Source organism: Marmota flaviventris, chromosome 20 (genome assembly GCF_047511675.1).
Source record: "Marmota flaviventris isolate mMarFla1 chromosome 20, mMarFla1.hap1, whole genome shotgun sequence".
Taxonomy (NCBI): Eukaryota; Metazoa; Chordata; class Mammalia; order Rodentia; family Sciuridae; genus Marmota; species Marmota flaviventris.
Genome location: NC_092517.1, coordinates 6,685,415 through 6,757,503, shown reverse-complemented (window position 1 = coordinate 6,757,503; position 72,089 = coordinate 6,685,415).

Genomic DNA, 72,089 nt, shown 5'->3' with positions numbered 1-72,089 from the left:
ATAACCAATAACAACAAGTATAAAAGAAACAAATGTGAGATGATCCAATAGTAAAAAGTTGTCAGTGGTAAAATGCATTTCTCAGCTCTATAATAATATAATATAATTTATAATCCACTGGCCAGGTTAGTAATCTAAACTGTCATTCCATGAAGGTAATCAAAATTTTACTCATCTATGTATCTATTATATATGTTTGGTTTTAAATAAGCCCATATATGTCTATGTCTGTGCATATGTAAGTACAGCTATAGACACCTAAATAAATGCATATACATATGGAAAATAAAGAGCAATGAATAGATTATTATTTTCTTCAGTATCTTCCCATTTCCTTTTTTTTTTTTTTTTTTTTTTTGGAAGGGGTATGGTTTGTGGGATTTGGAACCAGGGCTTCATAGAATCTACCTCTGACTTACACCCCCACTTACTTGTCATTTCTGAATCTTTTATTTTTCTATTTTTGGTGAACTTTTGGCCCCTTTTACCCCCAAACATATCTTTTCCAGAAATCAGTCTTCTCTCAACATATCATCCTCCTTTCCACTGCATGATTTAGAATACTACCACTGGTTACAGATTAAATTGTTATTGTCTATCCAAAGGTCTTGCCTAAAGCTTTTCTTTTATCCAATCACCAAAAGATTCTTCTTTACTCTTCACTGGGGAAATATTCCCTTTATCCAATTTCTTTGCAACTTCCTTCCAGAATAATATAAATTCCCTGTACTTCCCGAAAGAATCTATTTTAGTTTCCTAGTTACCTTTGGGGCCACTCTCCTATATCTCCTGCTGAGCTTCTTTGACCCTTAGGGTTCTTTGTTTCTGCAAAGGGGCCACTTTCCCCACAGTTAAATTCTTTAAATTAGTCAAAAAGAAAAATGCCATGAGCTCGAGACCGTCAGGAACACCCCACCATGAAAAAGAGGACTCCCTTACCATGAAGGGAGTCAAATGTCTCAGGGAGGAAGGCAATAGTAACTCAGTATTATAGGGTTAGCGAGATACCAGAAAAGTCAGGAATTAAAAGGTAGGCCAATCTCCACTGCTATTACACTAAGATAATGAGCCTGGAGACAGGAGGTAGAGAAGTTAGCTCAGCCTTCTGAAACTATGTGCTCAGCAGAAGCACCCAGAAGCCAGAGCCAGCCGAACAAGGTCACTGATAACATACTCCCATTGAGACAGGACAAGAGTTCACCTGTTCTGAAAATATTAAGGACTTTCCCAGAGGATAAGGGGTCAGTTCCAGAAGGTGAAAGTCAAACCCAAGCTCAGAACAGTTACTAAAGTAACCTGAGTGCATGCAGTAAAACCCTCCAATGTGGAGTCTTAAGATGATAATAAGACATGGGTCATTGCAATGGCCATGAGGAATAAGGGCTCAGGTGCAATTAGAACCTCCTAAATGTGAAGGGGCCGCGATGCTGCCTCTCCTGTAGATGCCATATAATCTCTATACCACTGTCACTTGAGCCACCATGACACTTTCCTAAGAAAAAGCCACTTAATAAAGACCCTTGCTCCCATCCTAGGTGTGCCTTTATCTCATTCTTCTAAGGGAGAGGACAAGAACCCACTCTGGCTTCAGGGGACACACCAGGGGTGTAGCTTGGTGGTAGAGTGCTTACCTGGTAAGTGCATACAGCCCCAAGTGTCATCCTCAGCACCAAAACAAAACAAAGCTAACCAACAAAACAAAAAACTCTGGAGCCTGAGGTTAGGGATGGCAGGTTGCCAGAATATACCAAGATGTTAGCCAGGACACCAGGGTACCTGCTTCACCCATGTTTCCATGGGAACTCCCCCCCCCCTCCACTGGCTCCATAGGACCACCTACATTGCCATAGCAACTCCCACCGCAGGAGATTTATCACCATGGCAATTCCCCCTAAAAGTTGTGTATTCTAATTAGGTGAAAACAAACTGACCAATGGGAACACAGGGGGCTGGCTCTCCAATCAGGTATAAGATGACTGGCTCCCGCTGGGTCCTTGAGCCCTTCTCTTCTGCTTAGGTTGGCTCCACTTTAGGGAGTATACTCTGACCACCCTCACTCAGGATATATTTATATTCTCGCTGCTGCGTCTGTGTGTGTTGCTCAATTCTTTGTTTGAAACATCCTAAGAACATGGATCTCAAATGGCCTTTCCCCCTGTACCACCACCACCAAGACACCCACAAAATATACGAAGACCTATAGAAAATAAGTAGCAGACGAATATATATGGTAGAGTACATGAATAAAGGAACGACTTATTGAAAAGAAAAGGAAAATTTAAAAGCCCACCTTTCAGTAACCTAGCTTAGCATTCGATTCCAACTCAAACCAAAGAAATACACAGAATCATGAAAATTTTGTTTTTAACATAACCAACTGGCAAAATACAAAAGATATGATAATTCTTAAGCTACATGAGAATACCATTTGCAGTTTCCCCTCACAAGTGGCTGGAAACAATGTAGCCTTCTTGAGAAGAATATGACAATATGCATGTAGAAAAACAAATCTTTGTAACTGTAATTTCATTTTTAGGAACTTATCCTGGAGATACCATTGCAAGTTAAGTCTGGGATTTTTTTTCAGAGAAGTGCATGACAAGATTAATTAAAAGAGTAAATTCGCAGGGTGTGGGGGTAAGGATCTGTAAGGTTCAGAAACAGAGCATGCCCTCCCGCACCCTGTCCCCATCACATCTGTAGATGTCAGCTTCTCTTTCCATGTTAAGGGGGACTTTCATACCCAGATAGGCACTTGAACTAGAATCTGTGTGCTCTCTTTGATTTCATATTTCAATGCATATAAGTGCTTCCAAATGTGACTCATCTGTTCCTGTGTTGTAATGTCAGCAGTGATCCAACTATTTAACCCTAGTTTCTTCTCCCCTGGATTATAACAAATATTGAATTCATATCTATGCACCTTATCTTTTACTTTATTCATCACTATTCAGTGTTTCTGTATTAATTTCCTAAGGCATAAAAATGTGATTTATTTTTCCTTCAATATTATGCAGACTGTTCACCCTGCCATCAATGACTTCCAGCAGAATGCACCTGATGCTTATTTTTAGCTGCATCACTTATTATTTTCTATTATATACCTTGTCTTCAGACATTCAGTGCATCCCTGTGAAAATAGATAGCCCTTTCTTTCTGTTATGCCCTTTCACAAATGAGTCTGTGGATTTTTTTTTTCAAAATTATTATTTTAAGATGTTGATGGGACTCTATTTTATTCATTTATCTATATGTAGTGCTGAGAATCAAATGCCTTACACATGCTAGGCAAGCATTCTACCTGCTGAGCCACCACCCCAGCCCTCAAGATTACTTTGGCTCTTTTGGGTTCTTTCAATTTTCAGATGAATTTTAGAATCAACCTATCAATTTCTACAAAGAAGCAAGCTAAGATTTTTTTTAAATTCTAATTTGTGATATATGACAGCAGGAAGCATTACAATTCATATTACACATATAGAGCACAATTTTTCATATCTCTGGTTGGTGTGAATATACTTTGTATGCAACTGAGTCTTAAAACAGAAAACTACTCTTCTTCTGACACATCCAAAGCTCCCATTTTTAGATCCTATGCTACCTCAATTTTTTAAAGTAATATTCAATAAGTGCCCAGAGGTTTCCTGAGACCCTTAATGCAATGAATTTTCTACCTCCCTTGAATATCCACTTCTGTAAGTTGGGTTTTATATATATAATGCTGATGGACATTTATTTATTTATTTATTTATATGGGGTGCTGGGAATCGAACCCAGTGCCTCACACATATTAGGCAAGCACTTTATCAAGAGCTACAACACCAACCCAAGTTGGAAGTTTTTGTTGGTGCCTACTTTCGGCTGCCTGTTTACATATATTACACTCCTCTAATTCCCTTTATTAAGTCTTAGAGCCATTGAGAACAAGGATGTTGAAAAGAAAAAAAAAAGACTTGCTAGTCAAAAATGATTGTAATCCTGTGGTATGTCCCTATGTCACTCTAGGGTATACACAGAAAGAAATGGAGAAGGCTAACAATGGTCAGCCGCTATTTTGCTACAGAGGTGGGTGTTGCTGGAATTGAACCTCTGGCTGTGAGCATGCTCAGCTAACATTTTTTTTTATATTGAGCTAACATTTTTTTTTTAATTGACCCCTTTCCATCTTGAATTTAAATGAGTCTCCTAGAATAGTCTCAGATTTTCTTTTTTTTTTTTTTTTTTTTTTTTAATTTTTTATTGTTGGCTGTTCAAAACATTACATAGTTCTTGATATATCATATTTCACAATTTGATTCAAGTGGGTTATGAGCTCCCATTTTTACCCCATATACAGATTGCAGAATCACGTCAGTTACACATCCATTGATTTACATATTGCCATACTAGTGTCTGTTGTATTCTGCTGTCTTTCCTATCCTCTACTATCCCCCCTCCCCTCCCCTCCCCTCCCCTCCCCTCTTCTCTCTCTGCCCCCTTTACTGACATTCGTTTGTCCCCCTTGTATTATTTTTCCCCTTCCCCTCACTTCCTCTTGTATGTACTTTTGTATACCTCTGAGGGTCTCCTTCCATTTCCATGCATTTTCCCTTCTCTCTCCCTTTCCCTCCCACCTCTCATCCCTGTTTAATGTTAATCTTCTTCTCATGCTCTTCGACCCTACTCTGTTCTTAGCTACTCTCCTTATATCAAAGAAGACATTAGACATTTGTTTTTTAGGGATTGGCTAGCTTCACTTAGCATAATCTGCTCTAATGCCATCCATTTCCCTGTAAATTCTATGATTTTGTCATTTTTTAATGCAGAGTAATACTCCATTGTGTATAAATGCCACATTTTTTTTATCCATTCATCCATTGAAGGGCATCTAGGTTGGTTCCACAGTCTAGCTATTGTGAATTGTGCTGCTATGAACATCGATGTAGCAGTGTCCCTGTAGCATGCTCTTTTTAGGTCTTTAGGGAATAGACCGAGAAGGGGAATAGCTGGGTCAAATGGTGGCTCCATTCCCAGCTTTCCAAGAAATCTCCATACTGCTTTCCAAATTGGCTGCACCAATTTGCAGTCCCACCAGCAATGTACAAGTGTACCCTTTTCCCCACATCCTCGCCAGCACTTGTTGTTGTTTGACTTCATAATGGCTGCCAATCTAACTGGAGTGAGATGGTATCTTAGGGTGGTTTTGATTTGCATTTCTCTGACTGCTAGAGATGGTGAGCATTTTTTCATGTACTTGTTGATTGACTGTATGTCCTCCTCTGAGAAGTGTCTGTTCAGGTCCTTGGCCCATTTGTTGATTGGGTTGTTTGTTCTCTTATTGTCTAATTTTTTGAGCTCTTTGTATACTCTGGATATTAGGGCTGTATCTGAAGTGTGAGGAGTAAAGATTTGTTCCCAGGTTGTAGGCTCTCTATTTACCTCTCTTATTGTATCTTTTGCTGAGAAAAAACTTTTTAGTTTGAGTAAGTCCCATTTGTTGATTCTAGTTATTAACTTTTGTGCTATGGGTGTCCTATTGAGGAATTTGGAGCCCGACCCCACCGACTGTAGATCGTAGCCAACTTTTTCTTCTATCAGACGGCGCGTCTCTGATTTGATATCAAGCTCCTTGATCCATTTTGAATTAACTTTTGTGCATGGCGAGAGAAAGGGATTCAGTTTCATTTTGTTGCATATGGATTTCCAGTTTTCCCAGCACCATTTGTTGAAGATGCTATCCTTCCTCCATTGCATGCTTTTAGACCCTTTATCAAATATAAGATAGTTGTAGTTTTGTGGATTGGTTTCTGTGTCCTCTATTCTGTACCATTGGTCCACCCGCCTGTTTTGGTACCAGTACCATGCTGTTTTTGTTACTATTGCTCTGTAATATAGTTTGAAGTCTGGTATCGCTATACCGCCTGATTCACACTTCCTGCTTAGCATTGTTTTTGCTATTCTGGGTCTTTTATTTTTCCATATGAATTTCATGATTGCTTTCTCTATTTCTACAAGAAATGCCGTTGGGATTTTGATTGGCATTGCATTAAACCTATAGAGAACTTTTGGTAATATCGCCATTTTGATGATGTTAGTTCTGCCTATCCATGAACAGGGTATATTTTTCCATCTTCTAAGATCTTCTTCTATTTCTCTCTTTAGGGTTCTGTAGTTTTCATTGTATAAGTCTTTCACCTCTTTGGTTAGGTTGATTCCTAAGTATTTTATTTTTTTTGAAGATATTGTGAATGGAGTGGTTGTCCTCATTTCCATTTCAGAGGATTTGTCGCTGATATACAGGAATGCCTTTGATTTATGCGTGTTGATTTTATATCCTGCCACTTTGCTGAATTCATTTATTAGCTCTAATAGTTTCTTTGTAGACCCTTTTGGGTCTGCTAGGTATAGAATCATGTCATCTGCAAATAGTGATAATTTAAGTTCTTCTTTTCCTATTTTGATGCCTTTAATTTCTTTCGTCTGTCTAATTGCTCTAGCCAGTGTTTCGAGAACTATGTTGAACAGAAGTGGTGAGAGAGGGCATCCCTGTCTTGTTCCAGATTTTAGAGGGAATGCCTTCAATTTTTCTCCATTCAGAATGATGCTAGCCTGAGGCTTAGCATAGATTGCTTTTACAATATTGAGGTATGTTCCTGTTATCCCTAGTTTTTCTAGAGTTTTGAACATAAAGGGATGCTGTACTTTGTCGAATGCTTTTTCCGCATCTATCGAGATGATCATATGGTTCTTATTTTTAAGTCTATTGATGTGGTGAATAACATTTATTGATTTCCTTATATTGAACCAGCCTTGCATCCCAGGGATGAATCCTACTTGATCATGGTGCACAATTTTTTTGATGTGCCTTTGTATCCGAGTGGCCAGAATTTTATTGAGGATTTTTGCATCCAAGTTCATTAGAGATATTGGTCTGTAGTTTTCTTTCTTTGAAGTGTCTTTGTCTGGTTTAGGTATCAGGGTGATGTTGGCCTCGTAGAATGAATTTGGAAGTTCTCCCTCTTTTTCTATTTCCCGAAGTAGCTTGAAAAGTATTGGTATTAGTTCCTCTTTAAAGGTTTTGTAAAACTCTGCTGTATACCCATCCGGTCCTGGGCTTTTCTTAGTTGGTAGTCTTTTGATGGTTTCTTCTATTTCCTCAATTGATATTGGTCTGTTTAGGTTGTCTATATCCTCCTGACTCAATCTGGGCAGATCATATGACTTAAGAAATTTATCTATGCCTTCACTATCTTCTAATTTATTGGAGTATAAGGATTCAAAATAATTTTTGATTATCTTCTGTATTTCTGAAGCGTCTGTTGTGATATTGCCTCTTTCATCCCGTATGTTAGTGATTTGAGTTCTCTCTCTTCTTCTCTTCGCTAGCATGGCTAAGGGTCTGTCGATTTTGTTTATTTTTTCAAAGAACCAACTTTTAGTTTTGTCAATTTTTTCAATTGTTTCTTTTGTTTCGATTTCATTGATTTCAGCTCTGATTTTAATTATTTCTTGCCTTCTACTTCTTTTGCTGTTGTTTTGCTCTTCTTTTTCTAGGATTTTGAGATGAAGTATGAGATCATTTATTTGTTGGTTTTTTCTTTTTTTAAGGAATGAACTCCAAGCAATGAATTTTCCTCTTAGAACTGCTTTCAATGTGTCCCATAGATTCCGATATGTTGTGTCTGTGTTTTCATTAATCTCTAAGAATTTTTTAATTTCCTCCTTGATGTCTTCTATAACCCATTGATCATTCAGTAACCTATTGTTCATTCTCCAAGTGATATATTCTTTTTCCTTCCTTCTTTTATCGTTGATTTTCAGTTCCATTCCATTATGATCAGATAGGATGCATGGTATTATCTCTACTCCTTTGTATTGTCTAAGAGTTTCCCTGTGACATAATATATGATCTATTTTTGAGAAGGATCCATGTGCTGCTGAGAAAAAAGTGTAACTGTTTGATGTTGGGTGGTATATTCTATATATGTCAATTAAGTCTAGGTTATTAATTATGTTATTGAGTTCTATAGTTTCCTTATTCAACTTTTGTTTGGAAGATCTGTCCAGTGGTGAGAGAGGTGTGTTGAAGTCTCCCATGATTATTGTATGGTGGTCTATTAGACTCTTGAACTTGAGAAGAGTTTGTTTGATGAACATAGCTGCACCATTGTTTGGGGCATATATATTTATGATTGTTATGTCTTGTTGGTGTATGGTTCCCTTGAGCAGTATGTAGTGTCCCTCTTTATCCCTTTTGATTAACTTTGGCTTAAAATCTATTTTATTTGATATGAGTATGGATACTCCTGCTTGTTTCCGAAGTCCATATGAGTGATATGATTTTTCCCAACCTTTCACCTTCAGCCTATGTATGTCTTTTCCTATCAAATGCGTCTCCTGTAGGCAGCATATTGTTGGGTCTTGTTTTGTGATCCATTCTACTAGCCTGTGTCTCTTGATTGGTGAGTTTAAGCCATTAACATTTAGGGTTATTATTGAGATATGGGTTGTTCTTCCAGCCATATTTGTTTATTTATGTTACTAAACATGGTTTGTTTTCCACTTTGATTATTTTCCCCCCTTTAGTGTCCTACCTCCCACTGTTGGTTTTCATTGTTATTTTCCATTTCCTCTTCCTGTAATGTTTTGCCAAGGATGTTTTGAAGAAATGGTTTTCTAGCTGCAAATTCTTTTAACTTTTGTTTATCGTGGAAGGTTTTAATTTCATCTTCCATCCTGAAGCTTAATTTCGCTGGAAACACAATTCTTGGTTGGAACCCATTTTCTTTCAGTGTTTGAAATATGTTATTCCAGGATCTTCTAGCTTTCAGAGTCTGTGTTGAAAGATCAGCTGTTATCCTGATTGGCTTACCCCTAAATGTGATCTGTTTCCTTTCTCTTGTAGCTTTTAAAATTCTCTCCTTGTTCTGTATGTTGGGCATCTTCATTATAATGTGTCTAGGTGTGGGTCTCTTATGATTTTGCACATTCGGCGTCCTGTAGGCTTCTAGGATTTGGGGTTCTGTCTCATTCTTCAAGTCTGGGAAGTTTTCTCGAATTATTTCATTGAATAGATTGCTCATTCCTTTGGTTTGAAACTCTGTTCCTTCCTGTATCCCAATGACTCTTAAATTTGGTCTCTTGATGTTATCCCATATTTCTTGGATGTTCTGCTCATGGTTTCTTAACAGTCTTGCTGAGCTGTCTATGTTCTTTTCAAGTTGAAATACTTTATCTTCATTGTCTGATGTTCTGTCTTCTAAGTGTTCTACTCTGCTGGTAGTATTCTCAATTGAGTTTTTAAGTTGGCTTATTGCTTCCTGCATTTCTAGGATTTCTGTTTGTTTGTTTTTTATAACCTCTATTTCCCTGTATAGTTGATCTTTTGCTTCTTGGATTTGTTTATGTAATTCATTGTTGAAGTGATCTTTCATTGTCTGATTTTGCTGTCTGATGTCTTCCTTGAGACTCCAGATCATCTGAAGCATGTATATCCTGAATTCTTTATCTGACATTCCATCAGCTGCAGCTATTACCTCTTCTAAAGTTGAGTTGATCTGCAATGCTTGTGGTCCTTTCTTTCCTTGTCTCTTCATACTGTTCGCGTTCCTTTCTTCTTGGTGAAACTGTTGTGCTATTGAATTTTCCCCCTATATATTTATATTGGTCTTGTATAGTTGCAAAGTCTCCCTCGCAGGCACGGGCGGCGGCTGTGCCCCTCCGCCAATTGGGGCAATGTTCCTACCACGCCGGCAGGCCGCTGGGCCTGCTCTGCCAGTCGGTAGCAGGTCCGCCGTCCTTGCAGGCGCGGGCGGCGGCTCTGTCCCTCTGCGGGCCGCTAGGCTTGTTCTGTCGGTGGTCGCCGTTCTGCCTACTTTGCAGGCGCAGGCAGCGGCACTGCCCCTCTGCAGGCCTCTGGGGCTGTACTGCCAGTGGGTCGCAGGTCCGCCTACTTTGCAGGCGTGGGGGGGGGGCGGCTCTACCCTTCCTCAGGCCACTGGGCCTGTTCTGTCTCTCGGTTGCAGGTCTGACCTGTTCTGATGGTGGTCTCAGTTCCGATTACCTTGCAGGCGCGGGGGGGAGGGGGCGGCTCTGCCTCTCAGCAGGCCGCTGCTCCTCTTCTGCCGGTGAGTCGCAGGCCCGCCTACCTTGCAGGAGTGATTGGAAGCTCTGTCCCGCCGCGGGCCACTGGGCCTTTTCTGTCTGTGGTCACCCTTCCCCTACCTGGCAGGCGAGGGGGGTGGGGGGCGGCTCTGCCCCTCAGCAGGCCGCTGGGCCCGCTCTGTGTTTGGTCCCAGTTCCCTCTACTATGCCGGCGCAGGGGGAGGGGGCGGCTCAGCCTCTCAGCAGGCGGCTGCTCCTCTTCTGCCAGTGGGTCGCAGGCCCGCCTACCTTGCAGGAGTGATTGGAAGCTCTGTCCCGCCGCGGGCCACTGGGCCTTTTCTGTCGGTGGTCACCCTTCCCCTACCTGGCAGGCGAGGGGGGTGGGGGGCGGCTCTGCCCCTCAGCAGGCCGCTGGGCCTGCTCTGTGATTGGTCCCAGTTCCGTCTACTATGCCAGCGCAGGGGGAGGGGGCGGCTCAGCCTCTCAGCAGGCGGCTGCTCCTCTTCTGCCAGTGGGTCGCAGGCCCGCCTACCTTGCAGGAGTGATTGGAAGCTCTGTCCCGCCCTGGGCCACTGGGCCTTTTCTGTCGGTGGTCACCCTTCCCCTACCTGGCAGGCGAGGGGGGTGGGGGGCGGCTCTGCCCCTCAGCAGGCTGCTGGGCCTGCTCTGTGTTTGGTCCCAGTTCTCTCTACTATGCCGGCGCAGGGGGAGGGGGCGGCTCAGCCTCTCAGCAGGCGACTGCTCCTCTTCTGCCGGTGGGTCGCAGGCCCGCCTACCTTGCAGGAGTGATTGGAAGCTCTGTCCCGCCCTGGGCCACTGGGCCTTTTCTGTCGGTGGTCACCCTTCCCCTACCTGGCAGGCGAGGGGGGTGGGGGGCGGCTCTGCCCCTCAGCAGGCCGCTGGGCCTGCTCTGTCTTTGGTCCCAGTTCCCTCTACTATGCTGGCGCAGGGGGAGGGGGCGGCTCAGCCTCTCAGCAGGCGGCTGCTCCTCTTCTGCCAGTGGGTCGCAGGCCCGCCTACCTTGCAGGAGTGATTGGAAGCTCTGTCCCGCCCTGGGCCACTGGGCCTTTTCTGTCGGTGGTCACCCTTCCCCTACCTGGCAGGCGAGGGGGGTGGGGGGCGGCTCTGCCCCTCAGCAGGCCGCTGGGCCTGCTCTGTCTTTGGTCCCAGTTCCCTCTACTATGCTGGCGCAGGGGGAGGGGGCGGCTCAGCCTCTCAGCAGGCGGCTGCTCCTCTTCTGCCAGTGGGTCGCAGGCCCGCCTACCTTGCAGGAGTGATTGGAAGCTCTGTCCCGCCCTGAGCCACTGGGCCTTTTCTGTTGGTGGTCACCCTTCCCCTACCTGGCAGGCGAGGGGGGTGGGGGGCGGCTCTGCCCCTCAGCAGGCTGCTGGGCCTGCTCTGTGTTTGGTCCCAGTTGGTCTCAGATTTTCAACTTAATAAATTCCTGGATGCCTATTATATATTTCAGCAAAAAAAAGCTTATGTAAGTGAAAAAGAGAAAGGTACATAGTGTAACTGTTGCTGCCAGTAAGAATCCTATTTTCTTACTTACAGTTGGTTCAAAATCAAACCCGCAGTCACCTCTGTGGTTTAACCACACCTCAATCCTACTTTTAAAGAAATATAGGCACTATCCATCCATGAATGTTCAGATGCTGGAAATCACACTGGAAGCTTTTCATGGTAGGGCTTTGTACCAACTGTCTCCTTCTGATTTCTGTTAAAACAGGAAAAAAAAAAAAAGTCTACCTGAGAGAGCTCTTGGGGAGATTGTTTCTCTTTGGAGTCCAACATCACACTACAAACTACTTTAAAATGTTTCTGGAAGTAATAAATCATTAATTTAAAATGAATCTTCATCACAAAAGCTTGAATGTACTTCAAGTCTCTGAGAAACCCTTGAAGTTATGAATACATAAAACCTCAAAGCTAGTCATTTTTATAAATAAAAATCATTAAATTTTAATCAAAAGAAGATTTCTTCAATGTAGGCTCCTAAATGTTTTATATCCGATATTCAGGGAAAGGTTTGCTCTTTTCAACAGTCACATCCTTGGATGCTCCACTCCTTCTATTTGCCTTAATCTCAGACACCAGTTCAGCTTGTGTACATAATTGATTTTGTAGAACTTAGACGCCCACTCTGGATGCAGCCTTGACTTCTAGGAATATTTTTTAAGTGGATCTTCCTTTCTAAATTTTTGTTCTCAATTTAGATTATTTCTAAATTATTTTAAAAACACCGTCTGATAATTCTAAGAAAAAAAATTACACACAGGATATTTTTTGACATGAGCTCTTTCAAAGTCCAAGTGAGTTAGAAACTTGCATGATTCCTCTTGTAGGAGAAACGATGGAATCTTGCATGCTGTTCTAATACAGATGATCAAATGCCACGTTTGCTCAATAGTACCAAAAAAAAATCCTATATTTTTACTAAAATAGCACACAATTTATAATTCATATAATTTCTATTAAACACATATTTTTTTAAAGTTATACTTTTGTGGTCAAGTTCCTAATTGTCATTGTTATTTAGAGTTCAATGGAAACTTTTAAAAGATATATATTTAGTACATTTATTTATTTAGCTGTTGACAGACCTTTACTTAATTCATTTTTTATATGCAGTGCTGAAAATCGAACCCAGTGCCTCACACATGCTCAGCAAGTGTTTTACCACTGAGCTACAACCCCAGCCCTATATTTAGTACAATTTTAATTCCATTGACATATAAATAAAAAGGAAAACTCTTATAAGATATATTTGAAATATAATCTTCATATCAAGTCCTGTGAACCTCTACTTTGGGTGATGTCAAATCATAGAAAGTAATAGGAAAACCAAAGCCATAAAAGAATTTTAAAAATCAAATAATTTTTGTGGCGTTGGAGTTTAAATCTAGACCATCTGCATGTTAGGGAAGTGCTTGACCATGGAGTATACACCTAGCCCAGAAAAATCAGTTTAAATACACCTACTATTATATGAGAATTTTCAATGAACAGCGTAGATCTAAAACTGTTTGATGATGAAATACCCATGATTGTAACTCTGGGAGTTTTAAATTATCTGTAATGTAGTTAGTTATATACTCAATACAACTTTTTTTTCAGATTTCAGGTATTTTTCTGTAAATAGGTCAGCAAATACGTCCTAATTACCATTAGTGATGAGTAGAGGCGTTTTGAGCAGCAGAATGAAGTCCATCTTAGCATGCCCTTCTTGTAGGTAAAGTTGTTTCCTATGGGGGTACAGTTTAATAACTCAAGTGCTCATATAAGTGCCCACCGGAATTGACCAATTAAGTGGATGGATGGGATAGAAGAAGCCCAGTTTGGGATCGTTAGGGGTGGGGGAGTACAGGTAAGCAAGGGAGGTAATTTTAAAATAATCTAAATCTTACTGAACTAGGTTAGAATGTGTCCATAAGAACTCATGTTTACCATTCTATACAGATGCATATAGAATGAATTAGAGAAAAGTACATGTTTAGAGGTTAATATACACATTTTCTTCTCTATTAGCTTCTCTATTAGCTGGGGGGGCGTGATTCTAAAAGGAATAGCACCCATTGTAATTAGAATTATAATGAACTGCAATGAGTACATACTGCACCCAGCTATTGGTTTATTTAAAAAGAAAAGTAACCAAAACCCTGGAGAAATGGATTTAATGCCTAGATAGGGATTATAGAAGTATCAGCAATGAGATAGAAAATGCAGTAGTAGAAAATGTAGTAGTAGATTTTATACTCAAAGTATAAAATAGCTGTGAGTTCTTGCTGATAAGAAATGGTTGAACAAACAAATAAATGGAGAAAGAAACGAATCTATTATGCCAAAGAATTCCAAATAGTCTATGTAGACTGCTCCACTGAAGGAGGGCTTCTCTCTACACTCTTTAAGCTTTGCACTTGGGTTTCCTGCTAAAGAATGTATTATGGGGAGGAGGAAAATGTGTAACGTCATAGTGGAGAAATCTAACAAAAACCCTGTGGGCAGAGGGATGAAAGCCAACATTGGTGGTGGTAAGTCACCTTGATAGCTCTTGCAATGACTTGAGGACAATGGCCCAGATTGCAATACTGTTTTCCTAGAAGTACGTGTCCCCCGTGTAATCATTGCACAAATCCCAAATCCGGAACATTCTACAAAATATTGGACCAAGAGTTCTCAAATCCATCAATGTAATCAAGACCAAGGAAGTCAAGTCCATAAAACTGTCCCAAGTCAAGAAGCTTGTTAAGAAACATGGTGACTAAAGGTAGCATGATACCCTGTAGGTGACGCATGGAAATCAACAGGTGAAAAATGCACTTCTGTAATGTAAGATGCTAGCAATGCTGAAATGCACCATTCTAATGTCAAAGGCTAACATGGAACTATAGGAAACTGGGTTCGTAGGGTATGAGAATCCCCTTAACCATCTTTATAACTTTTCTGTAAATCTAAAATTACATTAGAAGTTAATTGAAACTAATGATGAAGCATTTTAGGTAATAGAAATGGTCTGTGTCTTGATTCTCACGTTTGCATGAGTATCTCAGGGTGGAGTGTGTCGTGTCGCTCACTGGCTGTGCAAATTTGCACAATTCATCTCCGGTGCCAAGGCCTCAGTTTCCCCATAGTGATACTTACAGAATACTTTAAGGACGAAATCAGACAAAACAAGTTTAGATCTAAGCACCTTGCACAACTTTGAGGAAATGTTCTTTTAATGGTGGTGTACAGTTTATTATAATCTAATCTATGTTTGCAATAGTGGGAACGTATATAATGAAGAAAAATGGAGGATCAGGGTAGTAGAAAACTCTAATAAAAGGCAGACCAAACATTTTCAATAGTTCTCACAATTCCGTCTCTTCTTTTACTGGGACGTCTGATATAGTATGAAGGTAAGACCCGGTGCTAAATGCATGCTGGTCAGGTTATAATAATCCCATTTCTGTTTGGGAGAATAAACAGCCTAATTAGTGAACTTTTGCAATGACCAATTTGCTTCTCCTGGAAATCTAGGTTAAAGGGCCCACTTAGTGGCTTTTACCCATACAAAGGAAACTATTTTTTTCCTCTCTGATAAATTGTGTAACTCAAAGGTCAATAATGGTATCATGTATCACAACTCCCTTCTCGAGCCTCCGAGAGCCTGAGGGCAGCCGTTCTAATGTGATCTGTCAGCCTCTACCTACAGATTTAGTACTTACTTGTAATATATTAATAGCTTCATTTTTAGATTTTTGCTTTCTTCCCAAATAGCACTAAGAAATTGATTGCCAGCTCACTGAGTTCAGAATGGAAGCAGATTGTTGAGCATGAATTACGATCACCAAAATAGCATCAAGATTGCAGATTTGAATGTGATAAATAAGAGATAAGTTACAAAGGAGTCCAGAAGCCAGCAGGATGCTTTCACCATTAGAAATGGAAGAGAAGGGACTCTCTAAAGTATTTCAAGTGCAGAAAGAGTTGACGAAAAGCATACAATAAGAAATTCCAATCTACCTCAAAATATGTGAACATTTTCTTTCACCTTCCTTCTGAAGTGTGAGGGTTTTCACGGGTCTTTTAAAAAGACACTGAAAACAAATAGTCATTGAATCTACATTACATTAAAGAAAAGAAAATATATTGGACCTGGCACTCGATAACCTATATCCACATATTTTCCTCCATTACCAATATAATAAAACCATGGTAAAATCATTTCACCCATCTAAATGATGAGGTCTTTTACAATGAGTATCAGAAAGTTTTTTGGTAATTAAGCTAGTATTTGGGAAATGGCATTATATACAATCAAACTAGAGGATTGTTTCTCATTGACCTAAATTTGAGTCGACATTTAACCACTTACCAACAGCATATATTGAGACAAACGTTGTGGTTTGGATATGGCATGCATTCCCAAATCTCCTCAGCTGCAATGAGGTTTAGAACACCCTCTCCCAGGTTTTGTGCCACCCTGATGTCCTCCCTCACCTAAGGCTTCAAGCAATGAAACCAACTGATTGTGGACTAAAACCTCTGAAAATGTGAGCCGAAGCAAATCTTTCCTCTTTAAAGTGGATTTTTCTCAGCTACTTTGTTGCAGTGATAAAAAGATAACACACGGTTATCTAAAATATTAAATTCAATAATAAGAAATGGATACTTTGATTAAATGTTAATATCATCAAATATTAAAATTCAACAATAAGAAACGGATGGATGATGTGATTAAAAGATGGAAGGGATAACCTGATTTTTTTAAATGGGCTTTTCAGATGTTTCTCATAAATAGATATACTCACACAGTTTATCATCCAAATCAGAGATACTGAGAATAGAAGAAAGGGCTACCAATATCTACAACAGAGAAACACCACACTATACCCCATAAAGATGTGCAATCATTGTCTGTCAATACAAAAACAAACACACACAAATTACACCAGTACCTTCTTTAGGCTAATTGACACATATGGTTACCTTGCTGGAAAACACCAACTTCAGAAGTTTCTGCCTACAGCAAGAGTTCTCATTCCCAGGGGCACACTAGAATCAACAGGGATGCTTCAACAAATATTAATGTACAGATCCTCTGCAAAGCAAACAAACCAGGCTTGCACATTTTAAAATAGCTTCCCAGATGATTTTAGGTGGAATTGTCGGATTCTCATCAAGTCCATAAATAAGTTTGAAAAGAGAAAAATAAAATTGTTAGAAAAATAAGGATGGCATTATCACATTAAAAATAAAAAGTCATAGACTTATTTTGCCCACAGCGACTAGGAGCTCTGTATGCAAATCAGGAGGATATAGTTTTTATGTTGTATGGTTGATTGTGAGGAAGCCTTTACTTTGATGTAATCCCATCTGCCTATTTTTAGTTCTGTTTCCTATGAGTTGGGGGGTCTTATCCAAAAAATTTTCACCCATTTCAATGTCCTGAAATTCTTTTCCTGTTTTCTTCTGTGGCTTCCTAGTTTTAGGTCTTACATTTAAAGTCTTCAATCCATTTTGAGCTAATCTTGGTGACTGGTGAGAGATAAAGGAATAGTTTCTTCCTTCTGCATGTGAATACCCAATTTTCCCACCCCTACTTATTGAAAAAACTATCCTTTCTCCAATGAGCATTCTTAGCAGTTTTGTCAAAACCATTTGGCTGTAGATGCATGGGTTTATTTCTGGACTCTATTCAGTGCTGTTGGTCTATGGGTCTGCTTTATTTTATATTTCTTTGCTCAAATGGCCATGAGTATTAAGGAGTTTCCATATTAATTTTAGAATAGATTTTTTAATAGTTCTTTGGTATTTTGATAGGGACTGCACAGAATCTAAATGTCATATTGGGTAGTAAACATATTTTTTATTGCTTTTTAAAAAAATGACAATGGAATGCATTACAATTCTTATTGCTTGTGTACAGCACAATTTTTCATGATTCTAGTTGTATATAAAGTAAGTTGACACCCATTCGTGTCTTTATACATGTACTTTGGATAATGATGTCCATTACATTCCATCATCCTTGCTAATCCCCTGCCCCCTCCCTTTCCCTCCCACCCCTCTGCCTATCTAGAGTTCATCTATTCCTCCCATGCTCCCCCTCCCTACCCCACTATGAGTCAGCCTCCTTATATCAGAGAAAACATTTGGCATTTGTGTTTTTGGGATTGGCTAACTTCATTTAGCATTATCTTCTCCAACTCCATCCATTTACCTGCAAATGTCATGATTTTATCTCTTTTATTGCTAAGTAAAATTTCATTGTGTATATGTATGTCATATTTTTTTTTATCCATTCATCCACTGAAGGGCATCTAGGTTGGCTCCACAGTTTAGCTATTGTGAATTGTGCTTCTACAAACATTGATGTGGCTGTGTCCCTGTAGTGTGCTGTTTTTAAATCCTTTGGGTATAGACCCAGGAGAGGAATAGCTGGGTCCAATGGTGGTTCCATTCCCAGATTTCCAAGGAATCTCCATACTGCTTTCCGTATTGGCTGCACACATATTTTTGACAAAGTTAATTCTTCTAGTCTAGGGCTGCCTGAGCAGAATGGACAGAGGTGACATCAATGGCATGGGCCATCCTCTGGGATCAGAAGACAACCTCAGAGAACAATGGTATTAAACAACAACAACAAAAATCCCTTGAGTCAGGAAAATTCTTTCTCAGGCCTCTGACAGAGACCAGGAGCGAGAAAAGAACTAAAAACATGTAGTCACTCAAGGAGTCAAGAAATGACTCACAGAGATGGAGTCAAGAGGCTCATGAAGGGGCAGTTGGGAAAGAGTAAATGGAAGGAAGGATGGTTTCCCTGAGTCAACCCCCAGGACCATTTTGCAAAGGTCTGGTGTTGAGTTCCTGAGTCAGGAAGCACCCATGGTATAGTGGGTGGGTTCAGAGTCATCAGCTCTGGTCTTAGACTGGGTGGTCACCTTCCGATGCTGGCTCAGGTCCCTAATCCTTGATTTCTATCCTCCTAAGTAGTATTCTCTCTTCTCCCATCTACGTAGACTCAGTTCTTTGAAATCTAGCTGAAATCTCGAATAGGTTTGAGAACGGGTTTCATGATGGAGAATGGAGAAGGCGAGAAAAATTGGGGCATGAGCATAAAGATACAAGCCCTGGGGACAAGCAAGAACCTGAGCTCTGGACTCCCCCTTGGACAATCTGTGGACTCTCCCTACCTTTGCTGTCTCTTGTGTAAAATGGTGAAAGCAACACCTACAACCTACTAACTAAACCAAGGATACTGAGAAAATCATTGGCATTTTTAGTGCTAAACGAGAAAGAAGGGTGGGTATATTGAAAGTTGATCAAGAAAAAAAAATAAGGTTAAAGGGTTATTATGTAGAGAGAAACTTCACAAATGAGGGATTCCTAACCCGGAGTGGAAACATAAACTCTCAGGGTCCAAAGGACCTGAACCAACAGCCCATGGAGGAACCCCTCAGAAGTCAACAATTCAATGTTGATAATTATCCCCTTAGGATCAGGAATATAAAATTTTAGGGAGCAGAAGCATAGAGTTAGCCAGTTCACTATACCACAAAGAGTCTATTAAAAAAATTGCAATGAGAAGTCAATTTGTCACAAGCATTTTGACTTTTTTTATTCTTTCTTTTTGATGTAGAACTCTAAACAGATCTGTGGAAAATAGTTAAATAGGTTGTACACAGGTATTTTGAGATTCTCGGGAAGAAAAACATTCAATCATCAAGAAAGCTATGCAGAAAAATGCTGTATTTAGAAATATTTTCTTGGAAATTCCCGTTTACTAAAGGGTGGCAGAATTCATGGGGCCAAGTTTAATTAAATGCTATCAAAAGTTCATGCTCCTGTCATGTATGACAAATTCAAACAAATTAAAATAAAATTTCTCCCTAGATTCCTTTCTATAAGCAATACTTATATCTCTAGTACTGAGACACCAGGAACCACTGTTTTAGGTTAAACTTGGTAAGGAGCCTGGTTGAAATTATTTATTTGACCTGTGAGGCTTCACAAGCAGATATGTTTATGCTAAAACTGCATTCTTAACTTTAACCCCATCTTCAGTCAAACTGTGGCACAGGAAAGACTTAGTGTTTGAGTGTTTACAGTGGAGTTTGTTTTGCATAAAAATGGCCCATGTAGCTCAGTATTGTCTATAGTACCATTTGGCTGGTTTAGTTCTTGTACTATTAAATGTTCTCCAACTTCCTCTCATTCAAATCTATATGAAAAATAAGGCTGACTTTCTATATAAACTAATTTGATGACAATACCCTAGTTTTCCATTTTTCTTCTGTATATGCTTTGACTTTGCATACTCAAATTTTTTTTCCTACAAATGCTTTAACAATGTCAACGTTTTTAAAAATTTTAATAAGTAACATGGACTTTTTTAATGCAGTTACCCCTTTTTTTCCTGAGTGTCTGTTTTAATCCCATTTGTGGTTGATAATCATCGCCAATTCATACAATTTAGAGATGACAGCCTTTTCCAAAAGTATTCTGTATGGTGGCGAGGAAAGAGCTTTCGGTGAGGGTCTAGATCTCACCGATTTCATCCATTTGTCTGGGATATCTTCTTCATTTGTCGGCTTTGACAATACCGTTTGCGTGATCTCAAGAAAGATCCTGCTTGAACACAAAGGAGTGAAACATAATAAAACATCTTTCTCACGGCTATGTCTATTTAATGACTGTTTGAATTTTTCCCCAATTAATAACTTCTCAGACCGCGCTCTACCCTTTCTTCCTTATTCTACTTTCTAATTTGATAAAAAAAAAAAAAAAATCTGTGTTCCATTTGCTGCTTCCATTGTTCATTTCTAAGAACCCACAATAGGCTCTCGCCCTTGTAATAGAAACTGTATATCTATGTAAAATTGACCTTCCGTGCAATTCCCACTTGCTGCTAGAACAAATTCATACAAATTTAGCGGCTTGCAACAACACAGATTATTTTGTAGTTTTGAACATTAGAAGCCCAGAATGCATCTCAGGGGGCCAAAACCAAGGTTTCTGCAGTGCTGTGTGCCTCTGGAGAATCTCTTTTCTTGCCGCACCCAGGACCTAGCCATCTCTTCAAAGCCAGGAATGGCCAATCAAACCTTTCTCACATAGCTTTCCTCCTGTCTCTCTCTTTGATATATAAAGGACTCTGTGAGTACATTAGTCCCATTTGAGTAATTCAGAACACCTTTCTTATTTTAAGGTCAACTTATTATCAAGCTTAATTCCCATTTAAATACAATATATTTTATTTGCTAACACTGAGAAGCAGAATGCATTTATCTTCGGGAGCCATTATCCACCTACTATATATTTTCCTACACATTTAAGGACATTTCTTCTTATCCTCTTGGACTTTCTGGACCTAAGTTGATTTTATTGCTCTTAACAGTCTCCACTGGATATATTCCCCTTCCTGATTACAACCTTCTGTCTCATCCTGCATTACTGATCATTTTTCCCTATGTTGTATGTCAATTGTGGCTTTTCTTTGAGGTCTTCTTCAAAATTTAATTATTGTCTCTTTATATTCTCTTTCTTGGAGAAATTGAAATTCTTTATTTTTCATGTGAAGATATGATTTTCCCTCTGCTGGTCATGAGTCTAAAATTCATATTGTAAATTGTGATCTCTGTCTCTTGAAATCCAATTCTGTAATTACTAATTGTATTATATTACTCTTCTTGGTCATTATGTATTCATTCAGTCATAACTGAGGTTCTTTGTGGCCCCGGAATAACTTAAAAAAAAAAAAGATACTGAGGCTCAGACTCTTAGGCACAGACTTGAGGCTCAGACTCTTAGGCACAGACTCTATTCCAAAGTAGTGCAGGATATTAATATCTAAGATTTATTTAGGACAAAGATTTCAACATTTCTATCTTCCCTGTACATTTCCCTACAAGCAATACAACATCCTGAGGTATAAAACGGGAAGTGAATGGGAACATTTCAATAGAGGATGAGAAAAATTGTATTGCCCCATCTTATTTATTCATTTATTTGGTACTGGGGATTGAGCCCAGGGGCGCTTAACCACTGAGCCACTTCCTCTTCCCTTTTTACTTATTTTATTTTGAGACAGGCTGTTTCTTGGTAAGTTGCTGAGGGCCTCGCTTCATTGCTAAGGCTGGGCCTGGAACTTGTAATCCTCCTATCTCAGCCTCTGGGATAACAGGCATATACCACAACTTATATTTATCCTTCATTCAGGAGTGTTTTTCCTTGCAAGAAATGGGTCCCATTCTAGCAACCATCACCAAAGTGTTCAGAATTCACTAATTATCTTGTCTGAAACCACCCCTGCCCTGGCTGTCAATCATCACTGATCAGACCAACGACTGGGTACAACATTGTTTTGCCTAACCAGTAAGTAGATGCAAGGTGACACAGTCCACGTCAAAAAGAGGGCTTGTCACCTTTCTGCTCTCTTTACTACATCAGAAAACGCAAGCAAGACAGATGGAACAGGATTGCATCCTTGACAAGTTACGAGGGGAGATCATTTAAGGGGTAGACATCACAGTAATCCTCCAGTTCTGAAGATGCTACATTATTTGCCATATTCTTCCCAAAACATAGCCCACTCTGTGCTTTTATTGGCTCAAGAATTAAATGATGCTACTGCATTAGATCCACTTACTCAGACTTGGACTCTTTTTCAGGACTACCTGCGTTCCTTCCAACTCTGTTCTCCTTTCTACACACATTCACCAATCACTGTGCCTAGGGACGAATCTTTTATCTTGATAGCTTCCTTTTATTTAATACTTTCATTCTCCTTCTTATTTTTTTTTCCAAATTGAGGCATCACCCAGCTCTTTTATGGATTCTTTGACTTCATCTCCTTTTCCTTTCTTTTTCAAAGAAGTCCCACTTACCACCATCCCTTGGTCCTGTATGGGACCCACCCATTCCTCACTGTTCTACCTCCAAAGTCTCTAATGACTCCATGGTGCTTAGAGACCTCCAAATATTTCGACTCTGAAAATCAGCCTTCACTATTTCTCTGATCTCAACGTGAAGTCTGATTTGTCTAGAGTGGAGAATCACAAAGGCTCCTGCAAAATTGAATCAAAACAAATAAAACTATCTCCCAGCAGGCTTGGAGCGATACATGTTAGGAACAAGAGTCAGTTTTCTTTTACGCTGACTTGCAGGAGTCTTGCATGTACCAACAGGTATAGAGAAACTCCAGGGCTAATTCTAATAAGAAGGGATTCCACAACAACTGATGACTGAGAGGCTATTTTGGTTCACAAAACAATACTGACATTTTGAGCGGTACCAGTAGCTCAAGAAAATAAAATTGGAGACATCTGCCCCGTGGCGCTCAGCTGCCTTCACCTCTCCATACCTGCATGACCTGCTGGTACTCTGGGTCCCCACAGCTAGGTGCCACTGGTTTCTGCAGAGTGACATCTGTGTTCATTTTTGTGGCCGATGGCCTCCCACCTTGGGAACAACACAAAAATCCTATTGAAATGAGCAGCACTAAAATGTTATCTGTTTATTTCGCCATAAAACTCTTAGATATTGACTTAGTCCCATCCTTAACACACTCCCGCAGTTTTGAAAGAGTCTTACTCCCTCTTTCTTTTAATCACTGGATGTTAAATCCTGAGTGAATATAATTTTAAAAACAAAAATGGAATAAACAAGCATAATACTGAGAAAATAAAAGCAAGGAAAATATTTAGGTTAAGCCAAAATCGACTGCAGAAGTTGGCAGGTCACACGCAAGAAATACACATAAAATTCATGTCCTGAGGCCATGTCCGTCCTGTCTGATTGCTAGTGAGGGTGACCATTTATGCAACTGAGAGCCTATCATGACCACTGTGCTATACTCTGGGTCTTTGCTAACATTCTTGAGTTTTTATAAGACTCTTGTCAAATTCTTAAAATTGTCCCGATTTTACAGATGCACTATGGAAAAAAAATCACAGTTCATTTATTTATTGAAAGCTACATAATTACTAAGTAGTCGATTTGGACTTTAAATCTGTAACTTCAACTTATTTTAAACCAACATGGTGAGTGTGAGACTCCTGATGCTGAAGAGATTCAAGGAGGTTCTGGTAATGACTCAATAGAGAATTCTCTTAAAAGGGGATATATGGAAAAGCTAAACAAATATTCTCATCCAGCTAGAAAAGTGAACACTGAGAAAGAGGGGTACTATACATCCATTGATGGTGTCAAGTGAATAGTGGGGTTTTTGGTCTGTTTATTGTTTTTGTTTTGAAGCTAGGATTGAACCTAGGGGTGCGTAGCCTCTGAGCCACATCCCCAGCCATTTTTAATTTATTTTTTTATTTTTTATTTTGAGACAGGCTCTTACTAAATTGCTGAGGCTGGCCTCCAATTTACAATCCTCGTGCCTTACCCTCCAAGTCGCTGGGATTTCAGGTATATGACACCCCACCCAACACCAATTGTAGCTACAAAGTAGCACCAGAGTCCTAGGTTATAGGCTGTGGTAACTGACAGCAGAATTGGCTAAAGAGTTCATGGAAAGGATAATAAATCATTGTAGAGTATGATCAGGAAAGAAGGCAGGAGCATTGGACCTAAAAGATGAACAAGAATAAGAAATAAAGGCAACAGGAGACCACCACAAAGAGCATGCATAAAATCAATTCAGCGAGGCTAAGCACCACTGTCCTCTGGAGCAGTGCACAGCAAAGACCTCAACCCACAGCCACCACACTGCTGCCCTGACAGTCATGTGTCCATACTGCTACTGCCAACCCCTGTGGCAGACTCCACTGACTCCTCTGCATCAGTGCTGACTGACCACACCCTGGTTGCTAAGGAGGATTGAATTTTCAAATTTTGAAGAAGGCAATATTTCTGCTGACTATAGAGCCTCTTAAAGGAGTAAGTTATTTAAAAATAGAATCTAGATGCTAGCTCAGGGGAGAGTCACCAACATCCCCCAGGGTTGACAATACTCTGACTTCTCTTGGCGTAAGACCTATTGTAGAATCAGTGGCTGTAAGTTGATTCTTACTTTGGTTTTACGCCAAGAGAAGTCATGAGAGGTGTGTACACCCCATTCTATTCAGGTACTATTGGTGATCTCCCACTATATGTTTATAAATTATTGATATGTAAATCAATAATGCCGAGCTAAGGACCATTTAAGCAGGAACTAGTAGTAACACACTTAGGGTAAAGTTTCTGCCAACCAGGAAGCAGAGAGATCTCTACTCACCAGGGACAAAATGTATATACTGAATGGGTGTCCCTAGTGACTTTCCTGCTCCAACCATACACCACCTGCCTACAGTCACCACCCAGTTAATCCACGTTAGGTCCTACCTCTCATAATATAAGCAGTTCATCTCTGAACATCCCTGCATTGTCTTACACTTGAGTTTTGGGGGACACTGCGTATCTAAACCATAACATTAGATAAGAACTTAAGTAAGTGCTAAGTAGGTTTAAACAAACTAATGCAAATATAATAGACTTAAAGTCCTTTGGGAAATTTATAGTGATTTCTCAATATCATGCAGAACTTCAGAAATATTGAATGATTTTCTTGAGCCTGAGATATCTGATGTCTTATCTCTATACCCAGCAAACATAGATTAAAAAAAAAAATCTTCACATAAGAAGACTTAAACAGGCTATGGATAAAAGAAAAATATGAAAGACAAATATTCTATTTCTTTCAAAGGGAAGATTTTAAGGAAAGGGGATGAATGAAAAATAATGCAAAAGTATCAGTTTTTCATGATAGCGTTGGTAAAGGATTCATACGATGCGGCATGTAAGATAAACCGTGGAAAATGTGCAGAACTCACAATGAGAGGAACAGGGAGGACGGGGCAGTACAAACAGCATGCAGAAGGCATGAGAGAGAGTCCTGGGGTAGTACACTCGGTACCTCCATGGAACTGGACCTAATGTTGCTGAGGGGAGCGTCTGCAAGTAAGACTGGAGTCGCACTGTCTCAGCCTCCCACTAACTTGCTGCAGAATTTGTATTCATTCTCTGGGTCAAAGGGAGCTCTTGAAAACTCAGTCCTGGGTTGCTGGCTGGATCTTAGCTCCCTGTCAGGCATGTTGGTCTGCTATAGCTATGTGTCCTCGATCATAGGAATTGGTGGAAGCAAGAGGTTAGGGCAAAGGAATTATTTTGGTTGGCTTTGAAATTATTCCTTTTAAGGTAATGAGTTTTAAACTGAGTAAGTAAGTGGAAAAGAGAATCGGGGTTAGATCAATGAGGTTGCAGAAGCAATAAGCCAACCCAATGCCCATGACTTGATATAAGAGAATAAGAGAAACAATATTCAAAATTGACCAACGTAGAAGTTATTTAAAAATCCAAGAGCCAGGCATGGTGACACATGACCGAAATCCCAGCTACCCTGGAGGCTGAGGCAGAAGGATCCCAAGTTCAAGGTCAGCCTGGGCAATTTAGTGAGACACGGTTTCAAAATAAAGAGGGATGAGGACATTGCTCAGTGACAGAGCTCCACTGGATTCAATCCCCAATATTGGGAAAAAGAAAAGAAAAGAAAGAAGAAGGAAAATATTCAAGTGATACAAAAAGAGAAAACTCTTTTTGATAGAAGTTAAAGTACGTATTAAACATAGTGAGATAAAACAAAATTTTTTGAAATGTATTTTTATTCTAATTTGTTATATATGACAGCAGAATGCATTAAAAATCATATTACACATATAGAGCACAATTTTTTATATCTCTGGTTGTATATAAAGTACATTCATACCATTTGTATGTTCATACATGTACTTAGGGTAATGATGTCCATCACATTCCACCATCTTTTTTACCCCCATGCCCTTTATCTTCCCCTCCCACCCCTCTGCCCTATCTAGAGTTCATCTATTCCTCCCATGCTCCCCCTCCCTACCCCACTATGAATCAGCCTCCTTACATCAGAGAAAACATTCGGCATTTGGTTTTTTAGGGATTGGCTAACTCCACTTAGTATTATCTTCTCCAACTCCATCCATTTACCTGCAAATGCCATGATTTTATTCTTTTTTTTATTGCTGAGTAATATTGTGTATTCTCTTTGTGTATATATTCCACATTTCCTTGAGATAAAGCAAAATTTAAAAGAGGAAATGAGTACATTGCGAGCTAAGATTTACTGAACCATTCCAGATCATGGTTTCCATTACACAGAAACATGTACTGCACTGTCCAAGCTTAGCACCATCCAACCGCAATGTAATGTAAGACACACAAGAAAAATTAGAAGTAAAAAGGGAAAATTGTTATTGAAAGCAAAGGAAATTTTAACAATTGAAAGAGCTACTTTTTGGTACTTCTGCACAACTCAATTTGAAATTCTAACTGATATTCTAGAGTGATAAAGATTACACAAATGGGTCCCATTATAGTTAGGAAGATTAAGTAAACTTGTTTCTTGGAAGAAACACACATACACACACACACACACACACACTCCAAATAAATAAATAAATAAATAAACACAAACACACACACACACACACAAACACACACACACACCAGATATATACTATAAATAGTACACAAAATAGTATTGGGCCAGGTATTTTTCACCAGGTAAATCTTGGAAAGAATTCTACCAGGTAATTCTTTGAAAGCCTGGATAGTCTTAATGCTCTATGATGTCTTTGTGCAAAGGAAGGAAAGCAATTAAATCCCTTTTGGAAAACAACTATGACACTGAAATTGAGACCAACTAAGTACAGCATTGAAAAAAATGAAAACTATAGATACAAATTACATAAAAATATTGATGTAAAATTTTAAAATACTGTCACACTGAATCTAACACCATATGCAGAAAACAGTACACCCCAACCAAGCAGGTTATTTCAAGATGCACAATTGGTTTAGTGCTAAGAACCCACTGCAATCATGTACCGTATTAATAGTTTAAGGAAAATCACATTTTCTTCACAATAATAAAACTGTGACACACAAAGCACTAATCAATGATTTTTAAAGTAAAGGAATTCTGAAAACACTAGAGATATTCCCACTAAGAAGAGAAATGAGTCAAGAATTCCCATTATCACTGTCAATCCACATTATTTCATAAATATTGACGTAGTTTGACAAGAGAAATCACTGGGAACATAAAAATGGACGAAGTGGAAGTAAAAAAACTCTAATAGCTGTTGTTAGAATACTACACCTTGAAAACCCTAGAGGGTCAGGGATAAAACTTAAGAAATAAAATATTTCTAAATTAGTTGGATATAGAATTAATGGTAACAATCTGTAGCTTTTGTATATCTCTAATAGTGAGTAGTTACATAACTTACAGCTAGAGAAAGCCCCATTTGCAATAGCAACAAGAATACTGAATACTCAGAAGTAAATGAAACCAAAATTCATAAATCCTATAAATGGAAAAATTTGAAAACTATTAAAAAATACTAAGAAGACTTGAACAAATGGAAAATACCCTCTATTCTTTCTTTTTCCCCTCTTTGGTACCAGAGGTGATTAACCACTGAGCCACATCCCCAACCTTTTTTAATTTTTTTATTTTGAGGCAAGGTCTCCCTAAATGGCTTAGGGCCTCGCTTAGTTATTCAGGCTGACTTTGAACTTGCGATCCTCCTCCTCAGCCTCCCCAGACACTGGGATTTCAGGCATGTGCCGCCACCACGCCTGGCAATCCTCTTTATTCTTCAACAAAGTGATTCAACATTATAGAGATTTCATAAGTTGATTTATAGGCTCAAGGCAAACCTAATCGAAATGCCGACAAATTATGGAATTAGATAAACTGATATTGAAGTTAATATGGAGGAACAAGCACACGAGAATAGCTTGAAAACTCATAAATTTCCTCCATAATCTTGGTGTAGGGAAAGGCTTGCTAAATATGCTTCAAATTCAGAGATAATAAGAGCAAGACAATCACAATACGTTTTCTTTCTGCAGAGCTGGGGACAGATCCCAGGGCCTGGTGTATGGTAGGCAAGGACATTACCACTGAGCTACCTGCACAGCCCATAAATGGATTTTTAAAATTGTGTAGAGCAAAACCCAGGAACTATAGAAAAAGAGAAAAAAGAAAAAACTTACCTCTGATTAATGGTAGGAGAATATTTACAACATACTCCACAACAAAAACTAAGGGCATCATGTTCCTGTCCCCTCTATTATCTTTATTCAATTCAGAGAATTTATAGAGTCCCTCCAAAGTTATGAGTCTACAAAGCAATGAAGTTCAATTTGCAACTATTCCTTCCTTCCTTCCTTCCTTCCTTTCCTGGTGATTGAATCCAGGGGCACTTAACCATTGAGTCATATCCCCAGCCCTTTTTAAAAAATATTTTATTTAGAGACAGGGTCTCACTGAGTTGAGGCTGGCTTTGAACTTGTGATCCTCCTACCTCAGCCTCCCAAACTGTTAGGATTGCAGGCATGAGCCACCATGCCTGGCTTGGTGTTATTTTAAAATATACTCTGTCTTAACTTACCTGGCTACTGATCCAAGAAGATTGACAAGAGAGGGGGGAAAAAAGAGGTTATTCATCAAAATCCTTGCCCAGGCCTTCAAAAATTTCTTCCCCACACTTCATCATGGACTGGAATCTCCAACACAAAATCCTGTCCAAGCAAACCTTTCTATTTATAAGATAATTGTCTCAGGCATTGTGTTACAGTGATGAGAAATGACCTAATAAGGAAGGCAAGGGCACCGAGGTCTAGCAAAGTCAATGGTCAACCTTGAGAACCTGACTTCCAGTTTCTCCTATTACTTTGACAAATTAATCCTTGCTGTACATAAATGCCCTCTAGCTTTCAGATTCTTTAAAAATAAATGGAATAGGGGCTGCGGCTGGGGCTCAGCGGTAGCCCACTTACCTGGCATGTGTGAGGCACTGGGTTCAATTCTCAGCACCATGTATAAATAAATAAAAATAAAGGTCTATCAACAACTAAAAAGACATTTAAATAATAAATAAATAAATTGAATAGGCATAAGGTGGCTATTAAAATTCCTAATATTCTTAATAACTACAGCACTATTTTGTTCTGAACATCTGTCCATGCACATTTTCATGCATGTTTGAAAAAAAGGCAAAAACCACATGGACCAAAATCAAGAATGTCAGCAGAGTTATTGATTCTGTTTTCTTCATCCTTCTTATTTATCTTACTTCCCTTATTTCATCTCCTTACCTACCTCGCTATCTATCCATATGCTCAAATCATTTCTTTCTGAAATTGGGATCTTAAGATTCGCTAGACTCCCTTTTATCTTAAATACATTACAAACATTTTCCCTGGGAGGAAATACTCATCTTTTACAGAAAACTCTTAGTGGACATTGGCTTCTAATTAATTTGATATCCCAAGGCTATTTAATCAATGCTTGTTTCTTTAAAGTAGTTAGATACAACATATTTATTTATTTTTGTTTTATGTAGGAGGGAATTTTGAAGTATTACTGAATCATTAGCATTTTACAATGAAGACCTATACTCCACCCAATGTGATACTGTTGAATCAGATTTTGAGTTAAAATTTCACTTCCCTGGCAACAATATCTGCAGAGTATACCAAAAGGAGAAAAACAAACTAACAACAACAAAAAAAACCCCTAACATCCTAACATGTATGGGAGAAAAAGAAAAAAATGAAACACAAGAAATACACTTTGTGTTCCAAATATTGGTGGTGGCTATTCTCTTAATGTATTTTACCAGGATTGTGCTACCCATTATAGATGCTGTTGAATTTTTTTTTTAAAGTCATATGAGAGAATTATTAGCTCCTGAACTTAATGACTCCTCAATGAGTCATTGTTGAGGTCTCTGTCAATTCAATTGAAAAGATAAATGCTAACACCCTGACTTTTAATTCTACGAGTGACCTCAGCTATCTAACACGAATCCTTTCCAAATGATAAAACAGTGTGATCATAATGTAGCTGCAAACACGTTATTGAAAGCCATTTAAATCTCCCCAGAATTTTCAGGCTTAAAATATGGGCATCAAAGTAGGCAGCCCGATGAATTTATCTAAACTCTCTTTTCAAGCAACTGGAATTGCAAGAGTCAAGTAATGAGATCCATTGTTAACAAGATATTTAGCCAAAGGGGCACAGCATTTATAAAAAATGAAATGATGGCAATATGAGCCTTAATTCATTTTCCCTGTGCAACGCCTATCAAATGCATCATTACTATTTTCATTAATGCAGAATCTTATAAGTCCTTTCATTTGCCGTCTCTGGAGCAAGGGCATTCCAAATCAATGTCACTGTGTTTGGAAACCTGTGCACATGACTGATGTCTTGTTAATTCTTTAAGTGCCAGTTATAAGTGCACTTAGCTCCGTAAAAATGCAATAGCTGTTAAATATCACACATTACCCAAGTGCCTCCTATCTGTAGTGTCTACCACAATATCATTGTAACATCTCTCAGCTGCTTGTAAATTTTGTTTTGTAATTATGCCACAGTATAATAAATGCAGCGAAAATAGGAAATACTTGCATATTCTAATAAACATATAATTGAAAAAGAAACTTTTAATTGGGAATAAATTATGTTCTCATTCCATCAACAGAGGAAAAAAAAACTTACTCACCAACTATCACATTTTCAAATATAAATTTTAAAAAAATCCCCTAAGATTTGTAACAAATGAAACCAAATGAAGAGCTATAATGAAGGGACAAAACTTTTTTCTTTGAGACATCATGACACACCCCAAATATTTGCAACTTTCTAATTTCAAATATATATATATATATATATATATATATATATATATATATATATATATATTCTTTGACAGTATTGACAGTAGAAATCCTCAGGGGACAAATATCATGTGGGTATATTATCTTTTGAATTTGGACTCTTAGGGGATGATCAGATTGGATCTCCCGTACAACTAACATTGTTATGGTTTTAGATATGAGGTGTCCCCTAAAAGCTCATATGTGAGACAATGCAAGAAAGTTCAGAGGTGAAATAATTAGGAGAGCTATAATGGAATCGGTGGATTAATCCACTTGAATCCATCAAGTGGATTGTAACTGTAGACAGGAAGGTTTGACTAGAGAAGGTGGGTCACAGGGGGAGTACTTTGGGGTTTATATTTCCTCTTGGTTGAGTGGAGATCTCTGATTCCTGGTTGTCATGTCCTGAACTGTTTATCTCCTTGATACCCGCCATATTGTTGTGCCTTACCTTGGACTCAGAGGTATGGAGCCAGCCAACCAGGGACTGAACCTCTGAACCATAAGCCAAATAAACATTCCTCCTCTAAGTTGTATTTGTCATGTCTTTTTGTAGTAGCAACATAAAAGCTAACTAAAATAATCATTATGTAAAAATTGAAATAAAAACTCCTCATAGTGGAAACTTTCAGGAGATATGTGTACTACATTTTGCTGTATATACTGTTTTAGAATTAATATAATAGTTGATTATGTAACGCCAATCTCATTACTGTCACCAAAATGTCACCTGAAAAATACTAAAGATGCTCATATAACATTCAATAATGGTGGGAACTGGGAGAATTGACTTAACAATTGAGTCCCAATTGACAGGTGAATACATACTTCCTTGTGATATAGTTAGTTTAATACCAACCGGATAATACCACTTAGGAAAATATTACACACAATGAGAAAACAGCAAATATTAGTTAGTTGTTTTCTAAGACATTTCCCTAAAACTAGTATACTAGGCATAAAAGACAAGTCTATCATTCTGTCACACAGAAATTTAGGGCAGATTTCACTCTCTTATTAAACATTGTAATTGTAAAGATCTGGACAATTAGGTTGCTCTGCAATGTCAAATATCCAACAGCAGCCTAATCTTGTGAGTTAATCATGAAGACAAATGTAAAAAAGTAAAGGTATATGGACATGCTGTTCAATTGATGTGGATACTCTGCCCTTGTAAAGGGAGAGTCTAACTTACCATTTCCTTAAGTTTGGGCTGTGTATATGACAGCCTCCCCAGAAGAGCCATGAAACAGGGGACAAAGAAAATAATAACCCCATGGTGGAGAAACCTGATGGACACCGTCTCACCCGGTGATCAAGGTCAGTATCAAGTTCCCAGACCTATTCATGGTCCAGACCCTTACTGTAATGTGATGGAAAGAACTCCCTAGCTCTGTGATCCTCCTCCCAACACGCGATTTCCCAATTTCACCATTGGAAAAGCACAAGACATATTGCAGTAGATAGAGGGACATCTAACCAAATACCTATCCAGTACTCAACAACAACAACAAAGGCTAATGATATTGAAAACATGGAAAGTATGAGAAATTGCCACAGCCCAGATGACTCTTAAGAGGCATGAAAATAGATGTAATCCTGGACCAGAATAAGGACATTAAGAAAATGCAAGTGAAGATAAATAATAATACATCAATGTTGGTTCATTAATGAAACAAATGTTCCACGTTAATATGGGATATTAATCCTAGTGTAAACTGAGTGTGTGTTATCTGTGGGGGATTGATTCTAGCACCCCCTTGGATACCAAAATCTGAGGATGCTCTAATCCCTTTGATAAAATAGCATGTTATTTGCATATAACCTACCTGTACGCTTTATACGCTTTAAATTATCTCTAGATTGCATATAATACATAATAGTAAGTCCATACTTATACTGTACTGTTTAAGGAATAAGACAAAGTCTGTATGTTAGGGCTGGGCTTGTGGTTCAGTAGTGAAGCACTTGTTTCCCAAGGGCTAGTTTCAATGGGTTTAATCTTCAGCACCACATAAAAATAAATAAGTTAAATAAATTGTATTAATTTACAACTAAAAATATTTTTGAAAAGTCTGCATATGGTCAGTATAGACAACCAATTTTCAAAGATTTTTAATCTGCATATGGGGAACCTGTAAATATAGAGGACAGACTGTCTACAGGAAAGCTCTTTATACTATCTTTGCAATTTTTTCTGTAAATCTCAAACTTTTCTTCAAAGCAGTATTTAAAAAAATAAAACAAAAGCTTTGTTTAGATAAAAGTAAGTTTGGGCAGGCTCTGTAGATGAATATATTCTGTATGTAGAGTAGCGTGCAAAGAATAAATCCCCAACCTCTAGGGGATCCTGGTGTAGGAAGGTAAGTCCGTAAGTTAAACAACATTTGTTTTGCCAAGAATAAAACTGTATAATCAGAAGAAAAATGCAATTACAGTGGGTTTTAGATATAAGACAAAATTAACATTCAAAATCATAAAGATAAATAATTGTTTAATTGTTTTGCATGCTCCAGACTTCTTTATTCTTTCTTCTGGTAGTATTTTGATCATCGAGCCTGCTAGAGAGAATGATCTATCCTTCATTCAAAGGCTGCAAAATAGTATGCACTTAGATGTTGCAAAAAAGATCAAAGTGTTCATCAGCTTAATATTTGTGTTATGTTGAGATGATTCAGCTGTTGAAAAAGTCAATGATGGGAGGTTATAAAAATAATTCACTTAGATTATTTCTTTCACTTTATAATGGTGGAGACTTGGGCACATTTAGATATTATACTAGCCATGCTATGGTGATTTTAAAAAATATGTGTAGTGGCTTACCCAGGATAAAGTTTTTTGTTTTTTTTCCTCAAAGTAATCCAAAATAGGTTCAACAGATAATTCCCTTCTCGGGGTCCAACTTAGCCAACCACAGTTTTTCTGTCTACCAAACAGCATCCATTGGGATAGGACACAGTTGATTATTAGGCATGACCCTGTACCCACAGATAATCCACTCACCTTCCACTGGCTTCCATTCCATCCCATGGCTAAGCCAACGCACAAGCAAAGCTGGGTAATGAATTTTCCATAGTAACCTGGGAAGCAACTGAATCTAGAAGTTCTATTATTAACCACAAAGGGAATAGCTTTGGGTAGCTCTCTAGCCATCATTGCTACCAGAATGTCCAAGTTCCAGGTTTCTCAAACTGGCATATGGAGCACTTCAGTAACTTTCTCAAAGGCAAAAATCATCATAGTTGGTTGGAGAAAATGCCTGCTGTTCTTGTTCCATTTCTAACAAGCGCTGAGTGGTGCCAATACTGATGACCCAAGGGCCAAACATTGACTTTTAAGATACTAGCCTATTCCATTACCCAGAAGGACAACAATTGGTCCAGACCTGGAATGAGCCAGTGTTCAGTTTAAAATACTTTCACTATTTGTTTTATTTACTTTTTTCTTGTGTGGGGGATGATGAGGGTTGTGGTAGGGATAGAAATCATAAATAATGCACTAACTTTTTAAACAAAATTATGAATCAGTGGACTTCACGCAAGAAAAATTTGGAATATAATGTCTCATAGTGAATGAGACACTTAATCTTTTTTTTTTAGAGAGAGAGAGAGAGAAAATTTTTTTAATTTTTTTTTTTTAGTTTTCGGCGGACACAACATCTTTGTTTGTATGTGGTGTTGAGGCTCGAACTCGGGCCGCACGCATGCCAGGCGAGCGCGCTACCGCTTGAGCCACATCCCTAGCCCAAGACACTTAATCTTAACCAACAATTAATCTTAACCAACAGACTGAAAACTGTACAGAGAGAGTGTGGGGGTGAATACATACCTGAAAAGATGAGAAGAAAACCTTAAACCTATATACCAATTGAGAAACTACGATGTCTTCCAAAGAGCAGAAGAGGAAATGTTTACCTTTCTACTGATAAAAACATTTCAGACTTTATATTGCACTCTGTCTCATGTAGCTTGAAAATTCTTATTTTGATATTCAGCCATATACATATCCACAACAGGAAGATCAGACATCTTTGTGTCTGTTTTGCAAATGTATGTTCCGTGCCATGGTAAGTAAAAACTGGGTTGGATAGAAATACACAGAACAAATATATCCACAGAGTAGACACCCCTGGGGTAGGAGACAATTATCAGATAATGGATGTAACCAGAGGACTGTCAAGAACTCCCTTAAGATTCCCAGTACATGAATATAAGCACTTCAGCTCACCGGCAAAATTAGCCCAAAGAAAACATACATTATTTATTCAAGCCCACTGAAAATTCCAACATGATTTCTAGAAATAAGATAATCAAAGAGGTTTTCACCACTTATTTTCTGAGGAACATATTCGCTTGGAGAGTCGGACTGGGCCTCACCATAACACCTAAGCTTAGGGTCAGTGGGGAAGGCTCATTTCGTATTCCCTTATGTGCTATGTGAAGGTGAGGAAGAAGAAACAGAAATGAGACTATCCTTCAGGGTATGGACTCATTGTCGATAATTTCAGTGCTTACCACAAGCAAAACACCGGCACTCTGAGATACAGATTGAATTATGACATATCTTGGCCCTCTAGATGAAAATTGTCACAGACTATAAAAATATATTTGATTAGTTCCCCAAACCAAGTAAAAACTGTGTGTGTGTCACATGCATTTCACAAAACAATCCATTTTGGTAGGACTGATTAGGAAGGGGGTCACTGAATCGCAGAGTGAGAAGGCATTTGCAGGACTTGATATCTAACACGTTCCTCACCCAGTCTCATCGGAATAACCCTGCCATATTTTTTTTTTGCCAAACTCGTATATAAAAACATACGGGAGCAGCCAACACATGACCTCCTGTCCATGTCTACAAATCTGAGATTAGACATTCTAATAAAGAAGCTCATGTTGAAGAATGAGCGAGAATTTGGTAAACCAAGATCATTCCAGGTGGAAGGAGGGGGTTGGGGACGTTATATAGAAAGGCACAGAAACACATCACAAAGGGTAACTTGATGATGGGTCCCAAAGGTAGAAAAAAAAAGCAAAGAAGACCAAATTATACTTATGCAAATATTAGAATGTAAGCTAAAAATTTAGGCTAAAGCTTGTAGTAAAACAAATCTTCTGTTTAGAAGCCATCCAGCAGGAGCAGTGGTGTGTTGGTGGCATTCCCGATAGGATTGGAAGAAACAAAAACCCCAAACCAGTAAAAAGATAAGTCAAATGTGAGGGGGAAAAAAGGTCTGAGCTGTGTGGTGGCAATAGCTAGCACTAAACTCAGGTAAAGCACCTCAGGTGCTAAGGAGGTCTTGCTCACACCACTGGTGCACATCACTTCTTATGCACCTGGGTCTACAAAGTACCAGTGTCTGCACCTCCTCATCGAGAGTCTCTTCCCAGAAGGTCACTCTGATTTTAACATCTGTGCTGGGAAACGGTTGCACCTTCCCATCATTCTTCAATCCATGATGATGATGAAGAGTCTATAAGCAACCCATGGTCACTGGCCACCATGTTGGACATTGTGAATGCATTTTTAAAGTTGCTTTTCAGTCTTCCCTATGGGATTACTCAGTCACCAACCATGATTTATATGGAGCACAGGCTGTGCCCTGCTCAGAGCTACTCCAGGAGGCACAGAACAGTACTTTTCAGGCTGTGCCTAGTTCTACCACGTAAGCTCAGGGTCAGCGGGGTAAGGTAATTCCATATTCCATTTTGAGAAGCAGGGGTCTCCCATGAGTGACGATTTTTGAGTGTAAGTGCCAAGGAAGAATGACTCCATCCCTTGTTTGTACAAGTAAACCCTCACTGTCTGCTCAGCATGACCACAAGGTGCACATTGATAAAGAACTGACAGGTGTTGACTTATCCAACTAAGACCTGGGAGCTTCTCAGTCTCACCAGACATAACCCCCTCACTTAAGACCCATAAAGGGAGGAGCCCCCCAAGACTGGACATGGCAACTTGTCCAAAGCCTTGCCCAGGAAAATCGCCACAGTGACGAACATCTAATTTCCTGTCCCATCAGGCTCCACCAGAGCACCCTTTCTCCTGCCCCTGATGGTCATGTGCCGCAGTCCGGCTGGCTGGGCAAAATAACTGGGGGGTGACGAACAACTTGTGTACGTTGATACAGCAGAAGTGGAAGCCGTTTATTGTAGGACAGGAGGGGTATTTATACATTCCACACAGCTTATCTAATTAACATAAACTAGATACAGCAGTCAACGAATAAGGAATCTTCACACTTAATGGCTCGCTGGTGTTACTTCACAAACCACTCCCTCTGGCATTTTGCCAGGCGCCATCCAGACTTGTTTACAGACTCTAACAGTCATGCACTGTCCACTCCAGGCTGACACTCTGAAACTGCCATCCGTCCAGACCCTGTGCTCTGACAACTCTGTGGAACGGGTTCATTCAAATCTTTTCTGACCACCTACAGTGACACTCTCACTGTGCATTCATCTCTCTGTCTGTCCGTGCTATCGGCATAAGATCCAGCAAACCTGAGGCCATGTTAACCCTTTCTTGTTAGAGTCTGTAAACAAGTCTGGATGACGCCTGGAAAAATGCCAGAGGGAGTGGTTTATGAAGTAAGGCCAGCGAGCCATTAAGTGTGGAGATTCCTTATTGGTTGAATGCTGTATCTAGTTTATGCTAATTAAGATAAGCTGTGTGGAATGTATAAATACCTCTGTTGTCCTACAATAAACGGCTCCCACTCCTGCTGTATCAGTCTACAGAAGTTGCTCGTCACCCCCCCGGTTATTTTGCTGCAGCCGGACTGCGGCACTTTCTGAGTCTTTTAGTTGTGCACACACACATTTGTGTGACCTATGAAGTATGACTTGAGTGCTGTAGATGTTAACCATAGATATCATACAATAGATATCTGAGTGATTAATCTTGGAATCAAAGAACTTGCATTTGACCAGCTTATGACTATCAGGAGACCCACAAGTACCGGCTGAACTACCACTGCTGAAAGTGGTTTGTCTGTGAATTTACTTTCATGCAACAAGTCCTTGTGGGAAGGCACCCACGTGTGTGGCCTATGTTAATGACACAGCTTGCTCATGGTGGCAGTTTAGTCCCACAGTATTGCCTACCTATCCTTCCCTGTTTCCCTCTAGGTCTCCCCATAACTAGCAATAAACTACTTTCACTTTATTCCAATGAGAGTTTGCTTCTGAGGAAACCCAAACTAAAGCATTAGCCACGGTCCAAAGGGAGAAAGGACGTCACCAACGCCTACACTCAACAGGCCATGAGAGCCCTGTAAGAGGTTTGAAGAGTAGACGGTCAAGGCCATGGATTCCTTGACTCCTGTAGTACTGACTGAGCTCCTATGACAGGCAGAGCACTGGATGAGAGGCTGAAAATAAAATTGTGAACAAAGACAAACATAACGTCCATCATCATGAAGCTAATATTTGGGAATATTTTTCTTTAATTCTTTTAATTAGACCATTGCAACTGTAGATCCTATTGGGGTTCATGCTGATGGAATTATACAAGCATGGACTTTAATTTGTTCTGCTTCAGTGCCCAGGACTTCCCCTCTCCATCTCCTCCTCCACCTCCCTGGTCTCTCTCCTCTGCTTTAGTGATCTTTTATTTATTTGTAGTTTTCCAGTTACTGTATGATATATGTACGTAACGTGAGATTCACTGTGGTCCTTTGATATACATGCCTAGGAGTTTGGTCCATTGAATTCCACAGTTCTTCCTTTTTCCCACGCCTCTCCCCCCGCCCCCCCATTTTGGTCAACCCTTGACTTTCGGCTCTGACTTATTTCACTTAGCATGAGGGTGTCCACTCCCACCCATTTGCCAGCAAATGCTAGAATTTCATTTTCTTTTTGGCTGGGTAAAACTCCTTTGTGTCTCCACACCACATCTTCTTTATCCACTTGTCTGTCAGTGGGGCACCTGCGCTGGTTCTTAAACTGACTACCTACCGTGGATGATGCTACTACAAACATGGATGTGGCTGTGTCACTCTATTATGCTGATCTTAGATCTTTGGAGATGAACATCAAGGAGTGGGATATACCTGGGTCTTTGGGGATTCCTTTTCTGCTTTTTTTTTTCATTTCTTTTTTTTTTTGAAGAATCTCCATACTGATTTGCAGAGTGGTTATAAATTTTGCAGTCTCCAGGGTTTTTTTTTAATAAGACAAACAACTATAAAAATTGCAAGAGTAGAGGCGGAGAGTAGGGTGTACCTAAGAAAGCTGATTAACAGAGACTTGACTCACAGAGGGTAAAAATTTGATGAACAAATTTATGCCAAAAATCTAAAGAAAGAATAAGAGTTGTAATGCAAAAATAAATAAATATTACCCCCAGAAAAGAAAGATTAAGTATCAAGTAGGCAAAAAGTATATATACAAAACTTTCAACTAAAGGAAATGTGACGTCAAAAAGATACAAAGGATGCTTATATGAGCCAAATATAGTGTCCTTGATAAATCCAGAAATGCCTGGGCTCCTGTGCCTCCTAAGAGACAGGTCTGCAGCAGAGACAATTAGCTGTCCACTGAAATGTGTGTCCCACCGTTTATTTGGGGAAATCACTGCAACTTGAAGGAGCACGTGATCAGATACAAGTTTGGATAAATATGGCCAGTTTTGGCAAACTGAATGCATTAGAATGGTGTCAACATCCGAGATACCATGCTTAACAATAAGTGTGACTTTTGATCTCCACTTAAACTTTTCATCAGCATATAGACAATTTTGTGCCCTTAAAGGATGAAATCTGGGTTCCTGTTACCACACTAACACTGAATCTCACCCACAAGAACTCACCATTTTGTACACTTGAGTGGAGGAAAAGACTATTTCATTGTTCAGTAACTAAAAACGTGGGGTTCTGTTTTTATAATAGCTCCTATTATCCTCATGTCCACAGAGGCAAGCGCAGAGCCGCTGAGATTTTAAGCAACATAGTTGATATCATTATAGTCGATTTCTGAAAAACATTGGTCTCTTTATTATTGAAAACAGAAGTTGAGAATAGACAGCGAGGGTGTGCAGGTACCTTAACAAGGAGAATCTTGCAGTAGTTATGTTGGAACTTGGACCAAAACTAAGTCCTTGGGAAAAGAATCATTCCCAACTTAGGGCTTGCTCTTTCTTGGTGCCAATCCTTTCATTATTTCCTCTGGTGCTGACATGTGTGCAATAGAACTAATGGGAATACCATTAGCTAATGAATACTGAGAGCAAAGAAAAGACGTGTGAACCTGTATCACACAATTTGTAAAATCATCAAACATACGTTCATTTATACATCCCGTTTCTTCGTGGTACTACGAACTGTCAACTAAATCAGTGTTTCTGAAAGCCATTAATTTAATGAAATGGCGTCTGTGCCAAAATGATGGAATGTGTTTATTAAGATAATTAAGCTTAGCAGCGTATTATTTGAGCCTAAAATATACTTTAATTAGCCTCTGATATAGTAGTTCATAAAACCGACATCAGTTGGACACAAAATTCATAAAAGTGACATCAACAGGATACAGAATTCATGTTGATGGTATTCAGCTAGGCAGAGAACGCATACGGGAAATTCCAAAGGTGCACTGTTGGATTAAAAAAAAAAAAAAAAAAGATGTCTCAAGGATCTTTCCTTCTTCTTTGTATTTTTCTGTTGGAGGTTTTAAAGTCACAAGAATAAGAATGCTCTTTCATATCATTTGTTAAAAAACTCAAATATCATGCATAGTGGTATTCTGCATCTGACAGCATAAAATTCCTGAAGACTTCTTACTGCAGTACCAGATGTCATTGCTTCTTATCAGCTGGAGACAAATCTGAGAATGTGAAAGCTGTATAAATTACCAGAACCTGTCTCAACCTGTTTTCTTCCTAAATTGCTACATCCAATTATTTATTGGCAAAAAAATAAATTTTATTGGGCCCGGGCCATATAATACTTTTTTCAAACATTATTTCCAATGCACATAGAAGATGAACTGAAGGTATTGGGGGAATGTGTGGCATTAAGCAGTGTTTGCAATGTGCCTTAGGTGTGACACTGTTCTGCTCTAAGACCTTCTATTGGTTTACTTACTTACACAAGAGTTTATTCCATCGATAGGCAAAATGATGCTTCAACTCTGTCTTCTGCAGAATGTGGGATCTGTGATCAAGTTCTTGAACCTTTCTGCAGTGAGTAACTGATTTGTCTACTTACAAGGCTTCTGCGAGGATCACCTAAAGATACAGATGTGGAAGTATTTCACTAAACTGCAAAGATCTGGACTGACATGTTTGAATCTTAAATCATTGTGTGAAACACCAGGACTTTCCTGAATGCTCTCTGATCTACAGCAGAATCCTGCAAGAGATGTCTGAGAGAGAATTTTTGTGTTCACCTTAGCATACAAGCAATGGAGAAAAAGCAAACTGAATGTCAACTTTCCTTAAAGCTATCAATGTAATCTCTATGTCATTTGAGTCACTCCCATCAGAATGGACCATGATCTTATAGAATAATTATTTCCTGTGTTAGTAATTCCAAAGCAATGCCTCCTAATCTTCAGGTGAACAAATTCCTGATGATCATAACGAGTCTGGCATATAGGTTGACCCACTGTGCTATGTTAACACAACCCATTTAAGCCCTGTGCAAAAGGAGGCACATGAATCCCAAGGACTCAGGAGGCTGAGGCAGGAGGATCAAAAGTTTGAGGCCAGCCTCAGCAATTTAGGGATGCTGTAAGCAACTTAGCAAGGGTCTGTCTCAAAAAAATAATAAAAATTTAAAAAGGCTGAGGACGTAGCTCAGTGGTAGAGCATCCCTGGGTTCAATCCCTAGTATCCGAAATAAAGCAAACAGTTTATGGGATCCTATGCCACCTGTGACAGAAGAGGCATTTCTTTCTGTTATTCAGAAAGAACAAAAGAATTTGAAGGTGAGATTAACCTGATCTGACAGTGTAAATGAGCTGCTAGATCCTACCCTGCGCACGAGGGGTAGCCACAGGGTGACATTTGAACATGTACTAAGCAGCACAGGTTCTCAGATCCCTCTCTCTCACTTTGCCAAGACTGAGAAAAAGATATCACTCCTCCAGTTAAACACAAATTGATTTTTTTTGGCTTCAGAGGAGGGACTCCTAGTAAAAGCAGTGCAGTCAAGGGTATAATGAGATTGATTCCATGCTCGGCAAATAAAAACACATGACATTTAAATTTGGCTGGTTCAAGAATGAGGGAGTGATTCAAAGGAGCACATATGTTAAAGCACCAAGCTAAACCAGATCCGGTTGAGGGGCAAGGTTGTGACAGGTTGAATGTCATTCAGAGAAGCCTGTGACTCATAGGTGGGGCTCAACCTGATTTCCAATCTAGGCCCTGGGCTAGGCAAGGCCAAGTTCACAGCTACCAGGAAATGTCCACAGTTCTCTCTGAACACAGCAATCCTCCGTGTGTGACATCATATGAATACAGAGGTGGGCTTATGTCTTTAAAATCGTAACTAGTGTGAGTGCTATTTCTTGCTGTCATAGGAAGCCTGAAATCTCAAATAGTCAAGAATTTCAAGGACAATGAGATAACCCCAAACAATTAAAACTTTCTTCATATTTTACCCAATTTTCTTAGTCTCCTTTCCTACATATTGGCTGTTATGAGTCATTTGAATTTTTTTTTTTTAAAGCATTGATGACTCCATCATCTGTAGGAGGCATCAGGAACTAGAGATTCAAGAATGAACCCAAGGTGTGACCTAAATATCAAAAAAGCTCACGTACAGTGCACAGACCCTTGTTTATGAACAAATGTGGAGTCTCAATCACGTGTAGCTTCTCTAAGGGGGGGGGGGTGGCAGGAGGAGCACAAATGTCAGCCATAGAAGTAAGATTTTGAGATCAATGTCCAGTGTCTACTTTGACATGTGTAATACTAATTGCCACCTAGATAGAATGGTGAGGTCAGTGTTTAACATCAGTACCAGCTGCAGAAAGCTGTGGACTGGGTCAGACCTGTGACACCTACGGTATTAATCATGGCGACATGAATGGGGTGTGAATTATATTAACTCCCTATTTCTATCATTTAGGGCAATTACAGTTTCTTCTGCACAGAGCAAGTAGGGTGAGAAGTTGAAAGAAAGTTCAAAATATTTTTAAGATGTGATCAAAAGGAGAAGCAGGTGACAGCCAATGTCAGCCATGAAGGAGGAGGAATAAAAGATTTACAGAGAGAAATAGAGAGAGGACATGGGAGGAGGGACTCATGGCTATTAGTGGGGGAAGAGAATGATAAAGGGCAGATGGGGGGTGAGAATCCAGAAATGGATAAACCAGCAACTATAAGATCCGAACAGCTCGAACCCACGCATAGCTGAACCTGACCCAAGACAAATCAAGGCTGAATAATAATAATAATAATAATAATAATAATAAAATAAGTAATCAATGTGCAAATAAAATTATATGAATATACTTTTTTAAATCTATCTACATAATAAACACATACACACACATACACACAAAAAATACATAGTGGAAATAGTAAAAAGTAATACAATACTATAAAATGATGTCTGAAAAAAATTTTAAGTTAAAAAATTTAAAAAGGAATAAAAAGAATAGATTTTAACGTGTGACTATGAAGAAAACAGAAAAAAAAATGAGGCAAGAAAAAATGAAAAAATCTTGCTAAGAAAGGGCTAGTTTCCACTGAGGGGTCAAGCTGTAGGCAGGGAAGGGTGTTCATTCTGGGTATTTGTTTCTGGCTTGTAACCCTTGGGACAAAGGCTGGGGGATATTAAACCCATCAGCTGTCAGGTTTTGTGGCTAGGAGGCACACACTGCGGCAGGTTGCAGGAAATCTCAGCTTCCAGTCCCCTAGTGATGTGGGACAGAAGAGGCTGGGGACCTGAGGAATTTTTCAGGAAGAAGATTTACTGACTTCAGGAGGTCCAGAAGGCCGTCACCTACATAATTCTCTGGACCGAGATTCTGGGAATTCTTTGAACTTTATACCCTGTGGGAAGAGGGTCTTGGAGGTTTATATTTTTGCAGAGGTCTACATTAAAGTAATTAATAAGTTCTCAGAAAGTTATTTTTTTCCATTTTTTTCTTTCTTTCTATCTTTTTTTTTTTTTTGGTCTCATTTCACACATTTGACCACAAAAACAGGAGCAACACAAATTCGAAGGTTAAACTTAGGTTTTGCAAGACAGGCAACAGGAAATAGGAAGTCTAACCACCTTGAGCTGTTTGCAGAAATGTTTGGTGATATTTTTTTGTTAACAAGATCAATTATGGTGAGGGTCGCTGGGGAAGCTTAATTAAGATTCACTGCAGGAGGAGGGGGGTGCCACTACACTGCTACACGGTGGGGTAGGATAGTCTGCATGTTGACAAATTTTGTGTTTTTGTGGTGGGGGTATTGCTGAGTTCTAAATTGGAGACTCCCATCATTGGGGTTTAGTCTAGATCAAACTTCGGAAGTCTATGGCTGAAGGGGGAGGGATACCAGTCTCTGCAGGGTGCCTGGAACTCTCCACTTTCTGGTAAAACCCACTTTTAGGGCATAGGAGCAAACCTCTACATTTTTACCTTCAGCGCTAGGAATATGAAATACCAGGTATCTGCCCTCAGGTGCTGATGCTCCCAGGTGGCCGCTGTAGCACCTGCAACCGTGGTGGTTTATTCCCTTGGATCCAGAGCCTGAATGGTCCAGGCAAAGTTTTCTTTGGGTCTTTTTCAGACTCTCTGGTTCTGGTGCCTTCTGGGAATTTCTGGTTAGCTCTATGAGCTCCTGATTGCTTGTCTCCCAGTCCTGTAGGACTGCTGGTGGGGCGCTTTTACAGGCAGAGAGGGGACTGCAGAGGTGGGGGGTTGCATAGCATGCACTTTCCCAGCCACAGAAGTACAGAGGGTGGTGGCTTCCTCTGCTATTTGCTTTCACTGATTCTTTTCCCTACTGATTCTGTGTCTATTAAATTCAGTCTCTCTAATCCACAGGTTGCTCCAAGTCAATGGTTCTTTATTCTTTACTTTCTTTATCCACTGGCCATACCATCTATTTTGGCCACACTGGGGTCCCCTTAGCTGCAGCCACTAGCAGTCACGCCGGTGCCCAAGGTGTTACTTCTCTGATGAATTATTTCTTATGTTTGCTTTCTGATTTCTGTGACTCTCTAGATATTTTGTTTGACAGTTCAATGTTAGGTTTCAGTGAGTTCTCCCAGCTACCCACCTCACTGAGAAGCTGTCTCCCTGCTTTTTGGTCCAGTGTTGAGGAACTGCTGGATCATGTACCCTTCCTCTAGTCTGCCATCTTGCACCCCAAAGGTCATTATTCATGGATAAAATGCCACAGATTTATATATGCTGATTTTATATCCTTACAACTGTACTGAATTTGCTTATTAGTTCTAATCGTTTTGGCAGGAGGAATTTAGGGACTTCCTCTTTTCAAAACAATGTCATTTGTGTAAGGAAACCCATTAAATTTAATTAGCATTTTTATTTTGTAATAATTCTAGAATCCCATGTAGCCATAAGAAATATTTCAAGACAGGCATGGTGGTGGGTGCCTGTAATCCTGGTATATCGGGAGTCTGAGGCAGGAGTTTGAGGCCAATTTAGCAACTTAGACAGACCCTGAGCAACTTAGTGTGACCTTGTCTCCAAATAAAATATAAAGGTCTAGAAAAGTAGCTCAGTAGGAGAGCACCCCTAGGTTCAGTCTCCAATACTAAAAAAATAAAAGAAGAAGAAGAGAAAAAGAAATATTACCAAGAAATTCCATATATTGGTCTCTTCCAATGTTGCCCCATATTTTATTGCTAAGTACCTTACCAAGGTATGGATAAAACATTTATTTATCTATTTACCAACTAAAAGTCATGTGGGTTGTTTCTACTTGTGGTCTATTAACAATATAGTTTGATAATTTGTGTACAGATTTTTGAGTTAATATACATCCCCGTCACTCTAGGATAAATGCCCAAGCATGCAATTGTTGGATTGTAATGTAATTTAATTTATTGTTTCATAAGGAACTACCCAACTCCTTTCCATCCATAGTTGTTGGAATGCTTTACATCACTGAAAAGTAATGTATAGATAATGCACTTTTTTTTGTGCCCTTATCTTCACTTTGTTGTTATTTATTTTTTTATTTTTAGCCACTTTGTATAGTGATGTCTCAATGAATTATTTTTGGGGGTACCCAGGATTGCATTTTTAATCTACATCTATCTAATGGATATTGATGTTTCCACGTACCTATTCACCATCTATATATTCTCAGTTTTTAGCTTTCAAAGTTCTACCTTGTATATGAGTCCATGATCCATTGTAAGTTTAATTTTGCATAAGGTCTGAGGCTAGATAAAGGTTCAGTCTTTATTGCCAATAACAATTGCCCTAGCACCATTGACTGGAAAGGGTATCCTTACTTCATTGAATTGCTTTGATTTCTTTGTTAAAAACAAGTTTGACATCACTGGGCAGGTCTAACTTGGGGTTCTACACACCTACGTGTCTATGCTTTATCCAACACCATACTGTGTTAAATCATAGCTGTATATCAAGCATATTAGCAAATAAACTAACTAACCCCACCTAATTTTTTCAAATTTGGTTTAGATATTCTTTTCACATAAACCTAGACAGACCTTTGCAAAAGTTTATAAAAAATTTTTGCTTGGATTTTGATAAGAATTCTTGCAAATTTCAAATGCACATACGTAGTACCGAAAATAGACAAATGTTTAAAGAATTAAATAAATTTCCCAAAATTGGCACTTGCATATTGGGTAATTCAATCCATGAGTATGGTTTATCTCTCTACTTATTTAGGGCTTCTTTGATTTCTTGAATATCATTTTGCAATTTATAGTTTATCGGTTTACAATTGGATTTTAGGCCTATACCTAAGAATTTAATTTTTTTTTAATCAGATATACATAGTAATGTGTTTTTCATTTCAGTCTTGACAGGCACATTTTTAGTAGAGAGAAACATAAAATTTTGTGTGCTGATCTTATATCTTGCCATCTTGCTGAAATCACATAATACATTTAAGGGTTCATTTTATGCAGTTTCTTACATTTCGTGGACAATCCTATAATCTAAAATTCAAGATAGGCTTGTTTGTTCCTTTGCAATCTGTACACCTTTTCTTTCTCCCTGAAGTGGCTAGAACACACATTACCACATTAGATATGAAAGAGGGAGTGGATGACACACTTTTATTTTGTTCTAGTCTTTTGCCAAAAGGACTGAATCTTTCTCCATATGTGTAGTTATACAACATTATTAAATTGGGGAAGTTCCCTGTGATTCTTAGTTTGCTGAAAGTTTTTATTAGCTATAAATTTGATTTTGTTAATTTTTTACTTGTAAATCGATATAATCGTAAGTTCTTCAACCAGCTGATACGTTGAATTTTCAATATCAAACAAGTCTTGATGGGCTATCAATAAAAGTACTTGATAATTGTGTAAATACTTTTTATATATTACCAGATTTCATGGCTACCAATTTTTATAGAGTTCTATCAATTATAAAATGTTACTGGACATTCAGAAATTCTGCACCATTTTCTGCACTGATTTCTCATTTTTATCTTACAATTTGAGCTAAAACCCCAAGATCAAGAAACTACTATAGGTGTTCATCAGCAGTACTCAGTATTATCACTTTTATCATTTTACTCAGGTATCCTAGATATTCATTTTCATATTGCAACTAGGTGTGGCTTGGGAATGATTTCCTCCACAGACCATGTAGATGTTGTCCTTGATGGTGGTGGTGGTAGTGGTCATAGGTGATGGTATATGCATGTGGGTATTTGTGTAGGTACAAAAGAGTGTACCAAATATTTATTGACCAGAAGACAATATTTGGATAATCAATAAAGATAATCATAAATATCCTCACTTCCTGGTTTTCAAAATACATGGTAGGATTGTGCATGAGTATCACCTTTGGAATTAGGCATGGGCTTGATCAATGCAATAAGAGCAAAATTTACAGGTCTCATTTCTCAGGTAAAAATTTTAAGGCTGATATTGATCAGCTATGTCTCCTCTCCTCCTACTGTAGCGACTGTGGAAGAGAAACATTCTTTGACACTCAGTCCTCTCAATAACTCCAAAGAGAATAAAATACCTTGTAACCCTTGGACATGAAGGTTGAGAAAGTAAAAAGTTGGTAGTCTCCAACCACTGAGATTTGGGGGACTACTTGTTTCTGCCACATAAACCAAACTATCCTGACTAGTAGGTCATATTTTATCAAAGTTTCTTCTTTATTGTGAATAATATGAAAAAAAAGAAGAGTTAAACATCAAGTTAATGTCTATACATATGGTAAAGATTTAATAAATACCAACTAGGAATTTTCACACATACTAATTGTACTTTAAAATTATTTTTAAGAACTGAGACAGATCTACCATGCCTAAGTGATACGGCTAGGTTTTCACTGCAAATGGATAAAATAGCACTTCAGTGAACTGAACTATCTAACTAATGAGCTGTGATAGAAGTTGCATGTAAACCTAGAGGACCCAGAAAAGGAGTCTCATTTTAATCTCACTAATTTACGCTCACTGTGGAGAGGTCATCTTGAATTAGTTAAAAACTCTTAATTACTAAGCTTGAAAAACAAAGGTATTTTTATTACATTTAGGAGCACATGGTAATTAGAAGGAGGAGAAAAAAGAGCACAGTCCAAGTGAAACTTCACATTGGTGAACCTAAAAGAATGTTGCAGAGACAAAGAAAACACCGAGCTCAGCAGAGTAATTAACTGCACTGATAATAAAATATGTTTGATATTCCACATGAAGCACTTCTTAGGATAAGAGGGTCAAGTTTACACTCCAACTTGGTACAAACGTGATTACCAGGCCATGTTTTGCTGCTAAAAATCAACCTTACAACCAGTTTCTGAATTAAATTAGCACATATTTAAAATTAATGCAACAATTTAAACCAACGGGACAGAAATCCAGCTGTGCAGAAAGTGCAATAAAAGAAAAAAAATGTAGTAAGAAGGTTAAAGCAGGCAGAAAAGGATGCACTATCTTTATATGCGGGCGGGGGAGGGTCAGATGTTTGAGACTCTCACTATTTTCTCCACTGGAGATATTTTAGAACCTCATTAATGAATTTGAGTATTTTCTGGAAACAACAAATATCCAATTAAATTGATGATGCTGTGTTTATATTTACCAGCTTTTACCTACTCATCAGTTATTTACATGAACTTTCACAAATTAAGGGGTGGGATCAGTTTGCACATTTGGCAAATGTTCATTAAATATCTTTTGCAATTAAGCCTAAGCCCAGAAATCTTTATACAAGTATCATGGATAATTAGTGACTGTGATGTGTGTGTGTGTGTGTGTGTGTGTATACATATATATTTAGTTTACTCTTTGTGATATAGCTATTCATTGTCATCATTAATTTTCTAATTATGAAGCATACCAGAATTAGCCATAAAGACGCTGCTTAACCCTGCTGTGAGTTTGTTAGCCAATCTAGTATGTTTTTGGTTCATTTCGGTACTAGGGACTGAACCTAGGGATGCTTTTCCACTGAGTTACAACCACAGCCATTTACAGTTTTCATTTTGAGATAGGGTCTCACTAAATTGCTTAAGCTGACCTGGAACTCATGATCCTCCTATCAGGGATTGATTACAGGTGTGCACCATTGTGCTTGGCATATACAATGCTTCCCAATGAACATTAGGGATGACCGGGATATATACAGAAAATAAAGAACACTTAATCCCAGTATGATGCAGGTAGTGTATTTTACAAGCTGTCCCAAGACCCACTGACCTTTCGCCAAGTGGTGGCTATAGTATCTTGCACTATTAGATATCTATGATCTACTATCGAATAAAGAACCCTTCAATGGAATTCAGCAACTAGCAGATCACCTTTCCTGAGAAGTCAAGCTTCTGTATGGCTACAAAGTTTTAGGGTAAAACTGAAAGCACATCATCAAGCGTAATTTTGTACATTTCATGTAAACATTTCCATATAAAATACACAGAAATATTATGGGCACATGTGTACCCCTAAATAAACTATTGAAAATTCCTAGAACTGGAGTTGTTAACGACATATTCTTCTAAGCCCACAGTGAAAGAAAAAGTGATACAGATAAAATACAGGCAAATCAGGAAGTTTTTCTCAGTTTCCACATGAAATCAAGAATTTGGCTCTGATTCTAAGTATTTTGACTTCAGGCATGTGACAGGATCTATTTAACGGGCTAAATTTATATTAGCAGTTTGAATCAATAGGAATGAAAATAACATATGAATGCAGCTAGTGACAGATATATAAAAGATCTTTTTATCTTAAAATCAGGCATAAGGTAAAGAGTGTCAGATGGTTACAACTATACATTAAAATCCTAATTTTATTCTTTCATCTTCAATCTTACATTAAATGATTGTTGACTACATGTAAGACACTGAGGAGGAACATATATTTAAAATGCATGAAATATATATACTGTGTCCCCTTCATATACATCAGGAAACTGAGGTAGGAAGAAGTTCAATCACTTACTCTGAATTGCACACCAACAAATGTTCATTTGAGGATTTTCACAGGCAGTGTGATTGTAGCTCTGTCGTATCGACTAGGACATCTGAAGAATGAAGAAAGGATAAGAGGATGTTTGAGACTCTCAAACACATAGTGAGGCTACCATTTCCACTCTCAAAAAAAAAAAAAAAAAAAACCTAGTCCCACAAAATAAGGAGGAATCAAACTGGGAAAGTATAAATGCATTTGAAAGGGTGGAAACCACTGTAAAAGATGGTAATAAACAGAGCTCATGTGGAAGACGACTACACAAAGAAGTAAAGAAAAGAAGAAATGTCTACTTAGGGGCATGAAGTATAAAGATGAATTTAGAGGAAAAGAATTGGAAAGGGTAGAAATGGTGGTCCGATGTGTTCTCAGGAGGATTTTCAACGTCACGGTGACCTGTTATCCGCACCCATTCAGCAGCGCACCGTAGGAAATGTTGAAGATTTTAGAGCTAATGGATGATACTCCAATAGAAATGTTAGGGATAATCCCAGAGGCTTGGGAGGCTGAAGCAGGAGGATCGGGAGTTCAAATCCAGCCTCAGCCAAAGCAAGGCACTATGCAACTCAGTGAGATGCTGTCTCTAAATGAAATACAAAATAGGGCTGGGGATGTGGCTCAGGGGTCCAGTGTCCCTGAGTTCAATCCCCAATGCCAAAAAAAAAAAAAAAAGAAATATGAGATTTGTTTGTGTTGGATACAGTTAGCAGAAGGTAGGCTGTTCAACCACCCTGAGTCTGTACTTTTAAATATACAGTAAAAACCCAGTGCATCTTACATAGTAAAGAATTAAGACCAGATGTAATTAAAACATTCTTTTTCTATATTTGGGAAATGCAACGAGAAACGATTTTTAAAGTAAAACACCAACAATTGCTAGCTTCTTGTCATTTTTCATAAAAATAAATCACTCTAAAATATTCTGATATTCTGGGTTTTATTTTCCTTGTTGATAGGAATTGTGCATATAGATTTAAGACAAGTCTGCCTTAATTAGCTGTCAATGCATACAGAATCCCATTAATTACAAATACACATTTTGTCATCTATATTGAAACAATTATGCACTCTATCCAACCAAAGAAGCTCAGCTGTAAAGGCCTCCTATAAGTGTCTAAATAACAAAATGGTATAGAAATCATTCCATAGTGCTGAGTATCACAGTGGATGATTGCATTATTCATGGAGAAGAACAATACTTAACACGTATCAATACAATTCTCCTTTAATAGTGAATCCCCCAAGCAAAGTAACCACACCATTTTGCTTCCAGGAGAAATTCCATTTCACAAAGTTGGCTACAGAGCCTCATGCATATTTTATAGTTAGTAATAGGTATTTTCCCAATATAAATTTCATGTTCCTGTGTAAGAAGCAGTTTGCTGCAGCTGTTGCATAATTTTTAAATTACAAAGACCTTAATCTTCATGATGTGTAAAAAACCAAGTGATAAAACATAGTGAAAATAAAAACAGTTTGGAACTAGCTGTGTCTTCAAAAATCAGCCGCGTGAAGGCTCCACTGTTTTGGCAATTGGGATTCAGAGCCTGCATTTCATAAACTTTTCAAATTATGTCAGCATGCCTTCATTGTTGAATAATGAAGAAGAAATGTGGTTTTTGACTTTCCCAAATATTACCACTGCACATGCTCTCCAAGAATGGACTTTGTTTATGATTGTATGATCTTCCAGTAGGAATTTCAGCTTTGTTACCACCGAACCCAACCCCAAGGCTTAGCACAAATCACTATGTATCTTTGGAGGTTCCCATCTTCTCATTTGGCAAAAAGAAGATTAGAGTAGACTTTAAATAGTCAATTTGAGCTCTAAATATCTATCTACAATGTTTTGGTAAGGTTTCATGTTTTTTATACTTGAGATACACTTTCTGCATTTTTTTCTTACCCTGTTTTATGTTTTAGGACAAGACTGGAAAGAGAATTGATAAAATTATGACTTCGATTCCATGTGCAGACACAATAGTAGTTACCGTTGAGAATTTGGGTATATAGTTATTTAAATCTGGAAAAGACACCCTTATGAGCTGGAAAAATCCAAAAACACATTGTACAAAATGTTTAGTGGCCTCTGTATATTCATAGGTAAGATGTCTCTTAGATGGTAGAACATAGGATTCTCTACAATTCTTCATTGACTCCTCTATCTTCTATGAAGTATCCAATATACAAAAATTACCATAAAACAAAATAGGTGGCTGACATGCTAGTCAATTTAAACCTGAAGAGACGAAGGAAAGAGGGAAAGAAACACAAAGAAAACTTTTCACTTCCAGCTATTTCTGAAAAGTTCTTGCTCCGTGTGCATAGAGGCTACGCACTGGGTAGACTTCATTTTTAATGGTGTATGCAAGACTCTAAGACTTTAAAGAAATACTAAGTTAAAAAAAAATCTGTGATATTTAAATTTCCCTTGTCTATCCAAGGACATTTTTCTGTCCTTCCTGAATTGCCTTCTTTACCAAATATAATAACGTGTGCAATTTGCATCCTGGCTTGTTCTCTGAGTTGGAAAGATTCTTCAGTTTTCTTGTATCCGCAGTTCTGTAAAAACTTTTAGACCCAAATGTGTTCTGTGATTATTTTAGTTCCAAGAGGACATTCTCAACAGCCCTAATGTGATGCTATGTAAATGTTTTATTTAATTTTTTTTTTTTAAATGGCAAAGAGGCCAACGATGATTGTTTCAGAGGAAACACTGAACAGTCTATTTTAAAACACGACTCAGGATACAAACACCTGTTCCAAACTCCAGATCTTATCCTTAACAAAAAGTACTATGACTCTGAACCAGTTCTATAATTTCTGTGAATCATAGCCACCCGTCTGCAAAATACACAAGTGAACTGAATCGAGAATGGCGAGGAGGGGATCCTTATATTCTCAAATGTACAGTTAACTAAAATATGGTCTTTTGCTCATTCGTGATGATAATGTGTTCCCCCTGAAATTTGGATTTTCCTGCAGAGAGCACTAGAAAGCTACCCACCGATCATGTGTGGTTGGCATTGAAGCTGAAATCCATCTACCAATTTTCCAAGTTCTCCTCCAAGTTGGATCATCTCCTATCTCCATGGATCATACAGTAATGGTACCCATGTCATCCTGGTGGTCCTGCATCCTTAAGCCTTCCTTGCTTCCTAGAGTAAGTAGCTTCTCACTGGCCCTCCTTAGATTTGTAACTGGAAGACTTTCTTTTATGTTCTCACTGCCACTTAAGAGGAATCTGGCAGTCAACTGGCATTAGGCTGGGGAGAAAAAAAACAGCTGGAGTTTCATGGGGGTTGTCTCCGCTGATCTCGCTAATAGCTTTCCTTTTAAATATACTCAATACTATCAATTTCTAAAATGGTGACAGAAATGGTCAATTCCAAAGCTGTTCCCAGGGGAAGAATGAGCTAAAATGCCATATATTTGTTTCTCAGCATTAACTCAAGACTGAATTGCTTTCGTTAACCCTCCCCTGTCCACGAAAGAAAGACTGGTTTGAATTCCAGTGGTAGCAAATTAATTATTATTTGAGTCCCAATTTTCAGAAATAAGACCAGGAGTATTAAGCAGTCTGCTAGAGAAAGATGATCTCTAATAAATAGTGTAAATTTAGAAAAAAAAATACAAAAAGGTAGTTGAAATACTGAAAAGATATAGATGTTTGGGTATGAGGTGTCCCTCAAAAGCTCCTGTTAATGCATGAATGTTTGGAGGTGAAGCAATTGGAATTAGAGAGCTATAACCTAGTCAATTGATACTGGTGTGAATAGACTCACTGGAGGGTAACTGTAGGAAGGTGGGGCATGGATGAAGGGTATGGGTCACTGGGGTTGTGCCAGGGAAGGGTGCATCTTCTCTATGGCCTCTTCACCCTCTCTGCTTGATGGATACCATAAGTTCACATCTTTCCTCCACTATGCCTTTCCGCCATTTTGTGCTGCCTCACTGTAGGTCCACAGATGTGGAGTTAGCTGTCTATAGACTGAGACCTCTGAAACTGTGAGCCTCAAATAAACTTTCCATCCTCTAAGCTTTTCCTATTGAGTATTTTAGTTACATAAGTAAAAAATCTAACTAAAACCATGCAGAATACTGTCTCTCTTGCAGATGAATCACGTATCAGAATGGTTTTGAGCAGTCCTATGGTACAGAAACCTGTTTCTCTCGATTGATCTCACAGTTTCTCAAGCAAATTTCATTGAAAAATTTATTGTAAATACTTTAGACAAAATTAATACGCCAATGTACTCAATGTGGGAAACGCTACTACTGTACCAGTTCTGTAAATTAGCATGCACACTAAGCTATAGTCAAAGGGGACAGTTCACACTTAAAAAAAAAATCTGCATAGCGAAATCTGTTTGCTTTATTTCCATTACTTGAACATGGTTAGAGACTAATGGGAGCTAATCAGACATCCTGGGGTCAATGAGAGGAAGATACCCAGTAGTCTCACCTGCTAAATAATGAAATGGCTTTACATTCTAATATTGCACACAATGCTTCAGAGACTCTCCCTCATGTTTAATATACAATAATTAAAAGGAACAAAGGCAGGGGTAATTGTATCTGTCTGAAACAGATTCTATTTGTAAAAGGAAGCAAAGCTCAGGTTACCTAGTTCAGGTGGAAGACTGTTTCAATTCTTCCATTCAAATGGACAGACAAAACAGACTGGCTGTACTTATTTGGATCCTGGTGAGTTTGAACCACCTCATAAAACTTCACTATGATTTCTTTTCATGCCTAAGAGTCAAAGACAAACTGGGCAATATTCATTTTGCAAATGCAGATGGTTAGAGGAGACGATATCAGTGATTGCTAAGACTGCTACTCATCCCCATCATGTTGGACTTGATAAATATTTTTATTCCTATGGATTTCCTAAGACATTCCTAAGAAAACCTGAGCAGTAAGCTTTTGATAGTGTTTGTTTCATTGAAATTATTAAGCAGGCTTTTCTTGAAATATCAAGGGTTGCAATTGGGAACAGTTTGTTCTAGAACACACAAACTTACACTTCATCATATTTTTACTTATTTTTAGACTAACTAAAAATTTTTTCTGCAGTAGTACTTGGGAGGACTGGTTGGTGTATGGACCACTGGGTATTTTGGAATCTAATTGGGTTTTTTAATCACAGTAAGATGTCATACCTTACCTTTCTTATTAATACAATGCAAAGTTGTCATTATTTTTTTGAAACCTTAATTTTAATGTACAAATTGCAAGAAGCAAAATGACAATAAAGCACAGATTTTAAATGCTAGTCATAAAATACATTCTTAGATTGAAAACTAAATAGACCATCTTGTTACCTTTATTTACCTAATTGATGGATGGGGATGCAGCTGGCAGATGTTTGCTTTATCATCTACATTTAATTAGGCAAAAATAACAAATAATACCCAAGAACTCCATGAAATCATATAACCCACTAGTTCTTTGTTACCTATGAAGTCAAGTAATTAGGACACTGTAAAAATCAGAGTAAATGATTTTAGCTCTACTTTAGGTCAGTATTTTCCAAGTTCCTTTTATGTGAAAGGTAATTGCTAAGTAAGGGTTGAAGGGAATATTAAGGTGAATAATATCCAAATGTTTGCTCTCAGGGGTGCATACTCAGATCTCTTACAGAACCACATACACATGCTGAAAAACTCACATTTACAGATACATGTGTATACACACACACACTTGCACACATACAAACACTTTTGTGTAACTGGCCAGCATCAAAATTTAAATATGTATCTTTAGCTTTAAGGAAAATTTCAGGCTCAGACATCAAGCGCCATTTAAGTAATGCCTCTTTACCACAGTTCTGAAGCACTAGAAGATTCTAGACTGTGGGGAAAACACAACTTTGATCTAAAAGTTTTCTAGAAAAAAAAAAGGGCTGTGAATGAGAAAAAATTAAGAATACCTCCACCACATTTACTGAACAAGTGATATATGATAAAAATATGTATTTGTAAATATACATTAAAATCATTTCCTGTAAATGTATAATAAAAATATCAATATACAAAGTAAAGCATTAATTTGTAATAAAGCATTGTGTCAGAGTATGTCTTAACCCACTGCCCCGGGAAGGTCACAGAATCATCCAGAATCCCTTCGTACCCACCCTAAACTGCCAATCTAACCTTGAGTTGCAATGATGTCCTTTCATAGCAAATTTAGAGGACAAGTATTAGAGGTGAAGCCACATCTGAATCTTGGCGCTGCATGAGTTTCCATGGGGTGGAACGGCCACCTATCTGAGCTTCATGTATAAATGGTAACAATAATAAGGCAAGCCCTCTCATGATGAGCATTAAAATCCTGTAGTTTTTAGGGAGTCTGGTCAGAGTCAGACACACAGTGAGACTCAAGAAATAATAATACTGTTCTTGCTTCCTTGTTCACTTATTGGTTTTGCCCAACTTCTAACACTGGTGTGCACACACACATGCATACATGTATACATATACACACACACATACACACACACACACACACACACACTCCCTTCTATATGGAAGTGGTGTCCTTTTCAGAGATGAAAAGTCATGTTGTTCCCACATTATATTTGCATTGGGATTGGGTTCCACTCATCCTTTGTTGTTGATGTCGATTTAATTGATGCTCTAATAATACAATGAAAACTAAAACAAGAAATTCTGCTCTTGTTATGTGCAATTAACTAATTTTTTTTTTTTTTTAGTCAAAGTCCTCCAACTTACAGTTGGTGTACCACTGCTTTGAGTGATTCCTGAGTTTATGTACTATCTTATGCTTCTGGTTCAGATTTCATTTTACCCCCAAAACAGATTAAAATAGTACTCATTTGAAGGTACTTACCAACTCTCAATGACCAGATTCTCAGTGAAAATAGGTTAAACTTTAAGGGACACTGAGTAGTGTGCAAATCAATATTGGCTGAGTGGATAACCTTTTCAGAATCGTGTATTGTCTTTTTTAAGTCTAGGAAATCCCTTTTATAATCTTGAGGCCAAGGGAAAACCTATGTTGTTCTTAACACTCTGAAATCCTGTTACATTTGTAATTTTGTTATTAATATCCTACATTCTGTCTTGTACAAATCATTGCCAGTCCTTCCGCTGATTTGGAACTATCACTATTGCTAATAATCTTACCCTACATGTGATACATCTGAATATAATTATCAAAGGGTTAAAAACTATGATTTTCATAGAAATGGCAAAACTTCCTTAACTAGGCAATCTGCAGGAAGGCAAAGGTGATTCAAAGGAGAATTTTGAAAACCAGGGTTATCTAGGCTATGGGAATATAAAGTGCTCATGAAATGGCTAGATGAGATCTATAAAATCAGTTGATGTTCTATGGGGTCAATAAAATCATCACCTTTAGGTAAAAGTTCCTGCCAGAATATTTTGATTTATCTCTGTACTGGACAAAAACCCCACAAGTACCATGTAACTTTGCAGAACCTGCACCTAAAATTTATTATAAATATTAAGTCAAATGATGGTACATTTCTCAAGTGTAGATAATTAAACAACCCTTAAGTGGACCTGTTAAAAGCAAGCCATTCTAATCTAATAAATCTAATAGGAGTCCGGGAGTCCATATGCTGCTTTCCCTTGGACTGACATACAAGTCTGGATCATTTTTTTTTCCTTAAGACAGAGAGTCTAATTATCTACCAATGACAAATGATCATCATGATAGCGAGACACATTTCCCTATCAACTAGGTAGTTTGATGCATGCAACAGAAGCCTCTTTGGGCCAACTTAGGCTTAAAAGGGAGTTTATTGGAAAGATTATGGGATAACTCAAACAAAAGGGAGGATGAAGAATCAGGCTAGGGGCTGGGGATGTGGCTCAAGCGGTAGCGCGCTCGCCTGGCATGCGTGCGGCCCGGGTTCGATCCTCAGCACCACATACAAGCAAAGATGCTGTGCCCGCCGATAACTAAAAAATAAATATTAAAAAATTCTCTTTAAAAAAAAAAGAATCAGGCTAGGAGGGACACAGAGCCAGGGTATCTCAGCTGATCAATACAGAAGAACAAAAAGGAAGGAGTGGCTGTGTCCTTGGGCAGAGGTCATCAATTACCACAAACCAGGCAGCTTCAAACAAGAGAAGTGCATTTTCTCACAAAGTCTGAAATTGAGGAGTGGGCAGGGCTACAGCCCCCTCCAGGGTTTCCAGGGGAACATCTTTCTCCCTCTAGAATCTGGTAGTCCCAGGAACTGCTTGGTTTGCAGCAATATAAAAGCATGGCTGACTTTCCTCTCAGTTGCTGCCTGGGTCTATGTTTCTCGTTTTTTTTTATTAGAAGGATACCAATCATTCATATTCGAGTAGGGTCCACCCTAATTCAGGCTGACCTAATTGTCACTGGATTGCAATATGCATACACATATGCACTGGGTAACCTCTATATATAGGCACTGAGTATTGAAACCAAGGGCACTTTACCACTATATCCCTAACCCTAGTCCATATTTTTTTTTTTTTAACTTTGAGATAGGGTCTCCCTTTGTGACTGAGACTGGTCCCCGGAATTGTGATCCTTCTTGCCTCAGTCTCCCAAATCCACTGAGATTACAGGCACCTACCACCTTGATGGGCTAGGACTATAGTATGTTTTTGAATGGCACCAAATTTGATGTGCATCAGAGAGTCTTTTCATTGAATTGATGAACCAACTCTAATCATTTTTCTATCTTACAGGGTCATATTCAAGGTTCAAAATTCTGGGAGGAAAAAAATTGAGAGAGCCATGTATTTATCACAGGGTTCCATGAGTTTTATAAAACGTTATGCAACTGTGTGTTTTCCGAAGTAAAAGTCTTTTACCAGAATGAATACTGTTATTGCAAACACAACAGAAATCCCCTATATCTTCTAATAAATCCATTATTTTCTCCTGTCCCCGCAATCTGCACATCACAAAAGTTTCAGTAAATTGCCTGGGATTCATCAACAACCCTGACTTTGTAGAAGCCTGAGAGATTTGTTAAATGAAAATGGAATCTATCTTTTTTTTTTCCTCCAGATTATCTTTTACAGAGGGTAAAAAAAAAAAAAAAAAAAAAAAAAATCCTCTGCTTTGGAATTGGCCTAGGAGCACTGCGTAAAGTCAACCACTAGATATTTAGAAGGAAAGCAGCCAGGGCAAAGGGTGCTCATTGTTTGATTTTCTTTATATTTTTGCCACTGCATGCTGACAAAAGAAGCTTAAAAATAAAAAAGAGAAAAGCACCTGCAACTTGTGTGTAGCTTGGAGATATACGGCTGAACTGTACCATGCTGAGCACCTTTAATTTTATTTATTTAAAAATGTAGCAAAGACCTGCGGTGACAGCGGCCGCAATGCAACCAGCCACCAATGGGTGTCAATCTGCTAACTTGGGATAAAGAGATTGGCAATCTGAGAGAGACAGAGGACATGTGCTGTTTATCTCTGCCTGGTGGAACTGGATCATAAGAATAGGAAGCCGCAGGAGGAAGAAGAAATTTATTTGCTTGGAATTATGTCTCCTTGAAGATACCCGGTCCGTATTTTGTTTGGAATGGATTTGGGTTATTGAATTGTTTTATGTGCGTGCGACTCCTAATAAAGAGCAGAACTAATTTCCTGGATAGAAAGTACTCTCAACCACAGTACATTAAACACCTTCTTAATTAACTACTTACAGTGTCATTATAGAAGCACTTGATTGAAGGCTAGGTTAAGGTAATAGGTGGTAACATCTTAAATAGAGACCCACAGCGAGGATGGTTTTAAGCCCAGAAGTCTGCAATCCTTTCTAAGAGATGATTAAAAGAGAAGAGAGATGGTAGTCTCTGAGAGGAAATGCATATTCAAAATCTTCCAAAATGCAAACATGAAAACAACACAGGGTTCCTGAGTTTAGTTGTCACGGCTCATGCAATGTTCAAGGTGCACAGCAACATCGTTAAGAACGTGGCTTCTAAGATCATCATTCTGATCTGACGCTTCTAGGGAGCCTGGAGAACACTGGGTCACTGTTCTAATACGTGAAATTAGGTGACATAAATTGGAAAAACAACATGAAAAAAAGAAATAGATTTCAGGCAAGTGAATGCTCTTCCTATCAGCCCTGTCTTATGAGAATGGGCATTTGGAAAAGAATGAAAATGTATACAGGAACTTTTGTAAATTGGTGATGGAGTCACAAGCAGGCTCACAAAGTCTGACATCTGCCACATAGCTGAGGTAGTATATGGATAAAAACCTCATTTCTAGGAAGATAATATTTCAGACTAAAATGAAGGGAAGAAAAAGAAGAAATTTCTATCTCCACCTTACCTTCCTTTGTGCTAAGTCTATAATGATCAACATGAACAATTTCATAGCAATGAAATTCTACTAGAACTGCTACCCTAATTTTAAAAGATGCTTTTTAATTTCAGAGCATGGGATAATGGGAATATTTTGGAGACATTCCCCCCGCCCAACAGATTATCTCTAAATAAACTGTCTTTGCTAAAACGTATTTTTAACTCCTATCTTTCAATTATTTTATTCTTTCATTAGTCATTCTGTGAGAATAAGAAACAGGGGACCCAGGAAGAAGGGAGAATTTGGCAGCCAGGAAAAAAAAAATAAGACTAAGCCCACAGGTCGAGTATTTATATCTCAGAAAAATGTCAGAGGTGAACTGAGGGAAGCAGATTCAAGCAATGGATGGTATGAGCATATAGTTGTTATAGGTAAATGCAAGGAGAAAAAAATTCCCAAATCTCTAATTTGCTTCATTATGCAGAATAAAATGAATGAACAGTATGAAAATCCTCTGTGGCTTCATGGACATGAATGTCAGATCAGGCCACATTTTCCTCGTTTTCTAAATCATTTCGAATTATACATCGAAAGTCCAGTCTCCAAAGTTGTGAAGCCAGAATTAGACAGGCAGGCAGTATAGACAGGTAAATCAAGTCGGGTTGGATTGAGTCAGGCCAATTTTGAGTCCCGGAAGTTGGAGACTGTCCCTTGAGGGATTGAAATGCTAATTCCTCCACCCTTATCAAGAACCTGCCCCTGCTCCAACCTGTGGCTAAGGTCACCTGTCCCAGGACTTGCCCCTCCCTACAGGAAGCTATCAGGTTGTTCATTAATGTGTCCTGGGCTGCTCCATCCTGCCCTTCCCCCGCTTCAGCCCACCTGGTCCCACCTCTTGGCCATCCCAGGGAGCATCTCCTGGGCCTAGTCACATCTGCAGGAAGGAGAGAGATAAGGGGAAGAGGGCAGGAGAACAAAGGAAGCCGAGGACACATTAAAATGGCATGAAAGGCGAGTGACTCACCAGAGATGGAGATTCAACCAAGAGATTTTATTGGGGGGGCTGCCCGAAGGGGAAGAAAAGGAGAGGCAGAGAGCTGAGAGAGGCTGAGAGAGGGGAAGAGGGCAGACAGTGTGAGCGTACAAGCTTCGCCTTAAGAAGGGTTACGTAGATGACGTGGCGGATGCTGATTGGCAGGGTGATTCACCAATGGCAAGCGGAGAAAACTTTTTAATTTGGCGCCCCTCGGAGAACAGGAGCACGGGTAAGGGATTCTGTGATGTTCTCGCGAGAGATGGAAACTCAATTTCAGTAGCGAGTCTCCCACACACCCAATGGAGCAGGAAACCTCGCTTCTTGGGATACCAGGACACCAGCTGTGGCCTCCTTCTCCCTCCTAGGAGAACTCTGTGTTACTCCTTTTTTAAATTAACCCTGTTTTATCTGCTTGCCTCGGTGCGCTTCTCTAATGTTCAAACTCCAACAGGTGGGGGAGCAGGACTCGTCACCGATAACCGGCATATCAGTTGGCAGCTAGAGTAATAGTAATAGTGATTATTTTAAATGGTTCTCACCAAAGGCTGGGAAACAATATGCAGATCCTGGGCTTTAAACCTTTGAGGGGAAAACTAGGGTGACAATTGCTGCTGAGCATGCTCCATTTCCAGGAACTCAGAGACTGGTAGAAAGGAGTGACTAGAGAGGGGTCCTTCCCATTTATTTGAAGCCTGACTTCCCAGAACATCCATGGGGTCACCACTATTGGAGTTCCTGCCATTGTTAAATCACTGAATATTTTTATAATCTCTTTATAGGAAGAATACAGAGCCCAGATTATGTCAAATTTTTTTTTTTTTTTTTTGGTACCAGGGATTGAACCCAGGGATGCTTAATCACTGAACTCTATCCCCAGCCTTTTTTGTTTGTTTTTTTTCCCTTTAACATTGATTTAGAGACAGGGTCTCTTTAAGTTGCTTCAGGGCCTTGCTAAGTTGCCAAGACTGGCTTTGAACTTGTGATGGATCCTCCTGTCTCAGGCTCTTGAGCTACTGGGATGATAGGCATGAGCCACCATGCCTGGTTTAAAGCTAATTTCTTATTAAACTGTTTTCCCTTACTTTAAGATAAGTTTCTTCACTATAGGTTTCAGCTAATGTTATACCAGTGCTTTTCCTATCTGATGTACATAAAATGATCCATCTTCAATTGGCCAAATTTGGAAAGAAGAGCTGGTACATGTCATTCACTCCATCACTCATTCATTAAGTAGCATGTATTAATTAGCTCCTGTATATCTACCCCTGGAAGCCAGAAGATGAAAAACCTTATAGACAATATGATGGAGAGAGAGACCAGATCAGCAAAACAGTACCAGGTGATGTGCTTGATGCTGCTGCTATAGTATAGGCACAGGGTCTTTTGGAAGCTTGGAAGAGAAACAACCATTAAGATCTGGACACCAAGCAGAGATTAGCAAGCTATCAAAGCAGGAAGGACATTGCATGCACGTATCTAGGACAGCCAAGAGCATATGGCTGCAGTGGAGCTATTGAAGAAGGCAATTGGAAAGAGAGAGGGGAGGCCAAGCTTGGGAGCTTGGAAGAACTTCTCTTTGTTCAAAAGAAGACTGAGGGGATTAAAGGATGGTAATGAAATAAAACCAGTTACCTTTGCAAAGGACTTATCTGATTAAGAGAAGAGACAGAGTTTGAGACCGGAGGGCTGGAAAGAAGGCACCAGCTAGGCAGCTGTTGTGGTCAATTTTGGAGTTGAAGGAGACTAAGGAGACTGAAAGACTCTGACATCAGGGATGGACATTGAACGTGGACAGCAGACGGTGCTAAGCATCTCCTGCATATGATTTCATTTCATCCTTGCAACTTGTTTGTTGCAATTGAGGTGGTGAAAACTTAAAAAAGATACATAGCTTGCATTTAGCTTTTGAATTTCAAAGCTGGGATTTGAATTTGTATCTCTCTTTCTCCCTCTCTTTTTTTTCTCCCCAAAGCTGATACTTTTAATTACCACAGTAATTAAGGAGGAAGTGAGTGGGGTGGACAGAAAGGAAGGCAAATGAAAAGAATAGACCTCAGCGGGGAACATAAAATCAGAATGAAGCGGGGCATAGCTCTAAACTCTTGCTTTTGATACTTGAAAGACACCAAATAGCCAGGCAAAGGTGGTACATGCTGGTAAACCCTGTAACTGCAGAGGCTGAGTCAGGTAGATGGTAAGTTTGAGGCCAGCCTCAGCAATTTTGTGGGACACTTTCTCAAAAATTACATCAATTGTATAAATTATATATATCTATATATGGGTATGCACACATATATTTAAAATTATATATACATATATATGCATGCATATTATGCACACACACACACACACACACACACACACACACACACATTTATTTATTTATTTAGAGAGGAAAAAAAGCCTACAAGTCCCCCCATAATAATTAGGGATGCCAGCTGTCTTTCAGTTGTACATAGTTCAGTGTCTGAGTTTAAAACACATTTTGGTACCTCCTTCCCCAATTCATGCTTTCCTTATAAAGAGATTTTAATTTTTTTTCCTTGGTTAACTCTTAAACTAAGGATTTTTCACTTCCGAAAAAACAGAAACAAGCCATCAGTATTCACAGAGCGCCGGATTTCACCCAGACTGTGCATGGATCTATGGAATTTTATTTGTAGTATCTCATATATCCAACAGAACTGATCTGTAAGTCAGGGGGTACTTCCTGAACCCCATTTATTTGCTTTTCCAGATGGTTTGCAGTCTACCTGCCCCAGAATCTCGGCTGCTTCCTGGGAGGAGTCTCGGGATCTAGCTCATGTGCCTCAGCCCCTAAAACAGCTTTGCAGCTGCTATTTTGTCTAGTTCGTCAGGGCTGTTTTAGGGTTCATGAAGGTTGGATTGAATCCATTGACTGTTGTTTCCCAAAAGTCAAGTTGTACTTCAAGCTTCCAACACCTCAACCAGTGACCTTATTTGGAAATAGGATCTTTGCAGGTATGACCAGCGAAGAAGATATCCCACAGGAGTAGGGTGGGTTAATCCAGTATGATTGACATGCTTACAAGATGAGAGAGGAAAAAACAGACCCACCTGCTGAGCTTGGTGGGATGCCAGCCTCAAGTCTAAGAAGACCAGGGTTGGACAGCCCTCGCTGGAACTCAGGGCAAGTCAAGATTCTGCCTTGCGTGGCTCAAAGGGCACAGGCTCCTACCAATGCTTCCAGTTTGGACTCAGCTTCCAGGAGATATATTTCTCTTGTTTTTAGCCACCAAATTTGTGGTGATTTATAAATGCAAGTGACAGGGGATTTCCTCCAGGATACCTCACCTTAGATTCTGTTGTGGGCTCATTTACAATTTGTATAGCTTGGAGGAGAGAGGAAAGGGGGATACTAGGGAATGATATTGGACAAATTATATCGTTGTATTTTGTGCATGTACAAATAGGTAACAACGAATCCCAGTATTATGTCCAATTATAAGGCACCAAAAGCATGAGGAAAATAAAGAATAAAACCAGTGCTGGGGGTTCATCCTATAGTACAGTGCTTGCCAAGAATGTGTGAGGCCCTGGGTTTGCTCCTTGGTACCGCAAGTCAAAAGTAAGAGAGGAAAAAATAAAAGTATACCTTTTTAAATTAGGTTAAGAATAATAAGGGCTGGGATTATAGCTTAGTGGTAGAGCACTTGCCTAACATGTGTGAGGCACTGAGCTGGATCCTCAGCACCACATAAAAATAAAATAAAGGCATTGGGTTCATCTATAACTAAATGTAATTTTTTAAAAAGAATAAATTATTCCGACTAAATTATAAAGTATCATGCTAAAAATAAACAATTTATACATATTGGATCTCAGAACTAATTGCTGTTAATATCCTTTAAGAACATAATTTACAAGTTGAAGGATTCATAAAATTATTAAAATATTATATTAAAATATCTTATACTCTTTACCAGCTCAGATTGCTTTCAACATATGGCCAAACCTGATTGACTTCACCACCTTCCTATTATTCTCTCATCCCATAGAGATATTTTAAGTCAAATACAAGACACTCTATGGTTTTGTATAGAAACAGTTCTATTTGTATCTTAAAAATATGATTCTATTTTAAAGTCAATCTATAAAATTACGACCACACCTCATCCATTTGAACTGAGTTTTCAATATCTTAGAGCAAATATTCATTTTTCCCCAATTATTTTTAGGAGAAATATTATCTTGTTTGATTACAACAAGATTTTGTAGGTTGGGGAGTCCAGGGATTGAACTCAGGGCACTTGACCACTGAGCCCCATCCCCAGCCCTATTTTGTATTTTTATTTAGAGACAGGGTCTCACTGAACTGCTTAGTGCCTCATTTTTGCTGAGGCTGGCATTGAATTTGTGATCCTCCTGCCTCAGCCTCCTGAGCCACTGGGATGACAGGCGCATTCTGCCTTGTCTGGCTCACATCAGGATTTTTAAAGAAAAAAAATCCAACATTTATAGCTTGGTGGATATATCTGTCAAGTCTCCATCTATTCTTGCTCCTTTCTTCATTTATTTTCCCTGCTGTAAAGTTGCAGAAGAAGGCAAGTGCTGAAGGATTTCTCCCATTCTGTATTTTGCTGATTGCTTTACTGATGTCACAGGCTGTGAAGCAGTCAGCTGCTCTACCCTGTGTGTGTCCTGCAGACTGGTGAATCGATGACAACATGGTACTAATCTCATGTTGTCCTACTACCTCCATTGGTTATCTGAAGTACTTCCACAGGAAGACACTCTTCAGCTACCTAGGGGCACGGTGGGCCCAGGAAAAGAAAAGTGCATGCTTCTGTCCCCTGATTTACTATTTTTGAATCACTGCACACCTGCATCATCTACAGCTGATACACTTCAATCTATGGCCATTATCAGTATTTTTAGTGTTCACATTTCCCACCATTTTTTCTAGGAGGTGATGTCCTCTTACAAATTACTATAACTTCCTCTTAAGGAGCCACAGCCAGAGACTCTTCCCTTCTCTTAGTTTTCAGACGATATTTCAGGATATTTCAGGGTTCCATACAGTTTTATTGCTGTTTCCAAACCTGGAATCAGCCATCTCCAAGGTGACCTCACTTCTCATACAGGGACAAGGCATTTAGAGACCAGAGCCTGTGCTGGACTATTCACAGATACTGGGCAGTCACTGTTTCTAGATTTTTCCAGTGCTCAAATGAAGAAAATACTGTGTTTGGATAAAGTATATCATGATTTCATTCTGGTGACTTGGATTCAAACATTGGATTAGAGGGTTTTTCCTTCTCTGACTTTATTTTTAGTACCTTTTAGCAACACAGAGTATGCTTCTTAAAGACATAAAAAGGTACTTGCTTTATCCAAAATAATGTGGGTGATAATTCAAGTATAATATCATCTATATTGTAGAAATATTATTACTACCTATACATATACATGTAATTTTTTTGCCATATTTCATTGTCTCTGAGATGCATTACACAATGCTTATATGTATTACTAGATTTCAAAGTCTCTTCAAACAAATCTTTGCTGTATCATTAACTCATTAACTTGTACATAGATTTTTTTTTTTAAATTTTCCTTTGAAATTCAAGTATTTTTCCCCCCATATAACTTGCTTTTAAATTCACAACTAAAATCACCTGGACTATTCTGGGTAGCCATTATCAGTTTTTATCTTGCTCTTGTGTGTGTTCATTTGCTTTAAGTTTCAAGGTAGCTTATAACACATACTTCTGGAAATATAATTGTTTACTTACAGATTTAACCATTTTTTTTGTTTGTTTTACTGGTCCCATATGAATGAACATTAAGACTCTTTTCTCACTTCTCTAAAGAATCCTGTGATCAACTATTTTTTTTTATATACAAACCTCTAACTGTTCTCTCATTATTTCTTTAGAATCAATTCCTAGCAGAATAACTTCTAATTTAAATGTGACTGTTTTAAACTTGGTCCTCGAAGAGCCAGGTTGTTTTGCACAGATTTGGTATCTGAAGCACTTCCTGTCATACCATTGGAACTCCCAATTGTCTGCATTGACAATCGCACATGAATATGAAAGTCATTATGGAAAGAGCCCGTTTCTGTAACATTTCTTTCCTCAGAGAATTTCATCAAGTTAAAAGGTAATGAAATTTCATATGAATTTCAAATCATTCAAATCAATACTATAATGCAGAACCTTTTAAAATATAAACCCATAAAATTTCTGCATTATGCCTTGGCATTTCCAAAATGGTGTTAAAGTTTTATTTCTGGTTTTCTTGTTCTTTCCAGTCCCCAAGTGCAGAGTACTTATGCAAGAGAGGTCATACGGTTCCCGAGAGAGCCTCCTTACTATGTTGGGATCCCACTCAGATCTGACTTGCCCAACTCACATCTTTTTATTCTCAAAATCTGCCCCCACAACAAGAATTACCCACTTTAGATGAGTTCCCCCAGGACCTTTGTAAATGAGATGGAACTAATCTGATAAAAATTGATAAGAAACCCAAGTTCAGTTAGTTGTATTTTATGGCTAGTGGCAGAGCAGAAGTGATAGTGTTATAAAGGTAGGTGTCCACATTACAGAGATTCATACCCCATTTGGAGCATTTATTAATGGAATGATTACTGCGTACTAAATAGATTGCCAGGTACTATGTTAAGATACTCTTAACAATAAGATGCCAGGTACTGTGTTATAACAGGAAACTACACAGACGTGTCTCCTACTCTAGGTGATACAGATGAATATCCAGCTGCAAAATGGGCATTATATTCAGTTTGAAGACCAAGGGTAACAAGCTCAGATATAAGTAAGGGAGTTACTATGGGAGTAGGGTAATTGAGCTGATTCTTACAAGGAAAACTCAAGAGAATGAGGTCTACAGCCCAGGAAGTATAAGTAGAATAATAAGATAGTTCTTTGGAGATAAAAATTCTTGTAAGATTCTGGAACTGAAAAAAATATATATTCACAATCCAGACTGGACCTTAATTGATGATTGCTGATTTTTTTTAAAGCATTATATGTTGCCAGTCATATATTAGAAGTCCATGCTTTGCTGGGTACTACGTTAGCTGGAAGAACTAGTGCATAGCAGGAATATGAAGAAATGGGTCAAGTAAGAGCTAGGTTCCAATGCACATATTGTTTGTTAACTGCCCATCACCTAGAAGTGACCTTTGAAAATAACCCAATTAGAACCTCATATAAATTTGTGAGATAAATACACGAGTCACCTCTCTTCTGGTTAGACGCCTAGGTTGTAGTGCCATAATGCCTCCTGTTCCAACCCCTTCATCATGCAAACCACATTTGGCATAATCATTTCTGAACGTTGAGGTTTAATATTTGCCTCTATCCCCGAACATATAAATTCCATGTAAGCAGAGATTGTGCTTAACTTGACCTTTATTTTATTCAAGGTACCTCTGGACAGGTGCTCAGAAAATAATTAGTGTTTGGATGAATTAAAGATTAATAGAGTAGAGGTGGAGGAGCTAGGGAGAGGGAGAAGGAGAGGGAGGTGGGAATGAAGTTGGCCAAAGGATACCATGGGCATGTATGAATGCATTACAAACACATTTCACTTTCATATGCAACTATAACACAAAAAATTAAAAAAAAAACGGATAAATAACAGGGAGACCAATAGAGAAGAGGAAGATCATGGGGAGGGAAAGAGGAAGTACTAGGGATTCAAATGGTGCAGACTGTGTTATAGGCATTTAGGAACATGTCATAATTAAACCCACAATTTCATCTAATAAAGCACTAATAAAAACATTATAAATAAGGAACAAGGCAAGAAGGAGAAAAGGAAGGAAGGATTAGGTATAACTGGTTTATACAACTAGTGATTGTTTCTAACTTTCTGATTTTATCAACTCTCTGGGTGCGGCCACCAGTGCCAACAGGTTGCTGGTCCAACTACTCACTTTTACAACCCTGAGTGCTGCCTGTTCACATTTACTGAGATTCCTCTCTCCTAGGCCCTATAAGCTCTCAGCAAATCTCATCTCCTTCCACCTTCAAAAATACCAGGAGAGGAAGTCATAATTTTGTATCATTTAACAGCTCAGAGAGCAGCTGGAGAATGTGCTGTTAATATTTTTGGTGAAGGCTTCCGTGTTTTGACAACTCCACAGAAACCCACAATTCTCTAAAGTAACAACAAGCTGTAGCCTGTTTGGAAACCTAGATTTCAGACTTGGCTTTGGCCGGGGAGGTTGGATTCAGAAGAGGAGAGGCCCAATCCTCATTTTCAAAACCCACTCGGCATATCCCATTCTCTCTGTGTGTACTGACCACCCCTTATTGTCCCACAGAGATTGCACACACACAAAAAAAATGACCTCTGCTAAGAACTACACAGTCACCCATGTCTCTTTTTCATCCTGCAATGGCTTTAGAAAAAGCAATAAGAGATATTTTTACCCCAGCCTTTTTTGCTCAAAGAGATAAGGCAAAAATCAGTGAAATATGACAAAGTGCTTTGAGATCTGAGAAGCAGATTATACCCATTCAAAGCATTCTGTGTCAGGTAAAGGTGGTTTTATTCCTTCAACAAGAGTATCCAATGTTCCCTTTTTATAGATTTGTACTTTGGAACAATAGAGAATCCTAGACTTTACTCTTTTCCTTTTTTTTTTTTCTTTTCTTTTTTCTTTTTTTTTTTTTTTTTGCTTTGAGGGACACTTGCAAAGATTTGGGCAATAATAATATGATGTCTTTCATGGTGAACTCTTAGGTTATACATCCTCTGTTGATTTCCTGAAGTAAGACTAAGGCTACTGAGAAGAATACGGCTCTCTCAAGGAAGCCCAATACCTCTTGATAATTCATCGTTAACAAAATTCACAACTTAGGGGCACCTACCAAGCAGTGAGTGCAACGTATTGACAATTTGAGTTGTTACTGAAAATCTATATACCTGGCGCAGTTATGCTTGCCAGGATTAAGTGCATTTTTAAAAACTTTTTTTTTTTTTTTGCTGATACTCCTCAAGAGGGAAAGTAATAAATATCCCATCTTCAGTGCTTCTATTTCTGTTGCATTAATCTTGGACCTCAGTAGATATTGTAATTGTGCTTTATATATGGTAAATGTAAATGCAGTTCTGAAATGTTTGTGGGTCCTTTTTGAAATGTTCTCTTAGAACATGAGGGTACCAATTGTAAGCATCTGTGTTCTGGTTAAAAAAAAAAGAAAAGTTTTATTTAAGTGTAAAATATGTTTTGTCTCCAAAGTAACTCGAGAGTCTATTAAATATAAGAGGCTCCACCATCACAGCAATCACATTGAAGGAGATTAGAAGGAAACAAAAGACTTCCAGCCACAAAGACTGCTCGATGCTGCTAGTTCTCCCCTTTTCTTTTTATCTTCTGTGCTACATTATTGAAAGGGCCTCTTGGCTCCAGACTATTCATCCTGATCACCCCCAGCTCCTATCCCCTCTCACATGTCTGCTCCTTGCAAACCAGATCCCCAAAGCAGAGGCTTCTCAGACAGGCAACAGCCCAAGCAGGATGTCTTGGATTGAAACAGGCTTCTTGCCTTTTGGTAACAACCAAATCCCACGGAAGCTCAGAATTCCCTGAAATCAAGGCAACGTTTGACCCTATAGTCAGAGTGGACCCTAGAACGGTTGGAGGCTCCTAAATAACTTATCCACCCTCCCTCCACAACGAGTATCGTGCCTGGAGTATAGTATGCAATTTCCTTGATTTACTTAGTCATGTTTCTCACTAGGGGTTTGCAATGAAACAGGGGAAATGGATTGTAGATGATCTATGGGGTTTTTGTTACTAAGTTGCTTCCTCCTTTCATTTCTCAAGGTAGTAACTACTAATTTC